This window comes from Megalops cyprinoides, chromosome 7, assembly GCF_013368585.1.
Source record: "Megalops cyprinoides isolate fMegCyp1 chromosome 7, fMegCyp1.pri, whole genome shotgun sequence".
Lineage (NCBI taxonomy): Eukaryota > Metazoa > Chordata > Actinopteri > Elopiformes > Megalopidae > Megalops > Megalops cyprinoides.
In genome coordinates this window covers 36,129,669-36,201,757 of record NC_050589.1, presented here as the reverse complement: position 1 = coordinate 36,201,757, position 72,089 = coordinate 36,129,669, and the positions used below count along the sequence as shown (strand labels likewise).

The 72,089-nt window shown below is 44.5% G+C and overlaps 1 protein-coding gene across 2 annotated transcripts; it reads left to right on the top strand.

Moving 5' to 3' along the window:
* The first annotated feature begins 12,323 nt into the window (after window positions 1-12,323).
* Window positions 12,324-63,045, top strand: rarga (retinoic acid receptor gamma a). 2 transcript variants are annotated; one of them, XM_036534446.1, is made up of 9 exons: window positions 12,324-12,447; window positions 23,630-24,046; window positions 55,868-56,016; window positions 57,370-57,511; window positions 58,967-59,130; window positions 59,566-59,742; window positions 60,326-60,530; window positions 60,877-61,035; window positions 61,526-63,045. In XM_036534446.1, the coding sequence occupies exons 2-9, from the start codon at window positions 23,878-23,880 to the stop codon at window positions 61,876-61,878; spliced, it is 1,518 nt and encodes a 505-aa protein (XP_036390339.1). In that variant the 5' UTR covers window positions 12,324-12,447; window positions 23,630-23,877; the 3' UTR covers window positions 61,879-63,045. The 2 variants fall into 2 exon arrangements, with proteins under 2 accessions (XP_036390339.1, XP_036390340.1); XM_036534447.1 differs by lacking the exons at window positions 12,324-12,447; window positions 23,630-24,046 and adding an exon at window positions 39,902-40,236.
* The last annotated feature ends 9,044 nt before the right edge of the window (window positions 63,046-72,089 follow it).

Sequence of the window (72,089 nt, the reverse complement as noted above, 5' to 3'; positions counted from 1 at the left end):
TAATCCTCATCATCTGCAATTTTATCCAATATTTCACAAAGCCAGAGTAAACACTAAATATATGTATAAATGGGTCATGGTCAGCCCAGAGTGCATGCCCTGTTTGTATGGTCTTTGCAATTGTCTCTTTTTTCAATACAGTATTGTAAACATACAGTAGACATGTTACCACAGCAACAGCCACATTTATTTTCAGTGTTATGTTTGACCACAAATGACCAGAGCAGAAAGAATTCTTATTTTACTCACAAAAACAGTACTTTGACAAAATATTTGATTCATTTACAGCAGTATTCATCATACAAAGAGAGAATGGAAGTAACCATGCTCTAAATGATGCAGGCCTCAACAGTTTAAGCCAGTCAAAGATACTCAGGATCAGAGGGAAAAACCCTTTTGTATGTCATAACCATCACTGGCAACCCTCTGCTGTGATTTGTAGACTGCCTGCTTTCACGCAGTCATTTTACCAATGCGAGGATGATCATAAATTTTCCATCTCCAGGCTGACACAAACAAATCAGACAGGCTGGGTTATGGTGAATAGGGTGGGAGGAGTTCCATTGTTATGTGAAGGTGTGCCACAAACTACTCCCTTAACGAGAGTGGAGTGATGGAAGCCAAATATTGGCAGGCCTGGCATGACCATCTCTCTCTTTGGAAAGGGTAAAATTCTTTCATACATAACCTCAAGACAGGCTGTGTTCTTTGGGTTAGTGATGGGAAAGTGTAAAATTACTCAAAATTATACTTTGTTAAAATAAAAATGATGTTAACTGTTTAAATGCTGTATCGTGTCACTGTTACTGGGATAATGTAAACTACTTCAATCTGTGCATGTGTGATTAACTGCAAGCCATTCTTGTACCACTAAAGAAGGCTGAAACATGTTATCCCACATAATAACATACGGGACATCTTCACCACCCATGCCAAGGTTGATTTGATGAGTGGTTCTCATGTCCTCATGTGCTATGGCAGCACACATGATGATGTCACTCCCTCCCTGCCCAGGTACTTGAGCCAAAGGTCTTTTGCCCGTGGTGTTCTGACCCCATCGACTGAACTTTGCCTGTGACTTTGCCCAGCCAAATCCACAAAAATTATTTTGTGTTGAGTCACATCAGCCCCCAGTTCCATTTCCTCTAGACAGGGAGTGACACAAAATACAGTGGTAAAACTTCACCACAGCATGTAATGGTATGCAATAACAACTGTTGTCTCGCAGTAGTACAATGTACAAATATGTAACTCTTCCAATTGTACTGAAACTGGACGGATTCCAAATCCTTCACACATTGGCTGTTCCTCAGACAGAAAGAAGTAAAATATGATTTAAACCAGATTAATGTAATGTTACAAAGCAAAGAGACTTAATGTGTATCTTTGTTAGTTCAAAGCTGAAACAATGTCTAGAATTTGGAAAAAGCTGACTTTTGACTCAGAATATGGTATGGTGTGTTAAGACTTTTGGAAAATGTGTTCAAGCAGCAGAAAACATATATAGGCAGCAGGTAATGTTCTGTACTTTATCTATGGCACAGATTTAATGGCTTTTATACCTGTCAGTTTTTGGAGGGAAGTGGTCAGTGCCATGAATCACTCTGGTTTACGGAGGCCATTGTAACTTTAGGCCCATAAACCCTTGCCTTGTTCCAAAACAATCAAGAGAACAGAGTAAAAATAATGCCTGCATCAGTGGTGATTGTCTATATGTCTCCTTCCTGATAAGAACAATGACATTTAATTGAGATACCTGGTAACATGGGTGACTATGCTCTCAGTATTAGTTATGAAAACAATTCTACTCAAGAACTGGAAATCAAACGCAGCCCCTAAACTAGAACCATGGAAGTATGCTATGGTGTATTATTTGAAAATTGAAAGAAGCCTGTCTGACAAAGATAACACATTACACAGGTCTGGGGTGAAATCTATCTATCTATCTATCTATCTATCTATATATATATATATATATATATATATATATATATATATATATATAGTATCAGTATATATCTTCATGATCAAGAAACATCAGAATAACATCAGATCTTACATTAAACTTGTATGAAATCTCACTGCAGTGTCATCTAGAGTGCCAGATATTGTTTGGAATTCATCTGTATCTATGTAAAGTTAAAACAAAATATAACAAGTACATAACATCAATACACATGCACATGTACATGTAAGTGATAGTTTACATGCATTTATACTTATTTATTTGTACATGTATTACACATGCATGTTGATATGCATGTATGTTTATGTATGTTCAATGTGGGGGATGATGGAAGTTTTTTGGTTTATTATTTATGTTACTATTTAACACTTATTAATATGATTATTATTCTATTATCTGTCTTTGAATAACTGTGTGCATGTGTGTTGGTATATGTATGGGATTTATCTCTATATTTGATTTATCTGTATAGAGTCATCTTTATAGTTGTGTGAATATCATGTGATTGCAGACATAAATAATGTGTTCTCAGACTGTGAACACAACATATTTCTCTCATTGTCCATTGTAATATGCCATTTTATTGGATTTATTGAGTGTAGCAAATAAAATCGTAGAAAGAAAGTAATGCCTGCAAAATCCATTTATTTCACAATGTGTGATTCAAAGAGAAAAATCCAAGCAACTTTAATGTTCAAAAGTGATTTTTGTTGGATTTTTTTGTGGCATAGACCTCGCAGTTTTTTTCTGTGATAAGTAAGAAATGCAATATTAAAATACGTAAATAAAATATCATCAAAGGGTTAAACCCACTGAAGTCTGTAACTGTTTTGCTCTCAAAACTTCAAACTGTCACTCATCAAGTGTTTTCAACAACCTGTTTACTTTAGGCAGGAATAATATTCACATTCATCTGACGTAGAGGTCGACCAATATATCAGTTATTGACACTTATTGGTCCATTGGTCGGTATCGGCCTCCTCATATCAGTTTTGCTAATATTTGTCCAAATGCGCCCTCTTGTGTTAATGCTACGTATGGCAGGTTTATTTTAGGCTACTTTAACTAATTCATATACTTTTAAATTACTTTTTATCTCCTAGTTTTTAATTAATATTAGTTTACGGAGGCTCCTGGTTGAGAACATAACCCCAACATATGCAGCAAAGACGCTTGGTACACCAGAGTAACATGGGATATAGAGGAAGACATTCATTCAAACACATTCACTTTTAATGGCACAGGTTGGTTGACCATTTGAGTTTCCTAAGTTGTGTACTTCAACTTCTTTTGGCAAATTAACGCAGGCACATTTTAGTAAGATTGCATATCTTAACAATGAAGCTGACATTATAAATGTAAGGTTATTTATAATGGAAACATAGGGTGTAGCCTTGGTTTAATTTAGCTGGCTAGCTAGTGAACATTAGCTTCATCTCTAACTTTTCTAGCCTGGTCAATGCCATCGTAGGTGCTATTTATTTTACATTTATAGCATATGGTCAATGGTTTAGTTTTAGGGAGTAAATTTCACTTACAGTTAGTCACTCTTAGTGTTTGGTGACGGTAAAAGAATAATTATTTACTCAATAAAGTATTAGATCTGTATATTGTCTGTTGTTTCTCATAGAAGGTATTTGCAAACAAATTCATTATGATTCCCTTTATGTAGTTTTGTTATTGCCACAGCCATATATGATAAATGAATATCAGCCCAAAATATCGGCCAAATATCGGTTATCAGCCATCCAAAGCCATTAGATATCGACATGTGTATCGGCCCTAAAAAATGCATATCGGTCGACCCCTAATCTGACGAGATTTTAATGCATTACATTATTACACCGCTAGAGGGAACTGTACGATAACAGGAAAATGTTGCTCATCAGTAACGTATAGCTTACACGACCGCCAGAAACGTGAGTACTTATTGGCACACATCAATTTAAAGATCAACTGACATTTTGGATGTTATTGTTGAGAAAATGGAAGCAATAAAATGAAAAGGCCAACCTCTGTGTATATGGTAAAAAAAAACAACTATATACCACATTGGCGGTTTTCGATCAAAGTAGATCAAAATAAATATTTCCCCATTTTGTATGAGTGTTCATCATCCGCAATAAAACGTTGAAAGTCCATATCGAATGATGAAGCCCCAGCAAAGATACAACCGCACTAAAACCCACTGAATGCACATTCCAACGTGTGACTCACTGGGTCTCATTTAGCTAAGTTTCCATTGGACGTTTTTGGCCCGAGCTGAAGCCAAGGCGCGCTGGGGTTTGACTTTACTCTACCCCGACAGAAACAGCATCACTAGATGGGTAGGCTGAGTCCCTAAGCTCAATCAGGTAAAAAAAAAAGCTGGTCATGTAGTCCGATTTTTTTAAAGAAAATTAACCCCTCCCACCACACGTCAGTTCAGCAAAAACTACTAACAGCCAAAACGCTCTACGCCTAAACATTGGATGGAGCGTAGTTCTGCAGGAGTGGAATGTGCCGTCCAGAAACACCGCAAGGTGAGACATTTCAGAAATTTCCTAGCGAAATCTTTCCCTGCTGATACGTGTTGCGTGCGTGTGTTAATGTGCTTTACAATGCCGTGTGCTTTCGCTCAGTTTGAGAATCTGACGGTGAATGGTTTCAGCGTGTGCGAGCGCGACTGCACGCTCCGTGCAGGTTGTGACAGAGCAGTTCTTAATTACAGAGCGCGAGCGCGGAACAGGAGCCGCTGCCAACAAACACACACCTGCAAAACACCTTTTGCCTAGGAGCACGGTATGGCTTGCCACCACCGTCTCTGTCATCTCTCCAACATACTCAGCCAATTATTGTACTTGGACACACAACACGTACACCCAGGTTCTGATTTTAACTCAGTGATCTTCACGCTCACCCACTCGCTGACTGATACGCACATCTTCAGCAAAAGCACTCTTGTGAGTGTCTCGTGTGAAGCGATGCCAGTTTGCCCGCGGCGGTGAGAGACTGAGCAAGTTAATACCTCGCTGAGATTCTTAATTTGTTTACCTGGCTTTCGTACCAGAAGAAACAGATGTAGAACTGTGCGGTAAACTGAGCTCTTTTCAGAGAATGTGTTTAAACAGGGAAATCCATTTGTTTTGCACACTCAAAAACTCAATAAAGAGACGACGGACAGCGACCACGGGCTCGATACTTAAGTCAATCTTTGGAAAAATGTGCAGATTAAGTTTTCCAAAAATGGGTGATTTGTGTAATTAATGCCATAATTAACATATTAAACTAGTCTACCTGAGGTAATCTGACACAAAATGTATGCACAATGCATTTTCTTGAACAAAACACTCTTGGTAGCCTCTCTCCCCCTGGTTGCCACTGTACCTGTGAGCATGGTGGTACCAGTGCTACACAGGTCTATACAGGAATGTAGAGAGAATTATAGCTGTTGAATGCTTCAGCCTGTCGTCATACAGTCAATCAGTCCAACAAATGCATCAACTTCTGCTTTCAGTGATTGCACTGTGCTGGTGAACATTTCAGTGTTCCTGCCCCCCTCCCCTTGCTCAAAGGTAGTCTTTGCTGGGGAGGGGGAGACATTCCCCCCCTGCCCTGCGCCAACCTCCTTAGCTCACAGGTCTTCTGTAATTGGAGAATGGTTTCCACATGTGGATCAAACTGCCTTTCGCCACTGTACCCCCTGCCCCACTGCCTTTTTCTGCCCCTATGCTTTCTTCATTTTTTCCTCTTCTTCCTCCCCCTCTGCACCCCACTTCCTCCCTCCCTCTTTCTCATTTCTTTTCCTCTAACCCCCGTCTCCCCCACCAGTGCTGCCATCAGGCTGGAAACCGCGGTTTTAATGAAGTCAGTCTTAATCAGTACAGGCTGGCACATACTGGCTTGGTGCAACAACTTGTGGTGAATCAATTAGGCTGAGGGGAGCGAAAAAGAGAACGAGAGAGGGGCCAGAGAAGGAGAGAGGGAATGAGAGGCAGAGAAGGGTTGAGAAAAGCAGTCTGAAAAAGATAGGCCATTTTGCAGGGAGAGTAGAAAAGAGTGAGAGAGAGAAAAAAGAGGAGGGATGAGAGACAGAGGGAAAGAAAAAATGAGACTGAGAGAGGGAGGGAGAGAGTAATGCTATTTGACAGAGGTGGGTTCAGATGGGGTTCATGATTACATCATGGCTGAATTTGAGGAAAGTTTATACAGCAGGGCCATTCACCTTTCATTGGACACACATGTAAGGGAATGTGTGGTGTGCATACGCTCTTTAAGACATGCTGGCACACATGCTGCTGGAAAAACCCTGCCTGTAGCACACACGCACTCACTGTAATACACACACACGCGTGCGCGCACACACACACACACACACAGAGGAATGCACAGGCACACATAACACTGGAACACATGCACAAGTGTGTACACAGACACACACATAATAGGAGCGCATGCACTCACACACGTGTACGCACAGATATATACAAAGACGTACACACTCTCAAGTACGCTTACACACACACTGGACTGCACACGCTCAGTCTCACACACACGCACTCTTATACACTCTTTCAGTCACATGAGCAATACAAACATATGAGCACATGCGCCAATGGTAAAACCCTGATGTTGCTGCTCCTCTCACAGCACACACACTTCCTCTCTCTCATCACGTCTAAATTGTGTTCCTCCGTGTATGTTTTCCTTCTGTGGCTGACGGAGTATGGATGTGTAAATCGCACCCGGTCGCGCCGTGGCTGAATGAAAGGACCCTTTATGACTTGAGATGTGTGTTTTACTTCAGTGCCCCAAACTGACAACTGTACCCCCGCCCTCCCTCCTCCTCCCCTCTCACTTTCCCGCTCCCCTCCTTTGATTTTCTTTCGCTCTCCTCACAGCTCCCTTCTTTGGTCTCCCCACGCAGTGCACCCATGTGATTATGTGGTGCGCTGTGTCCTCTGTGTCTCCTCTCGCACTTGAGTGTAGATCTGCATGTGTGTTTGCATTTAGGCAGATCTCTGTGTGTTTGTGTGGTTACATGCATGTTTGTCTGTGTGTGTGTTTGCCAGTACATGCATATGTGTGAATGCATCCTTGTTTATGTGTTTACTTGTATGTGTTTCTATGTGTGTTTGTGTGTGCATAGAGCCAGTAAGTGTTTGTGTCTTTTTGTGTGTGTGTGTGTGTGTGTGTGTGTGTGTGTGTGTGTATGTATGTATGTGTGTGACTGAGTGTGTGTGTGTCAGCCTGCCTTGCGTCTACGACTTGTCTCACTGTGGCATAGTACTTCACATGACATCAATCTAAACGTGGGGAAATAGTGATCTCATTACAGGCATCTTGTTCCTGATTAAAACCTGACGCGGCCACCACAACCCCCTTCTCCTGCCTCTCTCTCCCTGTCTCCTCCCTCTCTTTTTTCCCTCTCTCTTCTGCTCCTTCTTCACCCTCTCTCCCCCTTTTTCCCTTTCCCCTTTCTCTCCCATCCTTTCTTCATATTCACCTCCCTCTCTCCTCCCTAACTTTCCCTTTGTTGCCTCTCTTTCATAGACCTCTTATGCTCTTCTCTCTCTCCTCTACTCTCTAATGTTTCTCACCTCTGCTGTTTCTCCTCCTTTCCCTCTCTCCTCCTTACCCCCCCCCCCCCATCCAACTTGAGCCTCACTGAATTCTGTGGTTTCCTTAATGCAAATTTTCTAACAGGGCCTGTTTTATTTCTGTGTTATTTAAAATGTATTGCCCCTTCTTCCTGTAGACATTCATTTGTTTTCCCTGTTTTCTGTTCTTTCTCTAATGCTTGCCATTCTCCCCAACTTTAACTGACCAAAGCTTCACCTGACCATCTTATGCTCCTATCCTCTCCTTATTCTTGTTTTTCTATCACTCCATTAGTAGCCATGTCAAAGAGAGGCATTGCCAAAGTGTGCTCACAGTCGTAGAAGGTACACCATGATGTCACAGTCATGAAGAGAGAACGGTGGCATTTTGGAACTTAGTGAAGCAGTGCAGAATAGGACAGGACAGGGTTCCTGTTTCAGAGACAGTATATTTTAATCAGTTTTCATTATTCCTGAGTCTACAGGCTTTCAGGTAAAAAAGATCATAAATCACCCTCACATCAGTACACTTCTGGGACATGGAAACAGAAACACTACAGACCTCTGACCTCTCTGCTGCTACTGGTGGTACATTCACACCACCTCATGCATACTCTGCCACACACACATGCACATGCACAAATACACTCTCAGTCACACATGTGTAGACAGGCACACATTCAAATATACACACTCACTCAATCAATGATAATGTGGCCACGATACACAAAAACTCTCTCTCTGTGTTCTGCAAAGTGTGGGTGTGGAAACCACTTCCTGTTGACTGGGTACTTGTGAGGACCCAGTGCCATCCATGCAGGTAACTGCATGGCTGCATATAAAATGTGGGCTTCACAACTTAGGAATACAATTTGAGGGGGTCTAAATAACTACATTAATATTTTAATTGTAATATTTTAATATTTTAATTTTAATTTGTAATGTCGTGGACAACCTGTAATATAAAGCACAATAGTAAAGTCATGCAGTAGTGAAGTACAATAGTAGATTAATATACAATTGACATGAGGGCTAATTTTGAAGAGGGTTTTGTGTTTTAGCAAAACTTTTATATTTCACGAAAAAGTATTTCCAAGCAGTTATATACATACTTGCTTGGAAACCATGACATTTAACTCCAGCCTCTCTCCCCATTTTAGATACACACATATATCATCTAAATATCAGCTCCTTAACAAGCCCAGCTCAGAAGGCCTCAAAAAAATCTTGCATCAGCTTGCGAAAATTGTAATCAAAAACTGAAATCTTGTCTTTATCGTGCATCTGAGAAACCCGCAGCACATCCTGGTCTCTACAGTTTTCAGCTTCAGTTTGTCCTTGTCACAAGTTGACACTGTCTCCTTCTGTGTTTTTAAAGAAAAAAGGTGGTCATCGTTGTAGAAAAATCACAGTCCACAGGGATAGTTTATGAAGGTGAGTATTCAGTGCTTTGACAGACATGGGTAGTAGAGTCCACTGCAGAAAGATCAATGGTGGGGGAGAAGGACAGGGACTGTATGGTGGAGCTGGTGGTGGAGGAGGTAGAGGGATAGGGGATGGGGGAATGGTAGGGGAGATGAGAATTTGGAGGGACACCTATCCACCTGTAGCCAGTAGCTGGAGGAAGGAGACAGAAAAGGGGAAAGCGTGGGAGGAGGGGTGGAGCGTGAGGCAAGGGTGACAGGAGAGTGAGGATTCCCCCATACAGACTGAGTAAAGTTATCACATGCTGTCCATCGCTGACTTGTTTGAAGCATTTGAAAACCATGGCCCTCCACAGTGAGTCATTGATAACATGTGGTGACCTGAAGCCCCAAGTCTCAGTCTCCTACGACTACTGATGAGCTGGAAGGAGTTTATCTTGAGAGCATGGTGGCCAGACAGATGGGAATTGGTTGATTGGAGAATGGTTGTTCAGGGAGAAGAGGACAAGAGCCTAGACCTGCAGCTTGTGATGAATCTGTCAACACTTTAGATCTTAGCCAGTAATGTCAGATTGGGATGGGTTGGTCCTCAGTGGCTGAGGTTTCTCTAAGGAAGTGGAGTCACTCCTGGAGTCTAGGGAAGTTTAAAGGTTCTTTTAAATCATTAATTGAGTCCTGCACCACAGGTGATTCAGGGTCCCATCTAATTGCTTAGGTTCTGTTCAGTAATTAAAACTCTAGCTGGAATGAAAACCACAAAACTTCTCCTGGCTCTGTTTCTTTAAGGCTGTTGGCTGTTTAAGGTGGGGTGAATGTGTGTAGTCCAGGGATGAGGTAAGATACCTGACGGTAATGACTTTCCCATTAGATGAAATGGGTAGCAAAAGTGAACCACTGCATTCATTCAGATGGTAAGCTTGTGGAATCACACGATCTGTGAGAAGTCCTACACAGGAGAAGAATAGCACCTGTCAAGATGGAGCAAAGGGGGACAAGAAGTAAACACAAAGAAACCTAGTACTGTGGGCATGGTTCACTTGGTAAGGCATGAACCATCTCAGGGCAATGCCTGTTTGGAAATGTATAAAGCACGGCTGTAATTCTGAAATGTTTGTGACTGTGTATATGAGAAAGATTTTGTGTGTGTATGTATGCACGCGTGCACGTGCATATGTACAGTGTGTGTGTGTTTGTGTGTGCAGTATGAGTGAGTGTGTATATGAGAGATATTTTGTGTGTGTGTGTGTATATACAAGTATGCACGTGCATATGTACTGTGTGTGTGTGTGTGTGTGCGGTGTGTGCGGTGTGAGCGAGTGTGTATATGAGAGAGATTTTGTGTGTGTGTGTGCGTGCGTGCGTGCGTGTGCGCGTGTGTGTGTGTGTGCGTGTGCGCCTAGAGCTGTCTGTGTGGTTTGATGCCATTGTTTGGTTTGCTCTTCAAACTTGACATGTGCCTGACACACCCTTTAAAAAACCGTAGAGCTGAAAGGAAAAAAACAGCGAAGAGGTTTGCTTTGACTATGAGAGGTTGTGATTCCCCCTTTCTGATAGTCTAACCACCTAAATCATATATTGCCAAAGGTGTCTTTTCTTGGTATTTTCTTCTCTGTTATTTGGTATTAGTGATATCAATCCCATGTCACTTCTCCAAGGATTTCCTTTTCTGTTCAATGGTTTTGTAAATTATATGTAGATATATTCTTTGAGAGTCTTATAGTGCATTTTGGACATTATCTTCAGGTCTTGCCTGCTTTTGTTTTCACATCTTATTTTCTTAACCTACTCTTTCTAACTTTCTCCCTGCTACTGCCCTATTCCTCCTCTCAAACTCTGAAATGAAGGTAGAGCTAGAGTTCTACATCTCTATTCATATGAACAAATACTTATCAGTGAATTAAGTATGAAGCGATGAAATAATGCTACACACCAGATTCTCCCCACTACGACCTTGTCCTGACCTTCACCAGCCCTGTCATTTGCCCTGGTAGGAGGTTAGATGTAACCATCGAAAAGGGGGCAGGTAAGGTGTGTCCTTGTGGTAAGGTTTTGGATGCATTGCACATGAACCCACTTCTGAGCACCATGCCCTGAAACGGCAAAAAAGTGCACACCCAGAACCGCAAAACTGCTCCACACACACAAATACACAAACTACGCACACGCACAGATCAAAAACACATGGGCATATGGGGATGGGCACACTCTCAAAAACACCCTTGGCTGTTTTTGTCTTTGTGGGGACTTCCCATTGGCTGTCATTGGCATTTAGTTTTCTTTTTTTCTTACCAAAATGACTGTCTTTACTAGGTGTGAAAATTGACCAAAAACATTACTTAGATGTGTTCTTATTGAAGTAAAAAACTGTGTTTGTCAGACTCGCATGCTAAGGAACACATGAACAGATTTTTTCTTTTTTTCAGATACACACACACAGTCACATACATACACACACTTGCACAGATACATGCAGACACAGACACATACAAGTATTTCTGTACAAATTCACCCATGATCAGAGTTTTGATTGCTTCTCCCTTAATTAGAGTGCAGGGTTAAGGAGCAAGCTTGACATACAGATAGAGTCCAGGTGCAAAGACACAAATCTGCACCCTACAGGCACCCAACACATTTAAGCCAGAAGATTATGCTGCTCACTGTGTGAGCTCCTTCTTTCCAGACACCCACACAGCACACAGATGCTAGACAAAGCCTGTGTAAAATAAGAGAATATCATATTAAACTGGAGCCATGTTTTACAATGTGGTTTATAGAGGTGTTGTGTATTGGTGTGTGTCCATCACTTCCTCCCAACGTGCTGGGGCTCTCTGGGCCCCAAAAGAGGGAGGTCATTAAAAGCGCTGGTGTTCCGTTTGTTAAATGGATTGTTGAAGTACACACCTTTCAGTGCATGTGTGACTGTTTACACACACACACACACACACACACACGTATAATATACACATACAAAAAACACATACTTACATATACAGGCATGCATACATGTACGGTCGCAGCTGGTAGTGCTTGTTAAAAGGAAAGGAAGAAAAGTTAGAGAGGGTGAGAGAGAAAGAGAGAGAGAGAGAGAGGGAGAGGGAGAGGGAGAGAATTAAAAACAGAAACCTTAGCTTTCTCTGCCTTTTTTTCTCCCCTCCAGGCGTTTTGTGGCTGGTGCAAAAATGTGCTGTATATTTGAAGTGTTGGGTCATGTGACACAGCCACGGTTTATGAATCAAAGCGCATAAAGATTTCTCAGAAGGAGAGACAGAGAGAGATTTAGAGAGAGTCTGTCTGTGTGGAAAGGGAGGGAGGGAAATCGAGAGAGAGAGAGAGAGAGAGAGAGAGAATGCTACAGCCTGGACTGTGAAAAGGGATCCTTACGAACGAACTCATATCCCCTTGCCTCCTTATTTCTTCTCTGATCACCTCCCTGGGTCATCCTCCGATCTGCGCTCCTGCCAGATCAGCATTGGACCGGGTGAGTTTGGGTTCCAGGGCGCTTTTCAAAATGAACGTGTTCATCAGTTTATTTTTCCGTTGTTGTTTTTCTTTCTCTCCTTTTTGGCAAAGGAGAGAAACAAGTTAGAGCTAGAATGAGAGAGAAGGGTGGAGGGGGTGGGGGGTTAAATGGTATGAAAATAAAACTTTAAAAAAATTGTCGACAGCTTTAATTGAAGACAGAGATCGAGAGAGGGAGCGAGAGAGCGAGAAGAATGAAAGTTGCTCACAGTTTCCATAAGCGGGAACAGACGTGTGTGAAAGCGTTTCTCTCTCTTTCACTTACTCTCTCCTTCACACAGTTTCTCTCTCGTGCTGTTTCTCTGTGTGCATTTGTGTATGTGTGTTTAAGATAATGTTTGCATGAATGTGTGAAGGTATGTGTTGCTGTGCCTGCATTTTTGTGGGTTGTGTCAGTGAACATTGATACGTGTGTGACGCGAATTTTAGTCTGTGTAAGCACAACAGACCGGTATCCGTACAATTGAGCCAGCATTGACCAATGGAAACAAATAGCGAACGGTCATTTAAACCTCTTATGACTCAAACATTCATGGAACCAAAATTCATTTTCTGTTCTCTACACAATAGAAGCTACTCTTTTTCAGCTGAAGCATGCCAGTACATTGAGATTCAAATTCCAGATTGATTTACTCATCAGTAACGCTAATTGTCTCATAGCCTGGAGTCTGTCCATCTGTGAAATGTACACACTTGATTTTCCTGGTACAGGCATGCTAAGTGAACAGGTTTCACTGGCTATGGGCTATGCTATTAAACAGGTATGATGGAACCATAATGATGCATTAACACATACATGGATCAAAGCTGGATCGCCATGTCTTTACACACTTTTTCTTCTTGGAAAACAAGTATGTAAAGACACACAGTGCTCTGAATTATGTTTTCACAAGCTCTGTAAAAACCCCTGACCAGAATTTGGTGTTTACCTTTGTCATATGTGCACAACATCAAAACGTAAGCGGTCATGCAAGGAAAATTTTCTATGAGAATCTACAGAAGATCACTTTCTAGAAGTTCCTTATTCAAAGTTAAAGGGCATTCACATTAGATTGAATCTGACCTTCCACTAGTCACATGGACAAAGCTTTGTATATTGATTGTGTCTGCTGGACTCTGACTGAAGACTTGTCCATTTTCAAGCTGTATGTGAATGGGATAGAGGGACTCAAAGATTTGACTGGGTAACATTAGCCTGTGAGAAAGAATCTTTGTAGGATCAGTGGACCCAAAAGTATTGTGCATCTAAAGGTTAGTACCAGCATCTCTACCTGACAAACTCTCTCTTTGGGGCTTTCCCATCGGGGGGTGGGGGGGGGGGGGGGGGACTGGACGAAGTACATATAAGCTGGAAAGAAATAATAATAGAAGCTTCGTGGACTCTAACCAAGAATTTGTTTGGCAACCTCCAAAATAAACAAGAATGTGAAGACATGGAAATGACCACTAAGGGAGGGGATTTGCACATTCATACTCAAGGCAACTTTGTTTGGAACTGAAATTAGATTTTTTTTTTTACTTCGATTAATTAAGAACACATTTTTTATCACAAAGGGAGTTTTTGTGTTAAGATGGAGGGACACATTTTAGTGTTACTCAGTCTTCAGAACTACAGAGTATTGTGTAACGCTAATTGGCCCTGCCACTGCGGCGGCCTCCTCACAAATATATTCCATATTTATTTATCTGTGATGGAATGCTTACCAGCACGTCCAGTTGAAGTTCTTGGCCGAGGAGCGGGAGAACACAAGCTCCAAACAGAGCCCACAAATGGAGTGCAAACAGAACCCACAAACGGCTCCACAAAGGAAATCCACAAAGAGAACAATGCAAATAGAACACAAAACATTGAACAAACAGAACACAGACAGAACAAAACTGGACTGGAAACAGATACCCACAAACAGCTAACAGCAGGGCACGGAACTTGGGTTTAAACATTCATTTAACCACAGAGTGACTGCCCATTTCTTGACACCCCCCACCTCCACCTCTTTATCCAGCATTAGATGTGGATAGAATAGACAACAGAAATAAATAAGATTTAAGAACAAGAACACTTTATTGATCACCAGGCAGGGAAATTTGGAAAATAGTTGTGCTTTATGTTTTTTCAATACCCTTCCTTGAAACAGTGTGCTGTCCAAATCAACTGAGAGAATCAAAATAGGGGAAAAAACTGGACAGGTTTCAGCAATCGTGCCTTCCACAGCATTTACAACTCAATTAGATGCCTGCTCCACTCATTAGTTGAATGACCTCCCTATGAGTCTAATCACTTATTGACACAATTTTGCTGAGTAATACCCTAAAAATCATAGTCAAGTGCTATGTTTAAATCTATTTAAATCTCAAAACAGGGCTTTGGTATGCTTCCCACCTGACAACGGAAGTGGTTGAGTTCATTCTAATACTACAGATAAAGGTCTGTGTGGGGCTCCAAAAGTTAGAGAATGGATGGAGCACCACTTAGAACCACATGCTTCAGACTCAATGAGCCCAGAGTGGTGCAAGCTGTCAGCCGTGTCTCACACTGTAGTCATTTTGGATTGACTGTTACAGCAGAAAGAAAAGATTACATGTTGTATTCAGCACAGGCAATGCTTATTCTGTATGTTAACCATGTCAGTTCATGTCCATTATTGGGGAGCTGACACTTACTTCTTGGAGCAGTAGCATTCAAAGTATTTGTAACCTTATGGTTGTAGGTTTGAAATCCAGTAAGAGCAGCATTGTTGCATCGCGGGTGAAGTGCTTAACCTTATTTGCCTAGGTAAACCTTCTGCAGTATTGCATATGAATACATATACATATTAAATAATGACACAGTGTAATGCAGTGATATTTCCACGCAGACAAAGGATGTCAAGAGTGACACACAAACTATTGTGTACCTCCACCACTGATAGAATGGAGGTTATGTAATTGCTTCTCTTTGTCTGTCTGTGAGCAGGGTGAGTTAAAATATTATGGACAGATCTACATTCAACTGCCTATGAAATGTTGAAGAATTTTTAAATATATTTTAGGGCTGCTATGGCAACTCTTTAGGGTGTCAGAGACTGCTCCCTACAGAGTGTCAGCGTAGTTTGACCATGATTCCTCTTTTATTTTAAGCCAGCGTTTCCCACAAATTTGCACACAAACACAAAAGCTTTTTCTTGTGGTTGCTTTCATTCCCATGTAAGGTCTGACGCATGATTAAAATATATTGAGCGAGTTTACAATTAGAGCTGATAGCTTTCATATGAGGCCTCGATGTGGAAACAACTTGCTTGTTAATCTTGTCTCTCTTTTTCGAGGTTTGTGGGAAGTGTTCTTCAAAAGCACACTTCAGTTTCGTAATTTTTGTGCAAACACCTATGAAACGCTTATTGGTTTGGCAAAGGAGATTAGTGCTGAGCAGCTAGGGGTTTCGATTTTTATAGCACAAATTACACTTTCATCAACAATGATGCAGCAGTTGAATTTGGCTCAGAGTATGAGTGAGTGTGTTTAATAATGAACCTTTTTTCTGCACTGCAGTAGTATGTCTGTCTGGATCTCTTTGATCCTGTAGCTGAGTTCTTATGTAGCATATCTTTATTCAGGCATCTTTTCAGAAGTTGAAGACTGTCTCCCCCTCCTTTTGGAAGTAATTTATGACAGTTGCCTGAGTGGGACAACTGTGGGAGGAACAGGGTGGTTTGAGGGGACCATTAGGGGGGTTGGTGGGCAGTTCTTCCTGTATCACTAGTCTATAATTAAGAGTAAAACCATGAAGACACTATTTCCTGTGTGAGATTTTGCAGGTGTAAGTAGATTGTTTGTGCATGTGAGAACCTGTTTGTGTGTGTGTTTGTGTGCATCTGTCTATGTGTGCAGACACGTTTGTGAGTCTGACCACATTGTGTATGTGAGCATGGCCATGTGTCAGTTTTTGTGTGTGTGTGTGTGTGTGTGTGTGTGTGTGTGTGTGCGCGCGCGTGCGCGCATGCGTGCACAATTGTATGAGTGTGGCTGTGCTGTATGTGTGTTTTGTGTGTGGAGGCACTTATATGATTGTGTCTACATGTGTATGTCTACATGTGAGTGCACAAATGTTTGTGTGTTTCTGCGCGTGTGAACCTCAGTGAGTATGCTGCTATTTTTGTGTGACTTGCAGGCAAAGCTGTACAAATTGTCTCTCTCATGTAGGTGCGTTCATCACCATAATTTCTTCCCTGCACAAACACAAGATTAATAAACATTTTTTCTATGTAGCAAATCAAATGCTTCACACAAACTTTGACTTTGAAGTCAACACTTTGAGAAGCTACAGTAGAATGCTGTATATTTGCAGTCTTTAAATGTTCAAATTTTGTGCTCACTTTTATGTTTTAACATGGAACTATTTATTTGAGAGCACTTTATCTGTTTATTTAAAACATTAGCATACATAAACTATGTTATGTCCGGACAAGTTGGCTGTGGTATTTTGGGCGGGACGTGGGAAAACAGGTGTTTCAGGTGGTTGAGTACAGTGTGCTTCGTGATTAGACTTTACTTGATTGGTCGGTTGTTGTCCTCCTGCGTTTCTGTCTTAATTCTTTCTTTTTATAAAGGTATGTAAAGTAGTTTCATTTTTCCCTCTAGTCATTGGTCTTTGTACAAGCCACCATGGCTAAAGACAGACATAAGGAGGTTCTATGAGACAAAACCCACAGAGTCTTGAGCTGGATGTATCATACATTTATAACTCTGTCATGCAAGGGCCAAGTACTTGAGGGGTGGCTGGTGTCTGGCTGGCCAAAAAAAGTAAAGCATTGTTCATTTTCTTATGCAAATGGTTGATTTTCCAGAAAACGACTCTTGGTACACTTTAAATAAAGAACTTTTATGGTGCTGTGAGCATTCTCTTACACTCCCTCTGCATATACTTTTCCAGAAAGAAAGGGAGTAAAGCTTTGTTCATTTTCATATGCAATGCTTGTTGACATTTCTTTAGGAAATGTTTACATTCATTTGAAACATGTATTGATAATTAATATTAAACAGTAATATATAAAAATTGTAATATTATATATCTGTCTTCTATTTTTCTCTAGTTATCTGTGTCTATCTTTCTCTCTTTGTTTTCCCTTTTATACTGTATTCTTTTACATTTTTTTTTGTCTGCACGTGAAAGTAATCTCAACTGCATTGTCTATACCATGCAAATGAGCTTTCTGGATGAGCGCAGCTGTTGTTGAAATCTGTATAATCTGTATAAACGATGCCATCATTTTCTATTGAGAGAAAAAAAACTGATTTAGGTATGGCATTTCCTTGTTGTGGTGGTCCACTCTGAGTGCTGGTTTTAGCTCCAGCTGGGCTTGGTTAATCAGGTCTAATCAAGCTGTCACTTGAATACTGATCTGGATCTGATATCACTTGACAGTTGTGATGCAATTGATGGACTCATCAGTGAAACTCCCTCCATGCACATGCATAGAAACAACATAATTCATTAAACCGAGAATGCAGATTAAGTGTTATGGCATTGTTAGAGTTATAAAATGGACAGGTCAGCTATACGTACTCACATTTTGGTTCACTTTAATGTTGTGTTTCATTGTGGAGTGTAAAGGTTTTGGTTTGGACCAATGGGGTCTGTGACAGTTAAACAATTTAGAAGTTTCATCTGTATGTTTATTTGTTTGAGTAGCAGACACTGGCATACAGTGAGACTTGCATTTTTGCATACTATCTACTTATACATCTAGATTTTTTACTGAAGTGATTCTGGTATCTATCTCCAAGGGTAAAACTGCTGTGCCCCATCTGGGTATCAGAAGTATAAAGGCTTCTAAAAGTTTGGCTTGCTTGGATTCTAACCAATAACCTTTGAATCCCTCATTGTGTATTTTCTTCTAATTCCAATGCAACACAGCTGCATGTTCTCTAAAAAAGTCAATCGCGTCTTTTCTTTTATCTCAGATATCAATAAAGTATTTATTATGACATTATGTATAGCTTAATCTAGCCAAAATTGTGTTTAGAGCTCTCCCGGAGCTCAAAATCAACAAGTTTCCCCTGGCACTTACCCGACAAGTCCTATCCAGTTCTTTCACTAGATTAATTACCACTTAAGGATTTACAGAAGGCAAAAGGTACCAAAGCACTGGAGAGGGCAGAGAGAAGGCATTGGTGAGAGAGTGTCTGTGGATAGCATCAGTCAGCACACAGGAAAGGATGAGCAGAGATTGTGTCAATCAGGCTTGACACTCCCAGACACAAGCACACAGTGCATTGTGACCCCAGTCAGTAATAAAATGACCTCTTGTCAGCCCCGTAGTCCCAGACGTTACTGTTTTATGAATCATGTTTTCGCACGCTGAAGATGGAAAGAAGCAAGGAGAAGTTGAAACATGCAGATTTAAAAGATTTATGAATGCGCGATGACTGAATAGAACAAAGCTAAAACTGGGGACTGAAAATTTGTTTCTGCCTGGCTTTAGTTTTGTACATTTATGTTTGTAAAATAAATAAATAAATAAATACCCCAACCTTAGTTTGTTAGTAAATCTGTAAAGAAACCCCCGTGCGTATTTTAAACGCTTATCTTTAGCTTTAATATAAGACAGACCGCTACGTGTGCAAAATAGTCTGACCAACTGTAACGTCAAATTTACAGTAGCCAGCGCAGGGAGAGGCTGTAATTTTAAGACCTGCCGAGAAAGCGTTGCCTCTTCGTTCTACTTGCTTCGACTGCATAGTAAAACCACGTCCTTTGGTTTTGCGGTTCATGGCTTCCGGAGAAGCCTTGATTTGTTGTTGTGTTTTCGTCTGAGAAATCGGCAGCCGTTAGGACGACTTGTATTAAAATCTGGTTAACTCTCATCTAAGTACAGTACTGACGTAAAATACCCTCTTGACTGTCGGACTTCACAAAAGCTCAAATGAAGGGCTGGGTCGCAATTATATTTCGACCTTTCGCCGCCGCTAGGTGGAGCATTGCCTCAACTATGTGTTGGTTTATTTTGCATTGTCTTTCCGTGCAGAGGATAACGACGGATCTGAACGAGTAACGAAACCGTGAGATTGCAAGGTTGACAGAACAACCGCTGTAAGGGTGTCAGATGCATGCCCTCTACTGACTGTCATTACAGTTGGGAGTTTTTACTCACCACGGTTTCAGTGTGCTCCGCGACTGGCACCCTTACGTGGTAAACTGCTCTTAGAACAGAAATGACTGCTTCGCCTAAACTGCCACAACTGTCTGAAACTTGAAAGCGGACCACATTTCTGCCCACCACAGCCGTTACAGAATCCAATTTTGCCACGCAGCGTGGCCCTTTACGGCCCATCAAAGACCTCGTGGAGCTTTCTGCACGGACTCTTTACCGGCGACTTGGGGAAAGGGGGCAGGTCACAAGTGATCCATGTCTACCCGCTGCTTTCATGTGTAGGCTACTACTCTCGTACAAGTCATTACAGAAATAATATGAACAGCGCTATGTTTGGCTGCACGGCTTGAGATAAGAGCAAGTGCATTGGTTTCAACGACATAAGACAAACGCGGCTATCGTGAATGCATTATCACCGGTGAGTAGCCTACTCCTTAAAATGAGTGTATAGGTGCCTACCTTCTGGCACCAAATAATATTATAGAAATGTTTATTTTCGAAACCCACACACACACACACAAACAAATATGTTGTTCATTTGAGAAAAAACACCATAAATGGTTACATGCGGCTACATGCTGGATAGAGCATGCTGACAACACCGAATTTACAAACCGAAGACAAGATTAATGGATGGTTGGCAAAATAATTCCGCAATTGATGACACCCGCATTATTATAAATGTCATTGTTTCGTGTCTACAGCTGCAATTTCCTTTTAGTCAGGTTCGTTTCTGAGTTTTTCAATAAAGGCCCCAAAATTAAAAAAAAAAAAAAAAACTTGAGTGATCCATCAATGACTCATGGCTTGTACGAGATACAGCACTAGACTTACTAAGAAAAGTTGTGCTAGGCAATGTAAATGTAAAAAAAAGGCTCTCTGGAAAGAAGTGGAAGTCCCGATATTCGGGTCTCTAATACAGGGAAAGCTTGACCTCGCTACAGCCTTCCTGTCTTCTTGTATCCGTGGCGTTGTCGAAGGAACCTGGGCTTCTCCGTCACACCGAAGCAATTAAGACGGCGACGACCTGTGGTTATTTCTGACAGTTAGTGTGTGTTGCAGCTGTGCGACTGGTGAAACAGTGCAGGTTTTTTGATGGCGTTCATTATATTTAATCATATTTGCGAGCTTGAAGCAAAAGTGCTAATTCTAAGCAAGTCAACTCAAACAATGACGATAGAGAAAAACGTGTAAAATGTTTTTTACTTTAAAGAAAATTATATATAATTCTGCAACTGATAACAGAAGGAACCCAAACATGGCAGCTGTTCCACTTCTGATCCTATCTTGAAAGGTTCACAAATGGCCAGCACTTCAATACCAGGCGGTGTTGGACTGCATCCTAAACATGTTCTTCCTTCACTCTTCCTTGGAAACTTATGTTGAACAAGTCAGCGAGAACCACAATGGCATAGTGTAAGGAGAACTTAACACGGTGGTTGCAGGTTTGAATGCCAGACGGGGCACTGGTGTCAAGCTCTTCTTGTTGTGCTTAACAGCAATAGCTCTAGTAAGTGGATATAGACGTGTACTCAGTACATCAATAAAAATAAAAACATCTTTGTTATATTTATTTGCTTCTGTTTATCACAAATTAAGAGGACAGGTTTTGTTTTTTGTCATAACCAGAACAAATCAGGAATCTTTGTAGCTCCTTCTGTCATTTGTGTGGATTTCCCTGGGGAGAACATACTCAGTGGACATTTGCTGAGAAGTATTCTGCTGAACACACCACACTGCTGCGGAGCTGCATGATGAGCTCAAGAGTCGAATTCAGAGGACACCCCCCTAGCCTGATGAAATCAAATCTGATTGCACTGCACCACTGTTTACTGCTTCCTGGCTTCTTCCATAGCAGTTTCTCCAGTGATTGGTCAGTGGCTCTGAATTTCAAATTCTGTTTCATATGCTACTGTTGCCATGGTCTCACATGGTCGAGCAATCAAACACAATAGAAATGGAGAACTCTTGAGCACAGGCAGGAAAGAGGTGTGAACGGTGCAGAAGCATGCTCATGGACGAACACCAATTAACATGGAGCATGAATCAGGATATTAGAGATTAGGTGCTTTGTCCCGTGCTAATGTGCTTTTGTGTGTTTGTGAGTGGTGGTGAGTAATCTGAAATTTCAAAAAGTCAAGAAGAATGATTAAGCAATAATTGAAAAGGAGAGAGAGAGAGAGAAAGGGAGAGACTTTGAAAAGACAGAGAGGGAGAGAGAGGGGCAGAGGTGAGGAGAGCAGGCTGAGGGAAATTGAGAGAGCAAAAGAGTGGGAAAGATGGAGTGAACGAGAGTGAGAGAGAGATGTAGTCAAAGAGACAGAGGATTGATAGATGAACATGATGGTAGCGTTGGTAGGGATGGGGTGGGGGTGTTGGTGGTGGTAGTGGGGGGGGATCTCCTTCCTGAAACGTGGCCACCTCCCCCCCACCCCCCCAGCCAGCCTGCCTGTTCTGCCTCCGGACGCACACGTGGAACAGTTTACTGTAATGGAACTCTAAATTAGCGGCGGTTTGAAGCTGCCTGCAGCAGTAGGGTGTAATTAACTGGCTCTGTGGAAAGAAAGAGAGCAGGAATGAGAAAGAGAAAGAGAGAGGGGATGAAGGAAGGGGGAAGGGCGTGTGTGTGTGTGTGTTTTGGGGGGGCAGATGGGGGGGGATTTTTCCCCTCATGGGCACAGTCTTCTACCACTCCCTGCAGTGCCCCCCAGTGTCCATACTGTGTTAGTGCTCCTTGTTCTGTTTCTGTGTGGTTCAACAGTTCAGCCTTGGGTCTTTTTTCCCCCCTCCTTTGTGAGCGCTCGGTTCATTACCAGGATTTTTCCATATATTTCCCTGATTCACAAGCCGCAGCAGTTCCAGAAAGCGCTGGACTCTTTGGCTCCGCTCTTATAAAAACCACATTTAAAAACCGAGCAGCCGACACAACCCACTCATAAAGTCACTCTGGGGGAAGAAGAAAAAAAAAAAACATGGAACAGGACGACGTTCTGGCTCCAGCGAGGGGGAGAAAGAGGCTCCCTCTTCCAGCCCGTTCCCAGCCCGTGTGCTGCTCCCCTGCAGCGCGTGGGGTGTCTGTGAGTGTGTCTGACCCCAAGCTACTGGACAGGGAGAAGGGGGAGGGAGGGAGGAGAGTGGACCAGTGACTGCAGGTCAGGCAGTGAGACAGTAAGAGGACGAGGCGGGGCAGGGCGGGCTCCAGGTTAAAGCTGCCAGGCTTGTGAGCGGGGGTAGGGATGGAGAAGGAGCGGCGGGTGGCTAGACTCTCTCATGCTGTTGAACCCGTGCTCGGGCCCCTGGTTCCAGGGGGCAGAGACGGAGAGGCTGGCAGAGGGAACAGAGGGCTTCTTTCTTGTGAAGTCCTGGTGATTTAAATCATATGGCGTTGCCTGGAATCAGTGCAGACTTTGGAACAAGAACGGTCTCTCTCTCTTTCTCTCTCTCTCTCTCTCTCTCTCCCCCTCCCCCTCCCTCTCTCCCTCTTTCCCCCTCTCTCTCTCCCTCTTTCCCCCTCTCTCTCTCCCCTTCCATCTCTCTCCCCCTCCCTCTCTCTCTCCATCTGCCTCTGTTCTGCCCATTTTATTCCTCTCCTCCTCTGTGTCCCAATTTCTTGCTTATCCTTTTTTGCTTTTTGTCTTTTTCAACTTTTTCCCATCCTTGTGTGGATCTGTTGCCCCTCCCTCTTTCTCTCTCTCTCTCTCACTCTCTCTCTCTCTTTCCCCATCTCTTTCTCTCAATTGCTTGTTCTCTCTCTGGTTATGGAGAAAAGCTTGCACATCATTTTCAAATTACTGCTTTAGCAAAATCTGTCCCTACCCAGGAAAACCAGGAAAACAAAACAGACTGAGTTGATGTGAGGTGAACTTTGCTAAGCAAGAAGGAGTACTTGGATACTTGCTCTAATGACATTAGCAAATGAGTTAATCAAGATTTATGGCAATACTGCAGCTGTTTGTCCATCTCCGAAGAGACTGAGGCTGTACACCCCTCCTTATGCATCCTTCTCTTTTTCAGGGTCTGCTTTCTGAACTACGTGTTGATGTAGCACCAGCCAGCCCTTTGGCCTTCTCTCACTCCTGGGCTTCGTCTTGTCACCTGATCGCCTTAGAGTGGTAGGACCCTCAGCTGTGTCATCGGACATTCTGGTTATTGAAGACAGAAACTGCTCCGTCTCTGCAGCCCAAAATCTCTGATATTGGATATCGCGGCCCCTGCGTTGTTACTTCAGTGTCAGGCCACAGGCCTGAGGTTGCGCCGCTGCGATGGCCACCAATAGGGAACGGCAGGTGGGTCACATGACAGGCTTCCCGCCTGCTGTTTACCCATTCCCCTTCAACTCCATCCGGAGCCACTCCTCCTTTGACCTGCTGGCCAATGGAAGCCTCTTCGGCAGATTTGGGGCGGACCTTCCAAAAGAGATGGCAGCACTGTGTAAGTGTACATATATTTTTTTCTTGCACACAACTGATTCATCTCTGTATTTTGTAATGTTTATTTTAAAAGTAGTTTAGGGTGTAGCTTTATACTGTCAGTGAAAATGGCATTCTTTGTTTCTTTACTTCTCTTTTTCCACTTCACTCATTTACTTGAATCATGTTTATATTTGTGTGGGGCCGCATGTGTGTTTATTTGTGCATGTACCTTTGTGCATGTGGGTGAGTGAGTTTGCAAGAAATATTCTGTTTTCCATGGACAAGCCTGTGGGTTTGTGTGCATGTATACATGTGTGTAAGAGAGGAGGGAGAGAGTGAGGCGGCAGAGAGAGTGAGAGAGAAAGAAAGGCTGTGTTCCATGGACAGGTCTGTTCTTAAGTCCAGCACTCCAAGATGCCCCGAGGTGACTCTGCAGCTTTACAGAGAGTGGTAAAGGATGAAGGGAGCTTTTTTCTCCTCTGCTGTGTTGGCAGTGAGGTTGTGAAGCAGACCTTTCTTGAGTCCAGGATGGGAGGCAGAACAACGCTCTCTTTATATGAAGTGAAGTAACTCGGGAGGAGGACGTGGTGTTAAAAGTGAAAAGGAAAAGAAATGTTTTGGTGAAAACAGAAACAGCTGCTCCTTTATGAGGGTGGGGGGAAACTGTTGGAGAGGTTGTGTTTCAATTTACCTGTTGTAGCTGTAGGTCAGAGCTGAGGTGTATCAGAGGCTTTTCTATTGCAAACTGACCTGGGCCTGCAGTGTATTGACAACCCCTGGAACTAACAGGAGGTGGACCCAGAGCTAAGGTGAATCAAGTGGCAGTAGGCAAGTTGATGCCTTTGTGTTAGTGCGGTATCACCATCTTCCTAATGACAGTTGAAATGTGTCTAATACCAGCCAGTGGCTATGATAACTATATTTAACAACATGCATAAATATGACAAGCAAGCATTTACTCCCTTGAGGGAACTACAAGGTAAATAATCTTAAAATATTATAATATAGCCAAATTAAAACATTTTTGTCAAAATGTCAGATCAGCTGAGAGAGATGGAGGGTGATAGGGTGACAATCCAGGACAAGATGAAAAATAAATGAAACAGATTACAGAAAGGTGAAAGACTCTCATAGCAGAAGTGGCCATAAGTGTTCAACCTGCTAATCCTACCTTCTAAAGGACATTGGGATTGGTTGAGATGATGGGGATGGATGCTAAGCAACTGAGCAGCAGGACTTCTGTTAGTTCTAAACCACAGCAGCCACAGTAGCTCAGGACAGGCATGCCTGCATTTTTTGTAGGGCTGCCCCATAATAGTCGACCAAACGTTAGTCGATGAGAAGAGTCTTAGCCGACCAAGTTTTCTTTGATCGGTTAGTTGCAGAAAAAACCCCTCAAACTCCATTCGGGAGCTGCGCCTTGTTAAAAAGTTATTAGACTATGTCGGGCAGGAAATCATCCAAAGTGTGGGATCATTTTGAGCGTGTAAAGGACGACCCCAAGAAGGTGACATGCAAACTCTGCATGCCAAGATTCGCCTATCATTCGTCGACCTCAATCATGACTTATCACCTGAAATATGTAGGAGAGAGCCGGTACTAAAGTAACATGGCGATTTTCTCCGAGCCCATACAAGTTTGATATGCCTGACGGCGTCAGCATTTACAGCATGCAACACTTACCAGAACCTCGAAAAATCGCGTGTATACGTCGTACTTTCGCGGAGTTATACCCGAGAATCTGGAAGTAAATTCACTCTAGCGGTAATTTTTTTTGAATGACAAGTTGTGTTTATTGTTTCGTGTGTCATAGTCATGATCATTTGACCGATTAATTAGTACTTTTAACACATCCAAGTTTGCCATGTCGGAGTTTTTCAGTTTAGAAGCAAGTCAGGTTTAACTGTCAGGAGTCACTGTCGGACGATTGTAACAGTTGTTTCTTTCGTCTCTCTACAGTAACAACGATACTTCTTATATTATTATACCGAAGTCGTTCCACATTTGTACAAAGTAGCACCTGGTATTGATAGACCACACATGAGTTGTGGATCACAACGAAAATTAGTTTCTGTCTGTAACGTTCTTTTAAAATGACGTTTATCTGAAAAGTGTTACTTTCGTACCGGCTCTCCCCTAAGTAGCCTAACGATATTATCCCTTTTGCACTTAACTTATTTTATGCTATATAGCGTGCGTGTTACGTTACATGGTTTGTTATGTTTTCAGTAGCGTTATTAAGCTTCTTATAGTTTTCAGTTAGCATTTGCTATATTTCTAACGATAAATTGCTGTTTCCTCAAAGCTAAAATTAGCTAGAATTTTTCCACACCGGTGTGACCGTCCGCGCGAAAGGGTTATTCCATTATGCTAAATAATTAATGGCCTAATTAACATTAAGAAATTGCAAACTTAAGGCTATATGCGGCTAAATAAATATATTGTCATATGCGCTATTAGGCTTATCCTAGTGTTCGTGGTGACTGGGGAAGCTAAATTACCTCGCTTACTGCATGTTTAACTTCATGTTCTGTTTTTTATTTATCATTTGTTTCAAGTTGTTGTGTTGGTGTTACAACGTCATAAGTTGCGTTATGTTATACTGTGTTGAAATAAATCAACAGTCTCCTTGCTGGTTGTTCCAACACATTCAGAGTCATTACCGCTTTTGCCGTTAGCATTTTCGTTAACAGGTGGCTCGGAGATTGTTAAATTTATAATTTAAAGGCTCATTATTACAGTTTTGTATTTCTCTGTAACGTAGCACAGTGTTAACAATATTACTTATAACATTCTTTCTCGGGCCTGGAACTTAGACCATTTTCTGATGCCCCAAAAATATATATTTAAATAATTAAATTAATATCATAAACGTGCGACGACTAGTCGACTAATGGCTTGAACTAACGACTACTAGTCGACTAGGAAAATCTTTGATTGGGGGAAGCCCTAATTTTTTGCACTGTAATACAAAATTGCAGCTTGACTTGTCACTAATTTATGTAAAACTGGATGCTGATCGGTGCAGTTGAATGGACTTGTCATTGAAGACATGTTTTTTTCAATGTAGACATTGAATAGAAATGGGATGGGGCCTCAGCTGAGGCAAAATGTTTGCAGCATGCTTTAAAAGTATAACAAAGCTCGTAAATAGAACAGTGGACTCCTCTGTTTTTACAAATGCACGTGCAGCATGGGCAGACATAGGCACTAGAATGGTTAAACTGTGATGATATTTGAGACTCAGCCGCACTGTAGCAGTAAATCGGCGCACATTCAGTTAAGATGGGAGGTGGATCAGTGGAAACTAGGATACAGAGGCTCTTTCGACAGGCTGTGCAACTCAAGGCTCAGAGTTTCAAAACATCAAGGAATTTCACCTTTGAGATATACTGGTTCATCCTCAGGTCCTTACACTGTGGATCATTCAGTAATTGCCCACCCTTTGTTGAAGAAGAGAGGTGCACTGTCATGGAAGCAAAGTATCCGCATGGAAGGATGGCTGTAACTCTGTTTTGGGCTTTTATTGCATTCATCATTTCAATTCATGTAATTAATTAAATGGCAAATTTACTCATTTATATCCTTTCTTGTTGCCATTTTTTTAAAAACTCATGAATTTGTTTATTCTTAAATCAACTTTGCAATGTTTGCTGAAAATGTGATTGTGCTCTGGAAACACAAATGTCTCTTTGTCATGCCAATAAAACTGCTCGAATTGAATTGAAAATGAGAGCGAGAGAGAGAACGGAAAGAGGGAGAGAGAGAATGAGGGAGAGGCAGAAGGGGAGCAAGAGAGAAGTGGTTGCTTGGACCGAAGGAGGGAGGGAGAGGAAAAAAGAGATGAGAGGCAGAGTGAAAGAGAGACAGAGTCAGAGAGGAACATTTCTACGACCCTAGCTATGCTGTGTAAATCTACCATCAGTTTTGTTGTGTAAAGGACCGTTAAATGTGTTGAAATCTACACAAAATGTCACAAATCAACCACAAAGCTGAATGACCTGCCCCATAAGATCCGAGGCATGTAGAATTGTACGTGTAGACTGACATGTTAGTCACCAAGCGTTTAAACTCATTGAACCTGAGTCAGGTATGACCAATGTGCCTTTGGGCCACACTCCTCAGTTTTATGGATGGAAGACATCTGTCATGGGGAGAGCACTTTAGAGGTAAGGGCACGTGTACCTCATACATGCAAGGGGAGGTGTTGTACATTCAGTGGAAAGTGTGACAGTTGTCAGGGTAATGGTTAAGATACAGTGATCATTTTATCTGAATTTTTTTTGTTTGTTTGCTGCAATATTTTACCCAGACTGCAGAGATTTTAAACTCATCTTTGTAGATATTCTCTATGTGTTTTTTGTGACTGAACACATTGAGCATTATGGGTGTGTTGTTTTTGCAGGAATACTGTAAGATTGCCAAAGAAGGCATTGGTCATGCTCTGGCAAATGCATTAGAGCAACGCCGTCGTTAATGATGCTGTCCAAAAATGCCACTCGATTGATTGACGGCTCCACTAAATTTTTAGTGTCGTTCAAAGTTTAAAAAAGATGTTTATTTTGCAATCTGAAATGTTTATTAGAGATTTATTACAGTTCAGAGCCTCACCAAGTTTTTTTTCCCTTTCACACTCATAAATCAAACACAGCATTACAGAGCAACACTAGTCAAATCTGCGCTCAGGTTAGCATGAGACACATCTGAACCTTTAATCATCTTCTATATTGTAACATACTGCATAATGCTTGGTTTTTAAAGCTCCTGTTCACTGGTTGAAAATGAATCAAAAGCTCAGTAGATTTCATGTGGAATTTCACACAGTTTGTGTAAATTTGCTTTAATATTTAATGAGATGGAGACAGACGTATCATGCATGTTTTGGGGGTGGTTGTATTTTGTGTTTGATTTTACACCCTCTTTTTGGCATGGCAAATCATAAGTCACAAATATACACACACACACACACACACACACCTCCACCTTGTGTTAGGATTTTAAACCCCATTTCCAGGAATAGGCTCAGTTGAACCAGAGACTTGTGTGTTGTTATTACTGCTTTGTTTTCTAAGCAGTAACAATTCATGAGCACAAGAATACATTTATAAAGCAGTTCTTTGAATAGGCATGAACATGTCCTAACTAAGGTTACCTCACTAAGGTTCTGATGTTCAACACTGTTTGTGGCCATTTATAGTCAAACAGCTTTCAGTGCCCTGGTAGTATGATACCTTACATATGGGAACCGACCTCCAACATTTTTTTCATTACATTAAAAGGAAAGTTACCTGGGCCATCTACAATACAGGGGACATCTCTAGTGCCATGTTACACAACATCACACATCTGTTGTAGTGGAGATGCATTCAGCCAATCAGACTGAAGGATGATTAATTGTGGAATTTGACCAGAGCAATGGGACTAATACCCCTTCTCATTAAAATAAGAGCTGGTTGTAACATGTCCTCTCATCTGGAAGGCAGTGCCTCATGTATGATGTCCATCCAGGGGAAGGTGGCCCCCTAGTGACCAGAAATCACCTCCTCCAACTGCAACAGGTTTTTCCTGGAGTTGCCCTATCCCACCACTAACCAGACCCTACTATGCTTGGCTTCCACAGCCGAGACCAGAGTTTAGCAGCGTTCTCTACCTGATTGAAGCCCTGGAAACGGGGCCCCACCCCTCACGTACCTCATAAATGCCTTGGGACATACCAGTCCGACCCAAATACAACACTGGTTTAGAGGGGCTGAGTACATATTTATGGTCTTTAGGCGAAAGTACTAAAAAGTACTGAACTGTACTGAAAAGACCAGAAAAAATATAACAAGCTGAAATAAAATGAGGGCTGCTGACCTGTTGAGTCTGGGGGGATTCTCTGTTCCCCTGCATTGGCTGATGAGGGGATAGAGGGGGATGATGTAGAAGGTGAGTGAAAATTTGGGGAAGGGTAGGTCACTCTGTTTTGTACAAAAGATTTAGGCTGATAGGGAGCTTGGACAACACAGGAAAATGTTCAGAACTCTCTAACACCCCCCTTCCCCATTCCTCAGCCTCCCTATTGAGCCCTCCTCCCCGCTGTCTCTGGTTGAGACATGTCTGAAGCAACGAGCCAGTCTTTCAGACGTCAATCAACACCCCCCCCCCCCCCCCCCCCCCCCCAAACCCCCCTTTGCTCCAGAGCTAATCCAGGCGGTATTTACAGGAAGGAGCTCAGTGTGAGAGGGAGAGCCCCCCGGGGCTGACGTCTTAGTGTGGAGGGATCTGAGAGCCCATCCAGTCTGGAAATATGCAATCACATACACACATACACGCACACACACATGCGCACACACACACATACACACGTTCACATCCAGTACAAATGCAACGCAAAACATGCACAGACCAGGCACACAGATGATCGATTGCGTTAATCGACACAAGCTAAAACTCGCAATTGGCACCATGCAAACTACATCAGAGAGGAGGTGAGAGGAGAGAGGTGACCCAATTTAACTGAACCACTGCAGTCCAGGTTGAGGCGGGGGCACTTGGGTTTTCATTATGGTCAGGGCTCTAAGCCTGTATTTAGGGTTCCGGCTCCTTCTCTCATCCTTTGTGTCACAAACTGCTTCATTGACATGTTACTGCCCGTTTCTTCCAAACCTCAGAACAGGAAAAATCTCCATTGTTGTCAAGTCTGTCTGCCGGCTGGATTGGGTGGGGGGGGGGGGGGGGGGGGGAAGAAACACAATATATTGGGATAAGCAGAGAGAAGCTGTGGGTCTTTAAAGTGTTGCGTTCTTTGGAGACTTGAGCTCCTTGCTAAATTGCTTTTAGATGGTAGCCGGGGTCATGCTTGCGTTGGCTGGGTGTGTTTGGTGAGAGCAGTGTTGACAGGTTGGAGCACCACCCACAGCTGCGATGTTGGCACAGGCTGTGGAATTACCTGTTTAGGACAAAGACACCGAGGGGGTGGGAGAGCTGCGTGGCAGCACTCAGTGAGAGGTATTCTGGGTGCATCCCCGCAGACGTGTGAAAACCGAACCTCAACATTCTGTGTGTGTGTGTGTGTGTGTGTGTGTGTGTGTGTGTGTGTGTGTGTGTGTGTGTGTGTGTGTGTGTGTGTGTGTGTGTGTGTGTGTGTGCACGTGCGTGCGTGCATGCGCGCGTGCGTGCGCGCGCTTGTGTCTGAGAGGATTCATTGTATCTGTGCAGGAGCTGTTATCATTCAATCCCTGTCATTATCTTAGCTCTTCAAACAAACAGTTGGGAGCCTATTTATCCCACTCACCGCTGATAACATCAAGGCTGCTCTGGGACACTCTATAGCTTTCCACAAAGGGGGGCAGGGGGTGGTGGGGGGAGTCACAGAAGCAGAGAAAGCCTGGCTAAGATACTAGGTTATGTGTCCTGCCATGAAATCCCAATGAAATGTGGACACTTTTTATTTGACATCGTGTTTATTTCCTTTTCTAACAGATAAATTGCCTGGAGTCTCATTTGGTTCCTTGGTAATTTGTGTCGAAGGCGTATGTTTTAGTTCGTTCTATAAGAACATTGATTCTCTTTGCGCAAACAGAAATGCTGCCGCGTCCCAGCCATAGCTGCTCCCTACTGCCACCTTGAGGAACATATCCAACTTGCCTCAAACTCAGACAAGATCCTCTCTCACCCATACACACACACTCCCTGTTTTACATATACACACACATGTTCTCTCTTTTGTACACACACACACACAGACCTCTGCCAGTTCAGAACTGGGCTGCAACCCAGCTCTTCAGCTCCAGTTTTATATAAATAAATAATTAGGTACAATGTGCTGTTTGTGCTCAACCCCTTCAACACTACAGTAACTTTATTTTCCTGTTATCTTTTTTTCCATGAAAATGTGGCATTCATTTTTTAATGTTCCTTTTTCCATTCCATCTTAAACCACTTCCCACTAGAATGTCTCTAATTTTCAGGACTCTACAGAGCTCTCAGAACTGGCATGACCACTGCGTATGTGTGTGTGTATTGTGTGTGCATGTGTGTGTGTGTGTGTGTGCGCGCATGTGTGCGTGTGCGTGTGCGTGTGCGTGTGTGTGTGTGTGTGTGTGTGTGTGTGTGTGTGTGTGCATGTGTGGTTGTACATGAACTTATGCTTGTGTGTGTGTGTGTGCATGTGGCTCTGTGTGTGTATGTGTGTTTGTTTTTATGTGTGTAGTTGTACATGCGCTTTTACTTGTGCGTGTGCATGTGCGCATGTGTGTGTGTGTGTGTGTGTATGTGTGTGTGTGTGTGTGTGTGTATGTGTGTGTGTGTGTGTGTGTGTGTCTCCTCTTTCAACTTTTTTCCAGTCCCAAGCTTCCATTTCAGCTTTTTGTTTTCTTGTTTTCCCAAAAGGTCTGTGGTCAGGGCTGCAGTGAGAACCAGTTTTCAGCCAGCGATTTTGAGAGCCCTGGTGCAACTGCTCGGCTGGCACTTTTTAAAGTAGTTAACATCAGTACAGCTCTCGCCTCTGTGGTATGGTCGAGACAGTTATCTCTCTCACTGCCAAGCTGACAGGTCTGATGTCTGTCAACCCTGCCTCAATCAAAATTTTACACTGACCTTTTTGCAAAGAGCCTCAGCTTCCTCTGGTTGAAACACACATAATTAAGTGTTCTGCATGGGAATGCTGTAAATTGATAGCACATGCAACATCAGCTCCACAGACTCATACAGGCGCACTGCCCCTCCCTCCCTCTCCCCCTCCTCATCTTCCTCTCTTCCCCTCCATCCTAATCAATGAATGTCCTCTTTGGAGCTCTCACATGTGATTGGTTGCCGTTCCAGTGCCACTCCAAACTTAACACACTTCAGTAGATAGAATCAGATGGTGTCAACTAGGACAACCACAAGATGCCGTTTGTTTAAACAAATGAAAGTGTTTCTAACTTGGAAGGAAGAAAAAACAAACAGTGAGGTTTCAAAATGCAGAGGAGGTTATTTGAGTGAAACTGACTGCGTGCAAAATCCCTGAATTAAGGGTTAAAGTTTCTAACCACACAAGGGACTAAATGTGCTATTTAATCTGAGGATGAAAAATGTCATCCATTTCAAATGATTATCCTGTTTTCGTGGGTTTTTTTTGCCAACAGGGAGGAAAGTGGGAAGCCAGAGGCAGAGAGGGAGTGAGAGAGTAGTTATATTGTAAGAAGACGCCAGTGAGAGGAGAGAGAGTGGTTAGGTTGTTAGGAGAACCAAAAAGGATGAGAGAGTAGTTAGATTGTAAAGAGGGGCGAGTGGGAAGAGAGGTGGAGAATGAGAACGCGTGGGTCATCCTGCGTGATGACAGACAGAGATAAAGATGGGCACTTTTTTTTTCGTCTTTCCTCACAGGCTGATGTGGGCACGTGCAGGACGGGGACCGGGCAATGGCGGAGGGGGAGGGGGAGGGGTTTCACAGAGGAAAGGGGAGGGCTCATCAAGAGTGGGCATGGCCTCAGGGAGTTGGGGAGGAGGGAGCAGGGGACACCCCTTTCACCAGCCAACTTTAAATTGTCCAAAAACGTGTGTGTGTTTGTGTGCGCGCTGCAGGTCCTCGTGTTGAGTAACTCCAGTGAGAAGTCATGAGATTAAACGCATAGAACGTTCTCTCCAGTTGAGAGATGGCCAGGATGGATAGCGCAGCGGAGAATGGCAGTGTGCCTTGCGGTACAGCGCGTTGGCGGGGCTGCGTTTCCGGTGCAGCCTCCCCATGAGTGCGCAGGTGATGTAGTGCGTGTTTGCCTTAGACGCGCGGATAAGATCAGCTGTACATTCAGACCTTGACACGCGTATGACACCGCTCCAGGCACGCCTCATGATGGATGCCTTTCTGCCGTCACGTGACATCTGTGAGCACGGGAGATGGCCGGGGGGGGGGGGGTGCTTGACGGCACGGGGGGCTGGCTTGGCCCTGGCGTCCGCACTGTGATCTGCACTCTCACGCAACGCGGCCTCTGCCTTTTTTTGGCCCCCAGGGTGGGGGTGGGGGTGGGGTGTGATGGCCACGCCTCCCGGAGGCTTGGGGGGTAACAGGCATGGCACCCGACATCTCCTCCGTCACGGAGCAGTCTGTCCCGAGATGGAGGGACTGAGGGCTGTTCCTCCACAAAAGAGGCGGCCAAAGCAGTCGAAGTTCACGTCTCCCATGGTAAAGCCACGGGGGGGCAGAGTGTCTGGGTTTTCAGAGTCAGAGCAAATGCGAAAAGGGGCGCCTGTTGCCTTATCTGTCGCTCAGATCAAGGAGGAACAGTAGTTAAACCTGATCCAAACGCTTGCTGAAGAGCTGGTATGTGACCGCCTCTCTGCCACAGAGCAGTGTCTTACTCTGTGTACACACTCTGTATGAGAGAGCGAGAGAGAGAGAGAGAGAGAGAGAAATAATGGGCCTCTCTCTTCCTGTCTGCAGCTCCCCTCACTCCCTCTGTACTCTCTGTGTTCTTCTGACTGCGAGGGGGGGGGTGGTAATCGTCTCAAGATGTGGAGAAGGACGGAGCAAGCAGAGAGAGCGAGAGAGAAGGGAGAAGAAGAGAGAGAGAGAGACACACAGTTAGTCTGAGGGAGCGAGAGACACTGACAGACAGAGGATGGAGGGAGAAAAGGGGGCGCTTTAGGTACACTTCATAATATTCTCTACGTATCTGCTTTGGACGTCTAACTTGTTGCCCAGCCAATAAAGGGTCATTGAATAGGATTGCGTTGAACTGAACTGAGACAGTGAGAGAGACAATGAGAGAAAGAGAGAGGGAGAGAAAGGGTGGGAATAGTACAATGCGGAGCAAAAAGAGAGATAGAAGTAAGAAATAGGGGTAAATAGAAGAAGAGGCACTACAGGCAATGCCATTGCCAGTGTATCGTGTATCTCTTGATTGTAACCCTGTTAGGAAACACTGCACGCTGTGAAGTCATGTCAGTGAAGCACAACTTGAGTTTGAGTTTGAATTTGAATTTGAATTTTACGAGCTTCTCAACGTTCAAATGAGATTATGGCAGAGGAGAACAAATGGAAGCTAAAGAAAAACCGCCAAACACCAAGAGAAGGATGAAAAAATTTTCAGAGGGAGAGAGAGAGAAAATGTATTCCTTCTTTTTTACTCAAATAGAAAGCTATGCCTTTGTCTGTGAATGTACTGCATGAAAGTGAAACAGAAAGGAGCAGATGGACAATTAAACTAGAAGAAAACAAAGGACTCCAGGCATACAGAGGGACAGATCTACAGAGGGGGGATAAGAACAAGGGTTAAGGGAGGAAAACTTTTGAGGCCACAGAGGCAGAAAAGTATGGAGAACACTGGAGAGAAAACGAGAGCCAGGGAGGGGAGGGAGGGAGGGGCAGGATAAGTTTGGGGGGAAAGTTAGTGGCCCAGTGGGGGTTTCCTCCAGAGTTCAGCCTTCTTGGATGGGGAAGGAAGAGGAGGGAGGGAGAGAGGGGTGTCAGCAGTATGGAGTATGTGTGTATTTAATATCCACGCTCACCGCTCTGACTTCTTTGGCAGTGTAGGACTCAGTTCAACGCAAACAGAGCTCTCCAACAAAAGGAGATCTGCCCAGCTCAACCGAATCATACACAGGCCAGTGATAGACCGAGGGAGAGATTATAAATGAGGGTGCCAAAATAGGTGAGAGGGGTGTTAAAGCAGACGGTCCATGTCAAACGAGGTGGACGAACACACACGTGTGCCAGCATGCCCCTGTTCACCCTCCATGCCCGTATACCATTGTCTGTTCTTTGAACCAGTATGAAACCGCTGCATGTTGGTCTTTTTAAGGTCACTTCAAGTGCACTGAACAATGCCCGCTCTGCATCCTCCCCGAAACAGCCAGCAGGACAGGCCAAAGCAGGAGGTCAGGAGAAATAAATAGAAATGGAAAGGAAAGAGAATGGTACAATATGTACTAGTTTGGTCGAAAATAATTGAATCTGGAGGCCATTCTTATACAAGCATGATTGCATTTAGCATGGAAGGGGAGAGAGGGACACTACTGAGCACCTCTTCTTTAAGTATGAATACTTCCCTAAAATTCTGTGCACACAGAATGGGTTAGTCTCTATGTCTGCAAGGTGAAGAGAAAATAAAAATTGCTTCTGGGTGTATAGGCAACACCTGAAACTTGGCGGCCCGATGTATGTCTACCTGCCATAGCCTTACAGACGGTATGGGCTAAATACTGGAGAGATTTAATTGTTATGTGCAAGTAACACAATAAAAACAAAAAATGATGGCACAAGTGCTTCAGCAACATAATCATCTTTTGTCAAACAAGGCGTATTTGAATTTTAATTTGAATTAGATGTCGCAGGGAGAGAGGAAGGGAAGGAGGGAGACTGAGAAAATCAGTGAATACTGCATTGCACTGACACCATCGTATGTTCAGTTATAATATTCCACACTCAAATTTTAAATAGAATTCATATGAAGATATGAGTAAATAAGGAGGGCACTGTGGGACTGAGGTCTGTAGATTGCAGTGGCTGGCTGGAATGATTGTTTTGTTTTCCCTGTAGATGCTGACGCATGTGTGTTTGGATCATTATTGTGCTTGGGGGTTTTCCAATTAAAGACTAAACTTCACTGCAGTCTTTTACCTAAAAATGCATTCAAACATATGCCTAGTATATGTTTGACTGCATCTTTTCCCAATGTCTGACAAGTGCACTGCACAGAAAATGATGATCAACTGGGGTGGCAGTGTAGCATTGTGGTAAGAAGTAGGGATGTAACCCCTGAACAAACCAGTATGAGTCCCACCTATTTAGCACCAAATATAACACTAGTGAGTATGCCCATGAAGCTAAACTTTGCTGTTGTCTGAATACAAATAATGGTACAAACAATGGTTTTCCTGAGATGAATTTGTCCCTGACTCACTTTCCAAACAGTATGTTGACTTGAAATTGTAGAGTTGAGTTATATACAAAACAGTGACCCTTTCACTTGCCTTGAACCTCTCCATAATGGATGCTGTAGTGAAAACAGACAGACATGTGTTTGTTTTTATACTCATCCTTTGATTGTTGGACATCATAATATGCCTGAAACTTGCAGACATCTATCACTGTAATCATGATGAAGACTATTAATATATTGCTCATGTAATGAATAGAGACTTCTGTGCTTAATCTCATTTATAGCTTACTTACAGTTATTGTTTACCATTCAGGATGTTGAAAGGGGATTTTTAAGGTGTAAGAGTATTTTGAAAAGACATATCTTTATATATAACACACATACTGCACATCAGTAGATGTGTGAAATGATGTGAAACTGATTCAGCACCAACAGAGGTTTCAACACCCCCTTTTCTATCCTCAGATAGACCCCCTGCTGTGAGGTTGTGACAGTCTATCAGATAAAGCCAATTAAGGCAATTTAGGAATGTACATTTAGGATCCATTTTGTAACTTGTTACATTTAATCTGGACTGCATGTAACTGGCTACATAAGTAAGTTAAAGTAAATCAATGTCTTTCTGAAAGTATTCAATGAAAATGTGTGTTTGTGTACTAAGAATTATCTATGGCAGGTACAGGTCAATTATCCATCTGCAAAGTTAACACCAAGCTAAGTAGCTACATTTGAATGTGAATAAAGCTGCTATAGTACCATTAATGCCCACAAAGGGTGATGGGAGGTCCATTTGCATGTGTTGGGGTGGGGGTATTCACCTGAGAAGGCAGATAAACAGAAGATCTCACAGAAATATTAGAGATGAATTAGTAATAATAGTAATAATGTAAAAGAATAACTAGAGATTACAGAGAGGGCGGAGAAACTCAGGGGGTGAGGGCAGCAGGGACAGTTTCTCCTGAGTTCATTTGTCATGTAGGCTAATTGAGTTGTATAGATCTGCTTTTGGGACGATGCTGTTCCTATTTCCAGCTGAGCTGCTGCTGGAAAAGGTGAGCATCATGAGGGAATGAAGGAGGGGGATAGGAAAGAAAGAAAAGGGGGGGGAACAAAAAAGAAGAAAGAGGCAAACGAGGAAAGTGAGTGAAAGAAACAGAGGTGGGAAGGGCAGTGTGTGTTTATGGAGGGCTCAGCCAGCAGCTCAGATTGACAGGAAATGGTGTCTCTGAGCCTGCTGGACTGTACCACTGCCTCCCAGCTGATGGGGGAGGGGGGGGGACAAAGGCATGCTCAGAGCAGTGATTCCTGCCTGCAGTCATCTGTAAAGTCCACTGACTCATAAAGTGTCCTAACAGTAAATGAAAACGGCCAACCAATTTTTCCTGAAAAAGGAATGCAGTGTATGGCACCAAGAGACTGAAAAGAAGTAATTAATTGGAATGGCATGTGTCTTTCAGGAAAGACTGGGTGGGCTTGAATGTTCAGTCAGTTGGGTCAGGTACGTCCTTATCTGTGAGGAGCATGATATCCACATTGAGTGACAGTCCTGCTCCACTTGGTCCCCTGTTCCTCTGTCCTCTACTCCTCACAGTTGAATAATGCTCTGTGGTATTTCCCCTGTGTCTGCTTGTTTAGCACCAGTTCAGTGTTACTGTGTTGCTCCTGTGCCTGTCTGTTATTCCTCTGGCAATGATCAATTTAACAGTGTTCAGCGTGTCTATATCTCTACTGTGACTGACTGTTTAGCATTACATTTACATTTATTCATTTGGCAAACGCTTTCATCTAAAGTGAGGCAGAGTACAACAAAAGCAAAAAGCCATGTAAAGAGTCAACAATATTAGAAGTGCTACATGTCCAGGTTTCAGTAGTTTAGCAGTGTTCAGTGTGTCTATATCCCTGCTCTGACTGACTGTTTAGCAGTTTTCACTGTTTCTATATATCTACCGTGGCTGTCTGCTTAGCCGTATTCAGTGTGCCTATGTCTTTACTGTGACTGTTTAGCAGTGTTCAGTGTGTCTGTATTTCTGTTCTGACTCTGTTTAGCAGTGTTCAGTGTGTTTATTTGTACTGTCTCTGTCAGTTTAATAGTGATCAGTGTGTCTGTATTTTCCCTGTGTCTGTTTGTTAAATACTCTCTAGTGTGCTAGGCTGAGGACCATGGCTGTAGGGGCAGATCAGGATTTTAAATCACACTAAGAATAACACCTCTAGATATATGTTTTTCCCTTGTCTTGCTCCTCAAGTTAGTTTCCTGTAAAACATGTGACTGATGGTCTAATGAAGCTGTTATTTGTCAGTGTTAAAGTCCTGCCAGAAGGCAGTCTATTCTTTTGAGGTAGGTTAGCAGTTGCATCTGGTCTGTGGTGTCAGTCTAGCCTGAGCAGAATGTTCTCTCTCTTTCTCTCTTTTTCTCTGGCCTGGACACTGTGGCTGGACTTTAATATGGTTATGATTAGAGACGGGTGGGTGTGTGTGTGGGGGGTTTTACTTATTTACTGGAGGGGAAATGGGGGGAGGTGCAACCCAAAGTCAGAGGCTGAATTGTGACGGGATTGGAAGAGAGAAGAGGAGTGGGAGGGGCTATGTATGTTTGCATTCATCTTGAGGGATGAAATACCAAGGAGGACACAGACAGGAGGAGAGGAATTCAATACAGTTCTTCCTGTAACCAGATTAGCCCTCCCACCCCCCCTCCCCTTCCCCTCCCTCCTGTCTCTCTCTCTCCTCCCCCTCCCTCGCCGTGCTGCTCCTTGACACTCTCCCTTCTCTCCCCCCCATTCTGCTGAGGGCTCAGGCAGTTGGTTCGCTCCGCTGTGTCTGGAAAGCTGAGTGCCGTGCTGGGCTGTTATTTAGGTCTCTTACAGGAGACAGAGCGCAACAGGGCCTAGGGGCAGGAGAGAACGAATCCCAGCCAGGCAGGAATCAGAGCTACCACTCAAGCTAGGGCACGAGGGGGACTAGGACCGGGGGACCAGGAAAGAGCAGGACAAAAAGAGAGCAGAGACAGAAGGAAACATTACACCACACATAGCAGAGAAGTGGCCTTAGCTGCTGCAGATTGAAGGATTTTTTGGTTGTTGTTTTGGTCTTTTTTTTTTCCACCGTGACGTGGTCCAGTAGGGAAAGAAGAGGAAGTAGGGGAGGGCGAGAGAGGGGTGGGGGCCCTGACCGTTGGGTTTCTGTTTTTTTCGGGAGGGTTGGGAGAAAAGGTGCTCGATGTTTGACTGTATGGAGGCCCTCGGGATGGGGCCCCGGCAGCTCTATGATGTCACCAACCGGGGCGCCTGCATGGTGCGGAAAGCGAGCCCCTTCTTTGCCGGACTGGACCCCTTCGCCTGGACCGGCACTGCCAGCGTTCAGTGTAAGTGGCGCGACTGCCCCCCACCCCCCGTCCTGTCCCGTCCCGTTCACATCTCTTCCTTCAGGCTCTTGCGCCATCCTGCCGATTTCTTGCGTGCTTCGCAGGTCTAGTGGAGCTTGTTGCTGTGAACAGGAAAGAGAGCTCAGGGAGCTCCTTCCATTGGGCTCCCTGACAGTGTGAGTTTGGTTATGGACTGTGTGTATTTGTGTGTGTGTGTGTGTGTGTGTGTCTGTGGCCATTTCTCATAGTTTGTGTATGTTGTCTCTCTGGGTGACTGCACACCAGTGGTAGACCTTGTTGCAGATGATGTGGGTCAACCTGACTGCTGACCTTGGTAGGTGTTGTAGAGAAAACTAAATAGATAGATAGAATAAATAAATAGATAGAAAGTACTAAATAGGCTGAGATGCACTATATGGAAGAGAGTGAGAAAGACAGAGAGAGAGAATAAGGAAGAGAGAGAGAAACATGAGATGTGGAAATCACTTTGGCTACACAGATTGAAGCTTTCCTTGTGCTTTTTAGAACTGTTTTGACAACAATGACCTGTCTAGTGGAGACTATATCCTACTGTTGTCTGCTGTTATTGATGGACAGTGGTTGTCACACTTGAACAATCACTCTGCTTTTCCATTTCCATAAGCAAAAAATACACGTGCACACTTGCTGCTGGCTTAATCCTTTATTTAGAGTAATCTTTGCATATCTGTTCTGTGGACAGACTGGAGGAGACATTCTGTCCTCCCCACGTATATGCTGCATGTGCTCAAATTCCTCCGGAACGGAAAAAGAGGCCAAAATAAATAAATAAATAACGTGGAATGTGCAGGCCTTCCTCGGAAACAGAAGAAGTGCTGGAGAGTGCCAGAGGGCCTAGAGCTCAGTCTCTCTTTCTATCTGTCCCTGTCTCTGTCTCTCTCTGTCTCTCTCTCTCTAAATCCCAATGCACTTTATTGGCATGACAGCAAAAAAACATGGTATTGCCAAAGCAATGGATTTAGAACTCATATAAACAACAAAGGGGCTGCTGTAAACTATCACTGAAGGATAATTTAATGATATGTGAACCAAATGCCTATCTTTCTCTTCTCTCTCTCTTTTTCTCTCTCTCTCTCTCTCTCTTTCTCTCTCATTTTTCCTCCCTCATTTTTTACTGACTCACAAGCTTCAGGCTTGAACTGCAGAGTCTGTCCCAGGGCAGGCAAAATTCAGCTCCATTTCCACAGCCTTCCAGGGGGCTTGGCCTAAGTGTGTCCCGCGGCAGGGGGGGAGGGGGGTGTTGGAGTGGGGGCGCTGGGGAATGGGGGGGGGGGGCACTGGCAGCATGCGATACAGAAACCTCAGTTGCAGACGAACAATTGCACAAACGACAGAACATCTCTCTCGTTCCACTCTGCGGAACTCTCATCTTTTTTCTTCGATATTATTATTTGTTCTTCCTTCAGTTTTTTTCTTGTTTCTTCTTTTCTCTCCCCTCCCTGGAGGAGTCATTTGTCTTCATTAATCGTGAAGACACCAGCGTTTCGGTGGCTGTCATCCACCCCTGCCTTGCCTTTAATGAAGACAGATGTCCTGTCAGGAACGGGTGCACGAAGCTTCTGCTCTTTAACCAGCAACCCCCTGATCAGTACAAGACGAGGTTTGTTTATTCAATCAGCCCAGAACCTTCTCTCCTTTTGTGTATGATTGTGAAGGTGGCCATCATTCTTTTTGGAAAGTTTCTTCTGGTTTTCTTTTTTTTTTACTTCACATTGTCCCCGGAAACAAGCAGAGACGAAAAAATCCAGTTTTTCAGAGGGTGCCCTGAGGGGTGTGTGTGTGTGTGTGTGTGTGTGTGTGCGCGCGCACTCTCTGTGGTGTGGTGCTCTTTCTCTCAGCCCTCAGTGGCAGACAGCTTTGGTAAACAACACAGGGCTATTATACATGGAGTGGCATAGTGCACCTCTTTGGTCTGACCAGTTGCTCTTTTACTGTCCTTTTCAGTGAGGGCCAATGAATTGATGTTTTGAGCCTGGTATCACATTATTGTCACCACCCCCACCCTTCCCTCCCCACCCCCAGCAGTTGCGAAATGTTCAGAACAAAGTGAAACTCATGTTCCCACACACACACACACACACACACAGACCGTGAGTCTCGTGAAGAGCTTGCTGCCGTCTGACTGCCGCTTCTGTTGCTTTTTTACCGTTGCTTTTTAAACCGTAATTTACACGGGTGTTCTTTTCAAAACCTGTTTGCTTTGAACGACAACAATGTGTGCGTTTTTTCTCAGAGTTTAACAGACCAATAAACAAGACGTGTATTCAGAGTTGTTGCGCAGTCACGCTGTACATTGCTCTGCATTTGTCCAGGTTTCCAACTTGTTTCAACAAGTTTTTAATTGTAACCAGTTTCATTTCGCAGCTGTTTACATGCTTTTGCCTCTTTTTTTCTCTTCCCATTTTAGTCCTGTTTTAGGCTGAGTAGAAAATTCATTTTGGGAAATTGTGTTTTTGAGGATTGTGGCTGGGGGGGGGGGTGTTGAAATGGCAGTCTGGAAACACATGGATTGCTTTTGTGATGGGCGAGGCGTCTTTTGCTGTCCCCATGTCTGGCTCTCTGAGGATGGCTCTGCTGTTGGTTTGGAGGCTATGCTTGAAAGGGGGGCAGGAAGGCCTTAAAGCCTGCTCTCTGCTTTCCTGTTTTTTTGTCCCGGAGTTCAAGACCCCCAGATCTTTTTTTGATTCAAGGTCGGAGGTCGGGGAGAGGGCTACAGACCAGCCAATGTCAGCCTGCCGGTGTGTGTGCGCGGTCTTGTCTTGATCATTGAAAAGGAAGCTTTCAAACGGACTTTAATGGAGAGTGCGCTAAATCCATGGCTAATAGCTTTTCTGGGTACCTCAGCCGAAACGCCTGTAACATGCAAAGGAAGTGCTGACGGATGGGTGAAATGTTAGTAAGGTATCGCAAAGCTGATGAACTTTTACCGTAACCGACAAAGCGTGACCTTGGAGCCATTAGCATATGGTGGTGTATATTTTTACAGTTGATTTAAACCAGCTCTTACTGTGAAGCGGGAACATTTTTTGTGGATGGGCTGGATTGTGTTTTCACTCCCATATGACTCTCATAGAGTCAGATGTATCTGGCCATTTTCCTCCATCTGGTTTAATCTGTCTTTGTTGTCTGTAGAGATGAGATATTGAGGTTTTGTGAGTGTGATTGATGGCAAATTATACTCCGTCCCTCCCTGCTTAGCACACACAAGCACAAGCTCACCTGCACAGACACACTCATACGCGCAAGCAAAAATACATACACACAGACACACACACTCTCACACACACACGCACATGCCCAGCTGCACGCACCCCTCATTGTTTTTGGCCTTGACATCTGAATTTGATGAGCTCATTGAATGGGAGTGCAGCACACCCGTCGGCGAGAACACTGGGGGGATGAGGGCTTCCCGTGATCATGTCAGATTTGCTCTGGATCGTTCGTTTGCCTTAATGGAAGTCTTTAATTAATTCATTATAATTACAAAAGATTCAATTAAAAGATTAAGATGCCTGAAGGCACAATAGCTGGGAAGGACAGTGGGTGCATGGGGGGGGGCACAGAATAGTGGGATTAAAGGAGTAACGGAAGGGTGACGGCTTCATTAACCCCAGAATGGGTGGAGCTGCCATGTGTTATCAGTGACTCACTGATTTGAACCAATCACATCATTAGTCTTTTACCATGGAGAGCAACCTCTTTTGATTCTTTCAGACAAGTTATTGATTTACAGCTGATGGCAGTACCCATTGCTAGACCATGGAAAGAAGGAGGAGTAGTGGCTAGAGCACTGCTTCGTAGATACGAGGGCAAGCTCTGTGAATCACAAGTTTGAATCCCATCCAGAACAGTGCTGCTGTACCCATGGGCTCTGTTCTTTACCTCACTCCCTCCTGAATGAAAGGATCACAGAACTCCAGAAATGTGGTGGGGCTGTCATTGTGCACTGCATCTTTGAGGACTGCATTTAATGTAGTAAGCTGTAATTTTTACTGATTTCAGTTTTAACCCTTACAACCACCGTCCAGTCAGTTTTTCAGGAAGTGGTTCCTACTGTTTCCATAATTTAATATGGAGGCGTCCCAAAGATTTGAATGGCGTAATTATAAACTCTGCATTATGTAACACATTCACTGCTATTCCAACACTTACATTTATATGACATTGTACAAAATCAACACAAAAAATGGAATTTCATCCGTCATCAAAAATGGGACAAATGGGGACAAATTCTGGGACCACACTTCAGGTACAGAATGCCAAGTGTGAATAAAAAAAATCCCCCAATCTCTAGACTCAAAATGTAAAGTCATAATGACAGAACATCAATAGCTCTGGTCTGATAATGGTATCTGATAATATACCCTGGAAAAATGCATGACTGGTGCTTTTCTGGTGCACTGCTTAATCAGCCGGGTTGATGCTGGCTCACTATAGTTTTACCACCACTGCACTGTATGGGGATTCTTTAGCTTTTATCTACAGCATTTCAGAGGCTGTTGACTTTAAAACCCTAAATAGGCCTTGTTGTCACTATCTTGGCCAACATGTTATTTCACAGTGGGAGTGAATAACCACTCTTAAAGATCCCCCATGGCTGTCTGATGGAATTAAGATCAGAGGTTTATTTTGCAATCGCATTTGTCATTGAACACAATCTTACTCGAGCTGGAAATTACTTAGCTTTTTTTCCTCTGGAAAAAGTCATGAACACATTAAGATGAAGCCCTGGGGAGGAGAGTTTAGCTGGACGGACCAAGAACGCCCAGAGGAGAGGCCTTAAAGGGCCAATTCATAAGTGCTCTGCTTTTCCAAAACACTTAACTTTAGTTTAGTTGCTCTTGTTTGTAGAGGCCCACTGTACACAGCTAATTGTTGAAAAATAAAATAATTATGTAAAAGATTTGCAATTTGGCACTGTGGGAGACCCCAACAGTATGTCTTGTAAAAAAATAAGGAAAAAACACTAAAAACAAGAGCAGAAAACTACCAAACAAGGAGCATCAGAGCAGCGCCGTTTGGACAGTGTTTTGGACGTGGTTCCCTACGGGTAAAGGCACTGTGTTTCACAGAGGCAAAGGCGTGGCTTTTTGCTTTGAACTTTAGTTTTCCTGAAATGGTGTCTGAACTTTTGAAAGAGCCAACTCTTGCTGAGTTGGTGAAGCATTACCCTGGTTACTGAGTCGGCCTGTAAAGTTCAGGTAAAGCCAGGAATTGAATCAAGAACCATACAGGTTTTAATGTACTAAGAAGATACTCTTATGGCAACTGGCATAGCTCAGTGTTGACACATTGTCCATTTTTAGAGCAGGATACTCACTGAAGCAGTTTAGGTTCAGAGCCCTGATTGAGACTAGAACAGCAGTGCCTCTCCTGTAGGACACCTGGGTGTGGGACTCACTATGTTCTGGTTGAAAAGCCCACCTTCTTAACTGCTATGCCACACTGCCACCCTGTATCCACCTGAAGGAGAGTGCTGTTTCTCTGGCCCCAGGGACAGCTATGCGCCTGATGTGATTTCACAGCCCCTTGCTGGAATTCGGCTGGCTGCCGTAATGGCGGGTTTATAGCGCGTCTCTGCGAGGCGAGGGGACAGTAAATTAGGCAGGCTCGGCTTGTTAAAGTTTCCCGGAGCTTCCTGGAGTGGGTGCTGCCACTGCTCCCTCCCTTCTTCCCTCCCTCCCTCTCTCTCTCTCTCTCTCTCTCTCTCTTTCTCTCTCTCTCTCTCTCTGTTTACCGAGAGATATTTGGTGAGGAATGCGGCTAGCGGCGGCGCGGATACTCGCGCGAGGTCCGTGTCATTCTGAGAGCATGTGTGAGCATCAGGGGCAAGGTTCTGTTACCGCCATGTTATTGACTGACGGCTTGCCTCTATAGGAGCTGAGTCCCTGCAGCTCACACTCACCCGATGGGTGGTGATCGGTTAGCAGATACCTATGTCTTTTTTGGTGTTGTTCTGGAAGGTTACCGTAAGTTTACGCTGCACTGAGTTAGGAAACACCTTTTTAAGCTGGGTCTGTAGTAATGTCTTTTCAGCTGAGTTTTGCATTGAGAGAGAGGATCTCAATTATGGCACAGCAGTTATGTCTTTTTATTGCTCAAATTCTGAATGTTCCTCATCTGTGCAATTCGATTTCATGTGTGTGCTGGTGCATGTGAACATGTAGATGTGCCTAGATGTATATGTGTATGTGTGTGTTTGTGTGTATGTGTGTGTGTGTGTGTGTGTGGGGGGGGGTATTTTTGTGTGTGTGCATCTCTGCGCTCTGATGAGGGCGAGGTTCAATCTGCATGGGCACCCGAGCGCCAAGGCTGGTGTGGATTCTCTCTCATTCAGACAGCCCTCTCAATGGACGTGAGCCAGTCCTCCTGCGGATGGGGGGGAGAGTGTTATCAGCTACCTCTTCAGTTGCAGTTAATCCCCAGACTTCTGTGAGGGAGTTAGGGAGGATCGGCTCTCTGAATTTATGCTCCATTTAGGAGACCTGTGTCGGTTAAACACAAATGTTATTGTGATAACTCATTAAGTGGGGTCAACTCCTTTCCCAAGGTGACTTAGGTGAGAAAGATAAATACCTCAAAGAAACATTAAAAGGCAGTTGGTGTTGGGAGACCTCGCTTCAGGGTGAGAGGTGTGAGCCTTATCGGACAAAATCTCACCCGCTGTTCAATGTCAAGTACAGCAAGCCAGAAATGATCTGCGCATCCGCTGCCGAACGGTAGTGCAGATGGGACCCACGGACGTCACATCCCTCTTTTTTTCTTAGAACAGAGATAGGCATCGCTTTGTGGCACTGTGCCTGTTCAAGACAGCTCCACGTGGCCTGAGCTGGGCACAAGGGACAGGGAAAGCCCATCTGTGCCACTTGTGCATAACAAACCGCTTCTTGTCATTCGGCCGCAGATCACTCTGAAAACAGGAAGCGTGGGAAAGCTACAGCTCCTAGTGGTTAGTTTCACCTCACGGGGGGTGATGGGACATTGTCAGGGAATCAGCCCGTAAGTAATGCAAATCTGCTTCTGAAGAGCATCCGGCTCTAATGAACATCTTCATCTAGGCAACATCTAACAAGGTTTACAGATAGCAAAATCTACATCTAACGAAAAAACCGTACGTCTAATGGACGTCTACATGAAATGTAAGTTTTCACCCAAAGGACGCAACATCAAACAAAAGATAAAAAATAACAGTCTGCGTCTAACAAGGCCAGCATGGAACAAAGCCTAACCATAACGACAGTGCACTTCTTGTGAAAGACAACATCTGACGATAGCCAGTATCAGGACACAAAAGTGAGCTGTTGAGACCAGCCCTTGCATTCCACAGGTTAATGCTGCAGTCTGGGTGAGAAGCCATTCCCAGGGGAAAGCTCTCTTTGTGAGGTCCTCAGTTTGGTGGCAGAGGTGGGGCACTGTGTGGATCTGCTTGGAATAAGCTGTCGATTAATCTCCAGTTCCTGTTATCAAGGGATAACAGGGAAAGCGGTTAACTCTAAGCAGAGGGTAAATTTGGACAAAGGAGAGGAAGGGGTTGTGTGTGGGGGTGAGGTTGAGTGGCAGGTTGCAGGGCGGTCCTGGTGCAAGGGCCAATAAATGGGGAAAGATCCTTCTGCTGGTGCTACAGCCAATAGAAGTGTCTTTGCTGGTGTTCGGACCAACATAAGTGGACAGGTCTCTCTTCTGGTACTAGGACAAAGAGAAGTGGACATGTCTCTCTGCTGTTGCTAGGCCCAATGGAAATGGACAGGTCTCAATAGAAGAGTGGGAACGGGGGGGGTATCTTCCCTGTTTGACATGGCCCGCCTCCTTCCACACCTACTTCCACATGAAACAGCAGTTTTTGTGGTTTCCATTGCCAAGAGGAGGAAGTAATAACAACACAACAAGAAGGAGCTGTCTGTCCTGAGTCAGAGAGAGGGGGAGTGAGCGATAGGACCCAGCTCTGTTGTTTGAATGCCTGTTTACTCCCAAACGTTCGCATGCACCTGGTCAGTCTGCAGCCCTCATGTGGTGGTTATTCCACGGTACTCCCTGAGCAACTTTTCACACTTCGCAGTCCCCTCATGGTCCCTATACGGCCCCTTTATGGTCTTTGCAGGGTCTCCGAGTGTTCAGTCTCCATGTGCCAGTTGGCATCAGGTTAGGAGTGAGAGCAGGATGTCTGGGAACATTTGGAGACTGCTTTTAATTTAGCCAAAGGAGGTGGGGGTTGGGTACGGCTGTTTGAAGTTGTGTGTTATTTGACTGGGTAGTGTTGGGCAGAGGTGGGGTGGGGTGTAGGGGGGCACTTGTGGCCAAATGTTGGCTTGACTTCATCAGAAAAATAAAGAGGGGGTTTATGAGGCCCTGTAAAAAAGAAAGGCTGGTTTGTATGTGGCCCGCTGACAGAAGGGGGGAGGGAAGTCCTGCTTTAACAACCTGCCCTTCAACATATTAGTCCCCACCTGCCCACCTCAACTGGAGGAGGTTGAGTGGGTGTGTGTGTGTGTATGTGTGTGTGTGTGTGTGTGTGTGCATGTGCATGTGTGTGTGTGTGTGTGTTTGTGTGTGTGTGTGTGTGTGTGCATGTGTGTGTGTGTGTGTGTGCATGCGTATGTATGTGCCTGCCCACATGGCATACATGGTGTGTCTATATGTGTTTGTTGTTTGAGTGTTAGGGTATATGTGTGTTGTTGTTTTTTTTAATGAATGAGTGTATTTCTTTTCATGTGGGTGTGCCTGTGTGTGAGTCTATGTATGTGTGTCTGCGTTTGTGTGTGTGGTTGTAACATGGGTGTGTAAATTCTTCACAGTTTCCCTGGCCCTGTCCAGTTTGGTGTATTGAGCTTCTCCTGGTTCTGGCTGGCTGCCTGTTTTATCACAAGCTCCCTTTCAAGGGCCAGCTCGGGGAGACAGGAAGGGCTCCTCCCTTTCATGGGATTGGAGTGAGGGGGGGGGGGGTCCTGGCGGGGGTGTGGCCATCTGGGCAGGGGGAGGTGGAGGGCTTCAGGTAATGAGATTGCAGACAGCTGTTGAAAGGAACTGCCACTGCTAGGAATCCTGGGCGAAAACTCACTGCCTTCCCCAAATCCCACCTCCTCCTTCAGTGTCCCTCACTCACTCACTCACTCACTCACTTCCAAGAGTGAAGGGCTCCCCCAAAGAGATGACAATGCCTAGTTTTACCACTAGGGGATAAAAAGGCTGGTGAAGTAGTCACAGTCACTGTTGATTTCCAGTTTTTTTTTTTTTTACAGTCCAGTCATATGGACATGGGTGGGGTGTTTTTGAATCTCAGTGAAGACACACAGGCAGTCTGTGTGAGTGAAAACATCCTGTCAGAAACTTTCCCCACAGCTTCATTTCCACTCCGTTGCACTGTCCTGAAACAGCCTTAAAACAAACTTAGACCAGTGACTCAACAGACTCATTGGCAACTTTTCCTGTTATGATCACTAATATTCACTAATCCTATGCTGTATGTAGTTGTGGGCTTTTCTCTGGAGTACAGAATTTAGGTGTTTATTTGCCCTTCTTTATCCAGGGAAGCTTGCACGGTGCCCATTTTACACGCTGTCCATTTAACAGCTATTTCTGAAACAGTTCAGGTTAAGTACCTTGCTCAAAGGTCACCCACCTGGGAATCAAACCTGCAACATTTTGGTTACATTGCATATCCACTGACTTCAGGATAGTACCTTAGTGAAGAGACCCACCTCAGTGCCCTCCTGGAAAGAGATTTCAGAGGAAATGAGGGAGGAAAGGAAGCGAGTGGGGATGAGGGGGTGATGTGTGACCATGTGGTCATTGTGTGCCGACTGGTACAATGTCACTGGGCAAGGCAGAGATCGTTGGGGTGCGGCAGGAAGAAGCAGCCAATCAGGTGCCAGGGGAAAAAAGTCCTGTGGGTGGGGCCCACCAGCTGGGGGCGGTGGCTATAACCGAGGTGAAGAGCTGGGTGGGTCCCGACGGCGCGGGCCTCCTGCTCGAGACGGAGGGTGTCCCGCGCCCAGCAAGAGCCCGCTCAGCGTGACGGCAGGTCCAGTCGAAGCGCAGGTCCAATAAAACCCCTGCCCAATCTGTTCCCCTTCTGTCGGTCCCCCAGCATCACAGCTTGCCTCTCTGTCAGCTCGGGCTGCAGAGCGGTTCCTGACGAGCTTCGGTGCTGACTGGGGAAACTCACTGTGAGAGCACATGAATATACAAACAAACATGTCAGAGTAACTCGCCAAGATTAGGCAGACATTGCTAAACAGTTTGAGAAAAAGTAAATAGAGCAAGAAGGTATTACATTACATTATTGTCATCTAGCAGACGCTCTTCCAGAGTGAATTACCTAGGTGACCATTTTTACATGTTATCTATTTATACAGCAGGATATTTACTGAAGCAATTCTGGGTTAGGTACCTTGTCCAAGGATACAGCATCAATTGCCTCAGTGGGGCATTGAACCAGCAACCTTTTGGTTACGAGCCCAGCTCGTTACTACTATGCCACACTGCCAACCAAGACAATGAGAAGAGTGCTATCGCCAGCTGTACTGTGCAACTACTCATGGGATGTAACTGCGCAAACAACATGCACGTTTTGACTTATGGGTTCTTCAGCGCTGGCCACGTCTTCAAACATGGTAACACACACAAACATACTATTCATGCCAGTATTCTAAACATAATATTCAAGCCAATATTCATGTGTGCACACAGGGAGCATGTTGCGACACTTATTTTTGTAGGCACAGAGGAGCTGACAGCTACATTTGCTTATCAAATTTGGAGATATTAGCTGGAATGGTGCCCATGCAGAAATGTACAACTACAGTTAAATACACATGGGCACGCACGCACACACGTACACGCACACACACAAGTGCCATAGTTCTACCCAAAGTCACGTTGGCCAAATTTCAGCTCTGTTGTTATGAAATGTTTGCATCTCAGCCAGTGTGTCTTCTGTACACTACTCTGTTTAAGCTACTGTTCCAACAGTGCACACCTAAAACCATACAGACTGTATGTGTATAGCATGTATGTGTTTGTTCATTTCATTGAAATCTAACCCACACCTCATGTGTTGGCAAGATGTCCCTCTTCAGCGAGGCCTGTACTGATCTGTCCATGAGGATCAGGGCACTGCGACCTTGACATGGAGCTCAAAGAGGTGTAGCGGCTAAAGGGCTGGGCTTAGAACCTGGAGGTCACATGTTTGATTCCCAAGCATCGTACCTGAACAGCTTTAGCAAATATCTTTCTGTGCAAGCAGGAGGCGCGTAAAAATGTGAACTATGCGAGTCACTCACACGGACATAAGTAATAATTTGTTGTGCGTGCATGTGTGCATGCGTGTATGCGTGATGCAGTTCGACGAGTCGGACCTGAACGCAAAGTGCGTTTCTCTGACGCAGCCAGCGACTGTTACGCGTGCGTGTTGTAACACAGGGCCCGGCCATGTATGTGCAGTGTGATTACAGCACTTTAGTTCTCTCTCATTTGGACAAGGGGAAGCCGAAAGAACAGAACAGCCGCTTGCCCTGGCCCCGAATCGAGGGAGGCGGGGTTGGGTGGGGGGGGGTGGTGGACGGGCAGGCAGCATTGGAAAGTGTCCCCCACTGCGTGTGACAGACGGATTAGCACGGGGCCCATGGAGCCGTGCCACTTGTGTACAGAAGCCATTGAGGGAAGGGGGGATTAGGAGGAAAATGATACCTGACAGGAAGAGAGCAGCAGCTACTGATAACCTTACCCTCCTCCCCCTTCAACCCCCAAAACACACTCTACTGTCCTACTCTACCTCCTTCTACCTACACACACACACACACACACACACACACACACACACACACACACACTTTATTCCATCCATTACCAGCCAGCGACATTCTGGCTGGGGATTGTCATGCAAATTGAGCCCCAGGCTCCCGAGCTGATAAGGAAGGCCTCAGGTTTCAGGAGAGCTTTGTTTTCTAAACAGTGATGAGTAGAGTTTTGGAGACAGGAAAGGGGGAGCAGGCCAGAGGGAAAGATTTAATTGCTGATCTCATAGTGTGATTGAGGTGTTTTGGGATATAGGGATCGGTGTTTTGAGAGGCAGTAACCAGCTATGGGTGATGACGGAACTTGATGGATTCTACACACAAAAGCACACACGGCCTCTCTCTGTGTCTGTCTGTCTGTTGGTCTGTCAACGGGCTCAATTGCTGTCCATCTCCTGGATTCAGTTCGTCTTTATCAAAGGGCTTCCAACACAAGAGCCTCTTTCACTGTTATCGCTGTGTAAACAGAAACGCGGCTCTTATTTAGGCGCGGAGGATTCTGACGTTTATTGTTGAAATGCGCCTTTCGCTTTGAATATGCCGACCAAATATAAACTCATCTGTTTAGATGAACCCAGCAAGACCTGTTCCGTCAGAGAGGGAGCTCCTCTCCCTCGAATCGTCTAGTGACAGGGCAGGGACAGATTATTCACTGGCGCGCTCACACACACAATCAAATTGAAAGCCCAGATTGATGTTTACAGAGCGTGTTCTTTCAACGAAATGAGTGCACGACTCATTTTATGGAAACAAACGCACGGTTCATGATCAGATATCAGAACTTGGAGATCATCAAGTATGTTCTTTATGGAACAAAAGATTTTCGCAAAGATATCTCACAGAATCCTCCAAACGCACTCGTAAGCAATCAGCGAAATCAGACAAAACATAAACACATGCTCTTATAAATGTGTTTGAGACCACAGATATTTGATGTGCAGATGATTTAAGTCATTGAGTCGCTGTGACATTCATGTGAAAATTCTTCAGCTCCATGTGTCAGAAAGATTATAAGCTCTATTAGTCCTACTGTTTAAGAAAAAAAAAGCTAAACGGCTAACAGTCCTTAAAAGGCTCTGCTATTGTCATTACTGATGCTATATTATTGCTATGGTTACTAATACTGTGTCATCTTAAATTAAATTATGTAAAAATTATTTTATTATTACTGTTAGTAGTAACAGTGATACTAATATTATTGACGCTGCTGTTGTTGTTATCATTATTAGAATTTCCCTCATTAGTCTGATTATGACTGTAGCAACATCAGAGTGATTGTTCATGTTTTTATCTCTCTTTTAGTCCAAGGCACAGTTTAAGGGCAGGTCACTGCTGTAACTTTTCACCCCTGCAAAGCGCCTTTGTCCCCCTCACCCCCCCTTTCTATTTACTGTCTCCCTCTCGCTCTCTCTCCTGTTTTTATTAAATTCCTCTTTTATACCCCTTTTCTCCTCTTTTTGAAGTCTCCCCACTCTTGTTAAAAAAGCCAGGCTGGTGGGTGTTTTGAACCCCTCGGTGTGAGAGAGTAGAAGGAGGTGGGGGCTGGTGTGTAGGTTAAGTTTGGGCTAGCCCTGTGGTTTCCATTGAAGGTGGCAGGGGGGTTGAGCGCAGTAAAACTTGGGATTTTAGTGCCTCCCGTTTCTTCTTAATTTTATGATTGGGATTTTTTTACGGGTCTGGGCTACAGCTGGTGGTGTGAATAGCAGCCCAAGGTGACCGGGTCCCAATAAAGACCTCGCCAGCCGGGCCACGGACTCCGCCTCAGCCATGGGACCGGCTTTATAGGCCAGCTTACGAGCCTGGGCCTCTATTAAAAGCTGGCAGGACTGCGCTGAGGAATTTAGGGCCAGGAAACAGGAGAAAAATAGGGTGTGTCAGGAGGGGGCTGGGAGGGAAGGTGGGGGTTCAAGGGTGACAAAAGGTGAAAGTTGAAAGTCAGTATGTTGCTCTATATGTGAAAGAGGGTAGCTGGATGTGTCTTGGTAGCTGTGGCCTTCTCTGTGGTAGCAAAAATATTTATCTTTAAATCTGTGTCTGTGCTTGTGTGATTGTGAGTTTGTATGAGGGGTATGAGTGACTTTGTATGTGAGCTTGTGTGTGAGTGTGTGTGTGTGAGCTTGTGTGTGTGTGTGTGTGTGTGTGTATGTTTTTATGTATGTGGATACAAGTGACTTTTGTATGTGGTTCTATGTGTGTGTGCGTATGTGTGTGTGTGTGTGCGTGTGTGTGTGTGTGTGTGTGTGTGTGTGTGTGTGTGTGTGTGTGAGAGCCTGTGTGTGTGTGTGTGTGTGTGTATGTGAGAGCCTGTGTGTGTGTGAGAGCCTGTGTGTGTGTGTGTGTGTGTGTGTGTGAGAGCCTGTGTGTGTGTGTGTGTGTGTGTGTGTGTGTGTGTGTGTGTGTGTGTGTGAGAGCCTGTGTGTGTGTGTGTGTGTGTGTGTGTGAGAGCCTGTGTGTGTGTGTGTGTGTGTGTGTGTGTGTGTGTGTGTGTGTGTGTGTGTGAGAGCCTGTGTGTGTGTGTGTGTGTGTGTGTGTGCGTGTGTGTGAGAGAACCTGTGCGAAGGCAGCTGTCTGCCTCCCCTTTCACTGCTGTAAATGGAGGTATAGAGGAGCAGTGTTGTCCCGTGTGACGCAAGGTAACAGTGACGTTGCTCTTTCATAAGCGTTACTCTGCTCCAGGTCATGTGTTTAAACCAGACAAGGAGAGGCATGCAGGGCCAGAGTGAGTGGAGAGAGAGAGGCAGGATGGCGGTGCGCCTCATTCGGGCCAGCCCACGGAGGAACGAGGAAGCTGCCATAGAGGAGGCGCTCCGGCCCCCGGGGCCGGCAGCAGCGACGGCACCGACGCCACTGATGCCACTGGCGCCCCGCCCGTCTACCTGCCTTATCAGCTCAGCTGTCAGGCTGCTGCTTATCTCTGAGTGTCCCTGCGTTTCTCCTCTATCTCTCCCTCTGTCTGTCACTCTGCTGTCAATCAGCATCCACACGCCCTCCCCAGCCTTTCAAAATATTTACCCCGCAGCTTCCCTCCTGGTGTGTGTGTGTGTGTGTGTGTGTGTGTGGAGGGGAGGAGGTGTCGCCTAGAGGGGGTTGGGATTGCAATGGTGGGTTGGGTTTCTGTTGATTGACGCGTCTCTCTTTGTCACTGTCTGGTCTGTTCGCTTGTTACTGCTAATGTCATGACAGCTTCACAGTTTACCTTACAAGGTACGCATGGAAATAAATGCATAAGAACAAATGCAGAATGTTTGGATTTTGGTTGTGTTGGCTGAGAATGTGGTTAACGTGGTTTTGAAGAATAGTTTCAGATGTTTCAGCATATCTATGACACGTTCTGTGAGCTCTCTTAAAAACGGCTCTCCCGTCCCTCTGTGTCTTAGGTTTCCTTTGTGCTTCTGGTGGCCTTTGGGGCCTAGTGGCTTATAGCTTTCATGTCTCCCCCTGTAATATGATAATTTCAAAGTACCTCTCAGACAGTTCACATTGTGCTGTGCTCATGTCCCATCGCACTGACGCAAACGACAAGGGATTAACCACGCACCTGCCTTCTCTCTCCCTGTCTCTACATCACTACCTCTGTACCTCTCTCTCTCTCTCTCTCTCTCTCTCTCTCTCTCTCTCTCTCTCTCTCTCTCTCTCTCTCTGACCCAACCAAACTCAAATCAAGTGAAAACAAGTACTGTCGAATGTAAAGTATAGCTACAAACACAGCCGTAGTGCAGCGCATGAGGTGAACATGCGCATAATTTTAAAACAGGAAGTGATGTGGGGACCTCTCCCTCTCTTTCCTTCTCTCGCTGCAGCGGTGGAGACTCAGAGCACCAGCTCAGAGGAAATGGTGCCCAGCTCGCCCTCCCCACCCCCTCCGCCACGCGTCTACAAACCCTGCTTTGTGTGCCAGGACAAGTCCTCAGGGTACCACTACGGGGTCAGCTCCTGTGAGGGGTGCAAGGTGAGTGACAGCTCTCCCCCCACCAACCCCCCCCAACACACACACACACACACACATCCCACCATGGCACGCCATGTTACACCGCAGGTGTACAGGTTACAGGGCCGTTCCAGCAAAACCAGTGACACCAGTTGGTTTTACGCCACGTCTGGAAAAATATACATCCGTGAGCTGACGTCACAGTCTAGACAGGAGATGAGGAGTGGTTTGAATGGTGGTCCAATTCGATCAGTTCTTGCGCATGCACTGCGAGAATGCAAGACTGAAGAGGCAAGAACAGACTCATTCTTGCATTCGCAGTGGATTACTGAAATGATGAGCAAATGACCTCCCGTCACTGTCTGTTTTGATTACAAAGAGACTCGGCCTCCACTACAGATCCTAGAAAGTCATTTTATGCATTTAGAACTCCCTGTTTAAAAAGTGCAGCAGAGGCAAGTGCAGGTGAAGAGAAGTAGCAACTGGTACAGAACAGAAATTAGAAATCTGCAAACAGAATGAAGCAAAAGGACAGAGTAAGAAACCAGATCTTAACAATATGAAACAATCTTAACACGAGAACAATCACATATTAGGTTTTAATTTCAGCTTCAAAGTCAATTGCAAGGTATTATGGAAAGTTTGAGGCACCAGTTTGTGCAGAACAAGGCACCCGCGGTGTGAATGGAGGCATGCACAGCTGAAGGAAGGCTGTATCGTGTGTGTGTGTGCGGCATTCAGGCAGCTGATTTCTGGATTTGTGAGGTTAATTTATACAGGCAGCCAGAGCGTGAGAATGCTCCTCTGACGCCCGTTGAGACATCAGACAGCGGAGCACGGACCAGTCACGGTCAATGTTGCACAAGCCAAAATTTTGCAGTTGGCCGAGATGCAACTTGATGACACTGATTGTGACTGCTAGGTCATATCAAATTGTCTGTGTTGAACAAATGCTGCCAAAACCGTTTTGTCAAACAAAATGGACCGGGTGTCATTAGGCCCAAGGGACAAAAGCGAGTGGAAACAAAGGTACCCAGAGAGTGATAAAATGATCAGTGTGTATGAAAATGAACAGCGTGAACAGAAAGTTCCACCCGTTTATGCTTCTCTCTCTTCTAATTCTCACCCTCTCTCCCTCTCCCTCACCCTCTTCACTCTTTTCACTCTCTTCTCAACTCCCTCTTCCTACCCCTTACCCTCTTTTTCGCTGTCATCTTTCCCTCCCTTTCCCTGTTTCTCTTTCTGTTCCTTGTTTCTCCAACTACCTAATTCTCTCTCCCCCCTCCTGCCTGCCCCCTCTCCCTCTCCTTCCCTCTCCCACCTTCTCCCCCCACAACCCCCTCTCTCACCCTGTGTGATTTTGATGGCTCCCAGGGGTTCTTCCGGCGCAGTATCCAGAAGAACATGGTGTACACCTGCCACCGCGACAAGAACTGCCAGATAAACAAGGTGACGCGGAACCGCTGCCAGTACTGCCGGCTGCAGAAGTGCTTCGAAGTTGGCATGTCCAAGGAAGGTGAGAGCCAGGCCCGAAGCCTGGGGCTTTCCTGAGTGCTACACCTGGACCCGGCAAGGCCAGGGAGTGCAGCCTCACTGGCCATGTGCCCTGGTAGTTTGGGAGCTTCGTTCTTAACCAGAAGGTCACTGGTTTTTTTTTCCGGATGGGATACTGTTGGTACCACTGTTGTACCCCGATCAAGGTACTTAACCTAGATTGGGCCAGTGAATACGGCTGCATGAACTGATAATATGTAAAATGGAAGCCATATAACTTACCCTGGCTGAGGAGGATATGCAAATAGATAACGTAAAATCACAGGCTGCTTTCCCAAAGATCCGTCTTCCTGTCTCACAAATTTTCTTCCTCTCTCAGCTTGTATCATACACCCACTAGAACAGAATGGCTTTTTAGTTGCTTCTTCTTACCTGGGAAGTAATCTGTCTTTGTGGGGACAGACTTCTCTTCCATTTCCTTGGTTCTTTTGCCGAGTTGTTTTGGCTTTGGCTGTTTTAGAAAATAGATTTCAGATGTGTTGGAAACCCAAAAGAAGGCCTAACTCTGTGCATGTGTGTGCATGAGTACAAGTGTCTGCATGTTTGTGTTGGCGTGTTTGGTTGTTTGTGTGTGTGTGTTTGTGTATATGTGTGCATGTGTGTGTGTGTGTGTATGTGTATTTGTGTGTGTGCACGCGCATGGGTGTGTGTGTTTGGGATGTGGGACACATTGTACCTCTGCTATTACTGGATATCCTGAGAGGAAGGAGAGAGAGAGAGAGACAGAGAGAAGGCTACTGAGCGTGTGACGCATTTATTCTAAAGATGAACTGAACATGGCAGTTGATGAGAGAGGTGATGGGGGTAGGATTATGTCCGCTTGTTGAAAGTGATGGCAGTGGGGGTTGGGGGGGGGGCATTAAATGTCTGAGATGATTACATTAAGAAATTGCTTCTGAGGCCTTCTTTCTGTTTGGGTCATGTTTGCTCCTCAGGTCAGAGAGAAATCTTTATAGACGGAATGGGGAGGGCTACAGGGATGCCAAACCCAAAGAAATTAGAAATGTCTTTTACCATATATCAATGTCACATAAACTGACAGCCTTCATTTAATAGGGCTCTTTGTGCTTCAGTGGTGGACAGCAGCTGGCGTGTCACACTTTATTCTTTCTATGCAAATGAGGGGTCCCTCAGACCTATCTGCTGTTTTCTGACTAGATTAAAAGATGACACACCTTGTTGTGCTTTTATTCAACCAATCAGAGAGCAGCAAAAGCAAATGTGCTTAAGTCTTACTGTGCTTAATTTATGTATTCTTGTTGTATCTTCCAAGCCTCTCTTTAACACTATACATGATTTTACTGCCGTAAGCCCTGTGTCTCAGGTGGGTGGAGCAAAGACCTGTCGGTTACTGCTCAGAAGTGCAGGCCTTCTCTTCACACTCCCTCCCTTCTTCATCTTCCTCTGCCTCCTGCAGCAGTGCGGAACGACCGCAACAAGAAGAAGAAGGATGTAAAGGAGGAGGCCGTCCTGCCTGAGAGCTATGAGCTGAGCGGCGAGCTGGAGGAGCTGGTCAACAAAGTCAGCAAAGCTCACCAGGAGACCTGCCCCTCTCTGTGCCAGCTGGGCAAATACACCACCGTGAGTGGCATGCACAGAGCACACACATGCCACCATGACTACAGCACACACTCACATACACACACATGCACACACAAACAACTTTGACTACTGTGCACCCACACATACACACACACTCACAGACCTGCCTGAGTACAACATGCAAAGTATACAGAAATACACACACCATCCACACAATCACATACCACATACCTACATACACAAACACTTACATATACCACAGTGAGAACCACAATTTTACACACACACACACACACACACACACACACACACACACCCAAACACACACAGATATACACCACCATATTCTCAAATTTAAATGTATTTTATTGGCCCAACTATATGTGACAGACTGTTGCTGAAGCAATGGTGGTTTAAAGGAAGCAGTTACAGAAATAATCAAAAGATGCTGCTCTTTTTCTCTCCCAAACATAGAACTCAAGCTCAGACCACCGAGTGCAGCTGGACCTGGGTCTGTGGGACAAGTTCAGCGAGCTCTCCACCAAGTGCATTATCAAAATCGTAGAGTTTGCCAAGCGGCTGCCTGGCTTTACGTCACTCACCATCGCCGACCAGATCACACTGCTCAAATCAGCTTGCCTGGACATCCTGGTACCCACTCCTACCTCACTCCCTCATTCTGCCTACCCATAGTTGCACTACTTGTCACTTCTCTCTCTGTTCTCCATCTACCAACAGGACACTTAGATGCTATATTAAAAGAGGCAACACTGTCACACAGTGGTGGTTTGTAGTATAGCAGGCATGATGAAGTCCTGTGTATCACCTTCTGAATGGGGCGTTTATATCAGCAAAAAGGGGGTTCAAAGTCAAGATGCTGAGTGCCAGGATCTTTGCTAGAAGGCAACCAGATGACTGAATGTAATGTCAGCCTATATGGGGCAGGTGGTAAAAATGGCTGGTGGCCTCGCAGGGACAGCACTCATTTTCCTGACCCAATCGAGAAAAAATGATGTATTGTGTGTATGTACTTTTGCTTTCTCATTGGCGTATTGTTATGTGTGGAAACGGTCAGTTTGAGCAGCACAGTGGAAAACTGCAGTGATTTTCACTCGTCTGTGTGCACTGCAGGCTGCTGCTGACATGTGCTTGGCCCTCGTGTCACTGTCCCTGATTTTTGACCGCACTTTCTCCTCCCTCCCTGATGTGTGTCTGTCCCCCTCTCTCGGGTCAGATGCTGCGGATCTGCACTCGCTACACACCGGAGCAGGACACCATGACCTTCTCGGACGGGCTGACCCTGAACCGCACGCAGATGCACAATGCTGGGTTCGGACCACTCACCGACCTGGTGTTCGCCTTCGCCGGCCAGCTGCTGCCCCTGGAGATGGATGACACAGAGACTGGGCTTCTCAGCGCCATCTGCCTGATTTGTGGAGGTACTGCACCCTGCGTCTCTGCAGGCTATGACAATAGGAATTTAGCATAACAATAGGAATTTAGTGCCCTGGGTACTACTGGGACATTTAAACATCTGGGTGTGTGTTCCGCTTGTCCCTCACATTATTAAGCTATTGTTTAAAATTGTTATTGTTATTGTATGTGACGCAGTGTTTATTCCCCTTATGCTGTGAGTGATTTTGCAATGTGATTTAGTGGTTTATTGCACAGAACTCTGTAATTGCATGTTTATTGGGTGTTTATCCGCTCAAGCTGGGTGTGATTGGATGTTTATTCTCCTGAATTTATGTGATTGGGAGTTTGTCCCCCTGTGTGTCCGGGCAGATCGCATGGACCTGGAGGAGCCGCAGCGTGTTGACCGGCTGCAGGAGCCCCTGCTGGAAGCCCTGAAGATTTATGCCCGGCGCCGCCGGCCCAACAAGCCACACATGTTTCCCCGCATGCTGATGAAGATCACTGACCTCCGCGGCATAAGCACCAAGGGTCAGTACTGCATCCCAACACAAGTGAAGGGTGTCGGTGAGGCACTCTCTAACAGGAGAAGGGAGGGTCAGTCCTGTACTGTCATACAGGGGAAGAGAGAGTCAGTACTGTACTATCATACAGGGGAAGGGAGAGTCAGTACTGTACTATCATACAGGGGAAGGGAGAGTCAGTACTGTACTATCACACAGGGGAAGGGAGGGTGAGTATTGTATTATCAGGGAAATACTACTGCACTCTCTGAAGGGAGAACCGGTACTGAAAGAAGTGTGATTACACCTCACTGCTGGATATTAACTGAAACAATGCAGAAGTACCTTGCTCAAAATTCAAAAGGAGTCACCAGGGAATTAAACCTATGTGTTTCAAACCTTTGTTCTGTAACTATCACAGCATCCTGCAGGCCCATATCTGTGGAAGGAGTGAGGTGGTTTGGGCTTACAGGATGTGATCTTTCTGAGACTGACTGGCTGTGCTGTGTCCAATGCAGGGGCTGAGAGAGCAGTCACCCTGAAAATGGAGATCCCGGGCCCCATGCCGCCCCTGATCCGAGAGATGCTGGAGAACCCCGAGGCCTTCGAGGACGAGCCAGAGAGCCATGACGCGGTGGCAGTGGCGCCCCCCCCACCCCTCACCATCAAGAGGGAGAGGGAGGATGATGGGGAGGGCGGGGCCACCGAAAACAGCAGCGAGCTCTCCCTGGAGGAGGAGGAAGACGACGAGGATGACGACGGAGGGGACGAGGAGAGGGAGCGAGAGGTAGACAGCGATGGAGAGGCCTGGGGGGGGCAAGCCCCCATCCCAGAGGCATCCAGGAAAAGCCACACGGGGCGGGGCCAGTGAACGACTAAACCTCCTTTCTCAAGACCACCAGTCCGCTCCCATAAAAACCTGAAAATCTCATGAACTTCTGTTTAGGACTGAACAGAGAGAAGAGGCTAAAGGAACAGAACTAACTTTCAGACAAAAAGATTGTCTGTTCTTGTCTGTATTGTAAATAGAAGTGAGAGGAAATGCCAAAACAGAGAAACACACCAGCGCTGAGCAGCGGACTCCAGAAAATGCACTCGCCCACAGTATCACAGGTTCCTCCTCAGGGTGCAGTGCTTCAGGTAGCCACCAGAGGGAGTGCAAATGGCACTTCTTTTTCTAAAAGAGAAAGAAAAAATATGAAACAACCAAACGGAACACTGATAACTTGTTGTTGATGCTTTTGAAAAATCATTTCTTTTTATTGTTTTTTTTCATATGGTATATGTATACACCCATATATATCTATATATCTTTATATTTTTGTCTTTAATTGTCATTTATGGTTTTTGTATACTCTCATGGTGTCCTTTGAAGAGCTTTCCAGTACAGAGAGAAACAGAGAAAGAGAGAGAGAGAAGTGACAATTCACAACTGGTAAACCTCTGTGGATTCTGGAGTCCAGACCCTCGGACGGGTTTTAGTTTGCTTCATGTCATCACAGACAGAAGCGGTAATCAGCTCAGTGACCCAGAATCTGTGACCCACACAAGAATCGGAGGGATAGGAATCGAGGATCGATATTACTCTTTCGGCTGCACATATCACGCGCCACTTATGCCATCTCAGCTTCGGTGCTAGAATTAGCTCTCTTTTTTTTTCGCTGTGAGGCATCAGGATTTGTCGATGTGGGGGACTCCAGTCATTCACCCTCATTATGTTACACCCCACCCTCTGAAGTGAGTTCCTCCCCGCACTGTGTTTGCTACATTCAGGGTGCCAATAGAAACTTCTACTTTCAGCCATATCTGAACCACTTTTGTGGTCCTGTTGTGAGGCAGTACACAGTGTGAACGAGTTGCGGTGACACAACAGTGTGGGAGGAGAATCTACAGAGCTGCTCAGAGATCATTGATCAGTACAAATCCAAGTCTCACTCTAACCTAGTGATGCAATGGAATATTTGTAGTGTAAGTACATACACACAAGCAGGTATGCATGTGTAAACCCAAATGTGTATATACATGTTGAGGTGAAAAATCGTGCACACACAAATGTATACACACACAAACACACTTATACACGTGTGCGCGCACACACACAGACATACACACACTTACTTGTGCAGAGCTCTGGCCTAGGCTTAGGAGAACTATACAATACAACAACATCATCAAAACCAGACTCAGGGTGACTTAATGAGGACCAAATGGTAGCTGTCCAGGAAAATGCCGGAAACTGGCTTCATTCAGACATGTTGGTTAGCCAGTTTGCACAGAGTGACCTGCTCCATCTCAATGTTAGCACTGGGTGGAGTGTACAGCCAAGCCACCTTGCCAAAAAGCCATTCTGTAGCCGTGCGTGTCTCCTTTCCTCTCCCTGGAGGTGGCTGGCTCTGTTTGTTTCACAGGTTCTCATGTCTCAGTCACTCTTTACTGACAGAACTGTTGTGTGTGGATAGCTGGGCATAGGCAACCAGACCAATGAACTGTGTCTCTGTCGCAGTTTAAGCAATATTAGACAGGGGTAGACCGATACCCTGCAGGACAGATCTGCCCTATGAGATTCTCTTCCTGAATGTGTGATCTGCGCTCGCGGTGCATGTGTGTCTCATTCCGCTTTCGTCAAATGAATGTTATTTTTGAAGACCCCGTCTCTGCTGCGGAGCTGGAACCAGGCTGTCGGGAGCAGGGGCTGGAGCTGGCTGACACCAGTACAGCATGATGGCTTCTTTGTTGTATTACCTGCAATCAGAGTTGTAGCGGATTACGCTACACTGAGCGCCGGTGCCCGCCCAGATCAGGACAACCACCTGGACTTTGTCTGCAGTCCAAGGCTGAGTTTTTTTCTGGAAAAAATAGACTCCCTATTACTTCAGTCTACCTCTGATTGGTTGCAGTGATCAGCAACGCTCCTCCTTTATGTTTTCATCTTGTGTATATCTGTTTGGGTTTGTAGCACCAGTGGAGATAGGCCTGCTCCCAGGATGAGCTGACACTCAGCTGAATTATAGAACAAAAAATGGAAAACCACCCTGTAGCTGAATGAAGCTAGCCAGCAAGGCCCCATCTTTACAATGGGAAAAGGGGCAGAATAAGCTAGCCTGGTTCCAGCCCTGCAGTGGAAAGGGGGTACTGGTATCACTCTTACTTGGAGAAGGGCCTGGTGGGCAGAGCTTACCAAAACCCCTCTTACTGAGGGTGTGGCCTTCATAGGCGATGCTTTTATAATGCTGTGGGGCTGTGTTGTATCTGTACTGTATATCTGTCTCTGACTGCGGCAGAGATGGGTGTCATCTTCCCTCTGGTTATACTGTTCAAGAAGAAAAGCCATTTTGACAAAGAGAGGGGGATTTTGTACAATAAATAACTTTTGTGAACGTTCAATCATTTATAAATCTGTAATTTTTTGAAGTACATGTTTTTCAGAACAGGAAATAAAGCCAGGTTCAGATAACAAATCAGCCCTGTTTTATTACCACTGTGGTAGGTTTTCATCACTCTCCAGTACCGATTATCAATGACATTCATTTGGATCAGCCACAGAATCAGCAGCAAATGGGTTAATACCTTGATTTGTACATAAATCTTGCCACCATGTACTGATTTTCTTAGGAACACTAATATGATCAGTTTTGAATCCTGTCACAAAGGGTAACTGATGTCAAATTGAGCTATAGTGCATTTGATGAAGTTATCACAGCATGAGCCACTGCATGGGAGAGTGTTGCCAGGACTTGTGCCCTGTGAGATTACTGGCATAGATGTAGTTAGATTCAAGAACTGACTCTAGATCAGAATGAATGTTTTTTACATTGTGGTTACGATTAGTTTTGGGCTACTACAAGGCGTGGCTAAAGCTGAGCCTGAATCTGATGTGCCCAGAATGCCCTGAACCATTCTGCTGAACTGACTCCTCCCTCTATACTCCTCTGTGACATCATTCTTTTGTCAGCCTATCAGAGTGGGTCATTCTTTCTGCCTTTGACAATGCAATTACGGATTGTCTTTTTTATTTGCATCTGTGGTTAGTTCTAAAGTACAAAAATGTCTAATGCCTCAGAAAATGACAACTTCAGACAGCTCTGCAAACCTGTTGTGCATGCACAATTAAAAATTAAAATTATCAATGAAAAATTGACAAAGTGCATTGTGGTCAGCTTGAATTAAGACCTCCAGAACCAAACAGGCCTTCCACCACAGGTTTCAAGGGTCTTTGCTGCTTTGATTTTAGAGAGAAACACCACATTTAAACAGTATTCTTTGGGGCTTCTGGTACAATTGCCGGGTTTGTGGCTGTGTGTCTTACATGTAAACATATCTCAGAATGCACATGACTGATGTTCTCAGTCACATTGAAAGTCAGTGATAATGGGAAAAGGTAGGGGGAGTTGGACATGTGTCACATCTAAATGTACTTTTCGGGAGCATAGGCACCTGACTCATCCCACTTTATCAAGCTATACAAGAATTCATCTATCATAGCCTAGAAATGCAGACTGATGAACAGACAGTCTGGTGTCCACTCTATTTAGTTTACTAATGTTACGGCTTAAGCCTATAGTTGCTCGTAGAAGTATAAAATATGAGTAGTTTAGTGTTGCCATTGGTAATTATGAGAGTGATATACTTAAGGAATGAAATTATGACTTGATAATGACAAAAAATGAACATTAATTGCATTTGGCAGTTCAGGACTATGTTTTGAGTCTGTTATTATGCAAGTCATTTGTGAGGTAGTGTAGCCATATGTAGCCACATTGAGCGAAACTGAAAACTTTTGTACATATTTACTACGTAATTCCATTTGTATTGCTGACCAAGGAATTCAGTTGAAAGATGGGGAGAAAAAATAAAAGAACATCTTGGAATGTACTCTTCACCCTTTAGAGAGTGTTGCTCTCACTGCAACTGTAGCCACTGAGATTAAAACCAGCATGGGAGTCAACTTCTCAAGTCGCTGCCCACAAAAGTATACGATTTGGTCATTTCTGGATGTTTTCATCACTTGTTTTTTTTTTTTAATTATTTTTAGGTGTTTTGTATTTTCTTTCTCTGTGTTGTAACTGATAGAGAAACACTTGAGGGACTTCCTGGGCTTTGTAAAGGTTTAGCATTGCAGTTAAGAAGGTGCCAGGTTTTCTAGAGATGCATTTTGTAATGTCGATGATATTATTGTTGCTCTTCTCCTGTTGCCATGTCTGTCATTTTCATGTGTAAAAATGTCAGTAACATTTGAGCTACAAAGGGATTTCAGCCCTTGGATGCCTTGATTTCTCTTTCTTTTTTGTGATTATAAACAGAGTGCATGGACAATTCTGCTGTGAAATGCACAGCTCTATCTCCCTCCCTCTCTCCTTCTCTGTCTCTTTCTCTTTCACTCTGTCCTCTCTCCCACTCCTCTCGCTATAACTGGAAAGAAGACACTTAAACTGTCTAGGAATTACCAGCAATTAAATTGATGTATGGATCATTATCTCTACACATCTATATCTCTGTCATCTCTCTCTCTGTCTCTGTCTCTCCTCCTGCCCCCTGTGAGGTTTTAGATCTGGACTGATTCACTGTCTTTCTCTCTCTTTCCCTCTGTGTGTGTGTGGGTCTGGACTTGCTGGTCTCTCTTGCTGCATCTCTTTAACAATGTGCCTTTAGCAGTGTAGGCAGCAGTAATCAGTGTCAGAGAACTGGGGGACTGGGTAGACAGTAGCCACTCCCTGCGTCACCAACCCTCTACACTACTGGTTAGGAAAACCAGACAGTGAAGAAGAAGGCTGGGGGCTTTTAAACGCTGCCAAATGTATTATTTCTGTGCCCCCGTACCTATGTACATTTACCTATGTAGTAAAGCCAACTGTTTTTCCTCGTTGTAACTTTTTCTTTCATTTAAATATTTGTCGGTTTTATAAAGAAATGCTGAACTGCATGATGTGTCCCGTGTCATTATTTATCCGGCAATTACTATTCGTGAGAATAACATAAGGGGAACATTTGCACGAAAGTTCTCGGATCGCATCGATTTACCTCCTCAATTCCACGGCTAGCGATTGCGGGGTTGTGTTGTCACGACCTCTACAATCAACAGAGGGCGCTCACGTACCGTAAATAGGATGAGGCTCCAGGGTGTTGTGAGGTTGTAGTAAACGGTTGCAGCCCCTTTAACTCAAGAGATGGGGTTTGGTGCAGTGCTTGCCAAGTTGTGATCCTGGGGCACACTGTGTATGTTGGTTTTCCTTCCAACTGACCTTTTAATTCGGTTTGATTTAGCTGTTAATTGAAGATTAATCTGATTTTGACATTACTTGACTGTGTGCTTTTAATCCTTTGTGAAATAAATGTGTTACGTGCTTGTTTTTTTCTGTTATTACAGTTCAGACAATTATCCCTCGGTCGCTGTGATTATGATAAACTAGTTGTCCTATTAACTGTTACAAGGTCATATCGAGGGTGCTGGGAGTACTACTATCTCCGTTTTGGGAAAAGGAAAGGACCAGAATTATCTGCGGTAACCACATGACTTCCTTTACATTTGTGCGATCAAGAATCCAAACGCAGAGATTCAGTGTTCAAGGGAAGGAAGTAACTCTCATGTCAGGTTATTTCAAACCTGTATGTCAAATCAGATCTGTATTCGAGCAACAGCTCAATCAATTTAATTAATTTGTACCAGCTGGAACAAAAACACAGCAGACTTACTTTTGTATCTCGGGAAAGGAGGCATGTGATTTCGTCAACCACAGCTGAACAGTTATCATTACCCTGCTGCCTTTTTGTTGGAAAATTTAAAGGCAATGATGAAAACACAAACTGTTCAGATAAATGGCGTGGCTAACTGAGATTTCAAGGCTCCATACCACCCCCACCCCCAAAGCAATCAGCTTGCCTATAATATCATCATTGAGAACTGAGAAATAATAGTCTACTTTTATAAATAAATACATACGCAGCGCTACTTTCACTCTACATTTTACATGAACCTTAAATATACCCATGTCACCATTCATTTGTGACTGTGAGAATTGACAGTTTCTGTCTTTTCACAATGGTTTCTGAAAGCTTTGGAGATTCTCTCAATCTCACACTGCAGATGCTAATACCTCAGTCTTGTGCCTGTCATAGCCTAGTGATTGGTCTTGTGAGGCATATACGACTCCACCCTGGGACTCTCCTCCTCACACACTTGTCCATTTCTAAACAACAGAATGATTGTTCCAGTGTTAAGAAAGAAAGGATTATTAGGGTGTACTGAGTAAAGCAGAGTAAAGAAATTATGGGAAGGTGGTCATGTGTAATGTCTGCTGACTGCCCTCGCTGTTAGTCCTATAAGATGAGGACCAGATGCTGTCACACTCATTCCAAGATTACGATTAAATGCTGAACCCACAGAAATTTCCTCGTCGATCTTCTCACGCTGAAGAGCAGTGCATCCATTCTAGCTCTCAATTCTGCTTTTGTCACTCGCTGCCACTTTGCAACGTCCTTGGGACCTGAAGCCTTCTTTGCCTGCCTGCCCAGACTTGAAAAGAAAAAAAAACACAAGTCGCCCAGGAGCTGTTTGGTTTGTACACACATTTCTCAAACAGTTCTATGAGGACCACTGGCTTGTTGTCTACTTAATGTGTCCAGCTGACACTTTCCCTTGGTTGGGTTTTTTCCAGAATATGTAGTTGAGTATCAGTCAAATAAAAACGTATCAAATGATCTTCAGAAGGTAAACTACAAGTGTTTTCAAAAAGGGCCATATACCCTTTAACATTACAGTGCAAAACAAGACACATACACACACACACACAGTCTTAGCACACTGTGATTAACGCCTTTGTCAGAATAGTCATTTTTATTAATGTGAGTGAGAGGAAGGCGATAAACAGAGATAGGATTCTATTAATTAAATGATTGCTATAATGAACTTTCATTAAATAGAGATCGATAAAGCGAAGCTGGGATTGAAACAAGGTCCATACATTATACACCATTTTACAAGGAGGCGCTAAATGACCTCGTATATTCAGCCTGGAGAAGGTGTTGCCATGGGAACGCAAGGGAGAATTTGTTGGGGTTGGTGGGACTTAAAGAGACTGCACCTCATTTTTTATATTTTATCATGACAGCCTGAAACTAAGCTACACGAAATGATTTAATGTGAGCAAAGGAATTGAGGGTGGGGGTACTGAGGTCTCTAAAAATGAGAAGAGCTGAGCATATAGGCTATATTCTATTGCACTCTATCCCAACTGATTACTCATATTACATTATTTATCTACTTGGCACACTTTATCCAGGGCGACTTGCAGCAAAGCCTACAGTACATTTCACATATTATTAATTTATTCAAGGAGCTTGCTCAAGGGTACAACGATAGAACAGATCCCACAGTGTGAACCTGCAATATTCTGGCTATAAGTTTGGTGCCCTAGCCATATTGCCACAGCACTAGCCACACACCACGCCAACAGCAGTAAAATATGTCGAGTCACGTCAAGTGATTGAGACAAGATTATGGGACCATCATCATTCCTGTTGTTTCTGTTCCACTGCATCAGAAATGTGAGGCTTGTGGTCTCTCAGATCATGGCCTACCATTGATGGCCTCCTTTTAGCTGTATCGTTTTGCGAGATGAGAGTCTGACGCTTACACCAGCCTCCGAAATGCAGACAGTGTTAAAAGTGTTACTCTCTGTTGCTAAGAGTGACATAGACAATGTGAAACCACCCTATTAACTCTGTACAAATCACCTGACTAATGCGAAATGAAATGTAGAGGGGCTTACACTCACAGTCAGATTCATGATAGTGTATTGCAGTGTGTGTCAGTTAATCATATTAAGACCAACATGTTAAAACAATGTGTAAACTCCATATATTATTGTCCTCAAATGTGCATGCATAAATAGTTCTTGGTATCTTTTCATGTTCTGTGTAACATTTATAGGATTCCTTGTCAGATATTGCGACTAGATGCAGACCCTTGAGGCCGAAACCCTGTACTGTTTAACTTCATTAAACACTTTTGTGAGCATTACAACAGTGTGGAGATATGCATCTTTCAATGAAGTCATTGAGGAGTGATTTGTGGACCGCTCCGTTAAGGGACTCCTTTGTGACAGTGTAATGCCTTGTTGCCTTGGGTGCAACAGAAATAGACTTCCTCCCTAACACATAAATAAAAATATGCACAGAGTGCACACACACACACGTACATACTTCCAAATCTCACACTGTGTCCAGGTGAGCTGTGGTCGTTTGGATCTCCGTGTGGGGGTGGAGCATCCAGAATGCAGTGCTTGTCTGTTCATGGACAATTCACTCAGAATGCAATGCTGCGATCGTGACAGTGTGCTGACCCATTCATGCCTCCTTCGCACTGTGTCTAAATACATTTGCGAGGACTTGCTCACAACATTCAAGTTCACGATCTCAGGCGGGAATTAGCTGTCAGTCCTGATGGAAGCGGGTAGCGGCAAAGCTTGCTTGTCCCGCTTTTATGGACATGAGGATGCGTGATCGGGAAACACAGGTGGTCGTCGGCAGTAGGTCGAGATTGTACAATTTTGCAAGCCGTACATGATGAAGAAAACTTGCTGGTTTGCTTACAGCCAAACCTTTTAATTTATCTGGAAACTGAGCCCGGACGAACTAGCTGTTATTCTCTTAAATTTATATACATCTGCAACGCTGTTTTCTACTGTTTACCCTTCGCATATCCCGTCTTTAGGCTACTCTGCACTCTTTTTCAATGACAGCGAAAAACAAAGACAGCTGGCGTATGAGTATAGTTGTGGCCTCCCAGTAGTACCGCCCTTGCGGTCGCTGGAAATATATCAGTCAGTTCTATTTCTGTTACACACGGGGAATGTCCTCCCTCCAGTTACGTGTGCGTGTTGTTCCACAAAAAGACAAATAACATATGTATGGACGAAGCGACAGAGAACACATGAATAAAATTCTCCTTTGTATCTAGCAACGAACTGTTCTGTCATCGAGAGGACTGTGACTTTAAGATAAACGCATCAGTGATTTTTAGCAGGTCAGAAGGCATGCCCCCGCAAGGTCACACGTCAACCGGCACACCTTTCATTTAGCCATCTTAGCCTGCCGCTCATAATGGTAATATATTACAGACATGCCCTACTATCGTGACTAGGCAGGGGAGAGGGGAGTTTTGGAGAAAGAAGAGAGGGGGGAGAGGGAGAGGAAACGTGAAAGTGATGAAGGAGCGGGGAGAGAGAGTGAGTGGTTGCATGTCTGCAGCGTGAGGCAGCACAGGACACCATGTGTCTGTTACGTCATGTGCTTGCGTCACACACAACATTCCAATATTCGGTGTTTGCAGCGCTCACGTTTTTGGGAGAATTTGAGATTGATGACTGATTAAGCTGATGTGAATGCCGAGGAGACTCAAGTAATGCTGGCCCCACACTAGAGGATAATTGGTCCGATTTTGGGTCAGATTCGCCCCTCCCGACGATCGAGGGGGGAAGGGGGGGTGGGGCGTTCCCGTGTCGGGGCTGGTCGGAACCGATTGTCTGCCCAAATGATCTTGTAGTGTGAGGGGTTTACAGACGTAATGTTAGTGTTACCGACTTGATCAGAGTCTTCCCGATTTGGAATCGTAAATATCAAACATTTTTGATATTTACGACTCGAAATCCTGTAATGTGAAAGGAAGAGCGATGGAATCTTGAGCAGAAAGCCGCAATAGCCAATGACAGCGAGCTGACCGGGAAGCGTCACCAACCCAGCAATTGACAGTTAACCTTCGTACAAGCCCAGAGCACAATAATATTAATATGGAACGGCATCTCCAGGGCAGTGGAAGGTCAGAGAATGTATAAAAATGACTACATTTCTAATGATCACAGGTTTCACTCTCCCCTCCACCTGTGTACAAATAACAAATAGCTTGTAGCAGTAGCTTGCATAAGCCCCGTGTGAGACTAACAATAAAACTTTATTTCCAACTCAACTCCAGCTCGCGCTGCAAAATGTATAGCCATGCTGATTCCGTCTTCTCAGCCATGACTTCATCCAGTTTTTTTTTTCTATTTTTTTCGGTGCAAAACAAAGTACACACAAGTGCAACAAGCT

Coding starts and splice junctions, on each gene's coding strand:
- rarga (XM_036534446.1), top strand. CDS start 23,878: ATGGCCACCAATAGGGAACGGCAGGTGGGTCACATGACAGGCTTCCCG. Junction 59,743..60,325: donor CAGCTTGCCTGGACATCCTG/GTACCCACTCCT, acceptor CTCTCGGGTCAG/ATGCTGCGGATCTGCACTCG. Junction 60,531..60,876: donor CATCTGCCTGATTTGTGGAG/GTACTGCACCCT, acceptor GTGTCCGGGCAG/ATCGCATGGACCTGGAGGAG.